General features: G+C 35.4%; 2 protein-coding genes and 1 pseudogene across 2 annotated transcripts; 2 read left to right on the forward strand and 1 right to left on the reverse strand.

The window, feature by feature from the left end:
• Window positions 1-28,464: 28,464 nt before the first annotated feature.
• Window positions 28,465-29,535, forward strand: LOC111986247 (UDP-glucose iridoid glucosyltransferase-like; annotated as a pseudogene).
• A 5,352-nt stretch (window positions 29,536-34,887) lies between these two features.
• LOC112007367 (uncharacterized) lies at window positions 34,888-36,805 on the forward strand. Its single transcript, XM_024039704.1, has 3 exons — window positions 34,888-35,157; window positions 35,283-36,188; window positions 36,653-36,805. Exons 1-3 carry the CDS (start codon window positions 34,888-34,890, stop codon window positions 36,803-36,805), a joined length of 1,329 nt encoding a protein of 442 aa, XP_023895472.1.
• A 12,568-nt stretch (window positions 36,806-49,373) lies between these two features.
• On the reverse strand, window positions 49,374-49,796 carry LOC136069431 (uncharacterized). Its single transcript, XM_065777956.1, has one exon. It carries the CDS (start codon window positions 49,794-49,796, stop codon window positions 49,374-49,376), a length of 423 nt encoding a protein of 140 aa, XP_065634028.1.
• Between the last annotated feature and the right edge of the window lie 22,293 nt (window positions 49,797-72,089).

Raw genomic sequence — 72,089 nt, forward strand, 5'->3', positions numbered from 1 at the left:
TTCATCCTCTTATGATCAAGATTTTCCTCCACTAGAAAACTTTGACCACCCCCAGGCGAACACAAGACATGTTTGGAAAATCAAAAATCCTATTGGAACTAATTCAGATGGAACCCAAAAACAAGTTTCATCAGCAAAGGCATCTTTAAATTGGCAAGCAGAGAATGCTGTGGCCAAAAATCAAGCTCTTTTAAAGATTCTTGACAACCAGCAAAAATTGGCAGAAGCAGTCACATATACCTTTTCATTATCCAAATCTCATACCAATGATTTGAAGAAAAAAATCAAGAAAGTAGAACAAGAGCTTGCAACAATTGCATCCACAGTCAAAGATATGTCAGTTTCCTTCCCCCTTTTGGGACAAAAGGAAAAAGAAAGAAAACAATTGCTGTCAACAATGATTGCTCTCATTCTTATCCAAATCCACAAGTCAAAACTTCCAACCCTTAACCACAATACACCCTAATCATAACCCTCTCAGGAGCAATGGAATCCTTCCAGCCATAACATATTCAATACAACCCAAAATAGACACTCAAAGCCAATCACAGAATAACCCCCCCCCCCCCCCTCCCCCCCCCCCAATAAGTACCCATTATCCCAACCCTCAGATCCAATTGTTGGTGCATCCTCCAAACCCCTAGATATGAACAAGTTAACCATAGATCCTAATCCTCCAAACCCAATTTCATCTTTCCTAAAGGCCATCACCTTAGATGAATTAAATAACCTGCCTGTGCTCCCAATCATTGCTGATACTAATTTGGATCTTTCTGATCTTGATCTTAAAAGTATACTTATGTATCAGCAACATAACCAACCAACAGTAGAAGAAGATGATGTTCTTCATCCTCCGCCTCCACCACCTATTTTTCCACCTCCACCTTTTGTTCCTGACAACCAGACTTATCTCACCTATTCATCAATGACAGATTTGAAGCATTTATTTACCATTGATGATGTTCCTCCTTCCAAGTGGCATGAAAAGTTTTTTGACATGTACTCATGGTGTTCTGCTAAACTTGTAACACCTACCTCACTTTAATTGAATTCAATTGCTTTTAGAGTGGAATTGATGAATTATTTAATTTATTTTGAAGGTGATATTATTTTGTATTATGGTTACTACAAAGAAAATAAATAAAAGAAGATGTAACGTGAGAGTTATTTTTGTGGATTATTCATATTTAGCTTTTAGTCTCCTTATTAGTTAAGGAAAAGGATAAGACATTTCCTATTTGGATTAGGAGTTTAAGTGTTATTGGAATTCTTTAGAGTTTTAGCCTATCTAAACAACCTTAATATGAGTTTTAGTGGGAATTAAAGTCTTGAAAGCTTATTTAAGTTCTAGTAGGTTTTAATTTCAGCCCAAACAGTTTTAACGTGTAAAGCTGAAAAATAAGCTAGGGCTTCCTGCGTGAAAGATGAAGAGTAGGGAATTAGGGTTTCTCAAAATTGAAGGGATAGAAGACCGTGGCACTACTAGAGGCAGCCAGCAAATTTGTTGTATTGAGGTAAGCATCTATTTTATGCAAGCCTTACTGATATCGTTGGACACATACTTGATGAAGGAACCTTCGCCTCTAGGTTACTTAAAAATATTAGAATTATAATAACAGTTGCTTAGGAATAGAAGCTATTATGGAATTGTATTTTAGACTTTCATTATTTTATTTGATTGTGAAACAGATCCTCATATATGTACGTGGAGTAGCATCACATCCTAGATATAGGTATCACAGATTTTAGCTTTTAAGGGATTTGTTATTTGGGATTTACGCAACTTAATTACTAGTGGTGCTGACATATTGAACCTGGTAATCTATAACATGGTTTCGAGTTCCTAAATTTTTGTCAATACATGCTATAGAATACTAAGTCCTACAGTTAGAGATTTTATGGATGCTATATATTTATTTTGGGTTAATATGATCTACAAGCATGTGATTATTTGGAAGCCAACTTGTACTGGGAGAATTAAATAACATAGAGATTTACATATTCGACTCATTAGAATTGTTTGCTAAGTATTGATTTTAGAGTACTTGATAAAGCAATTGAGTACTAGATTAGCTATAGTTTCAGAATAAGTAGTGAGATATGAATTTTAAGAGTGAAATTTATATTTTGTTGCTGCCTTAGTGTATCCAATCTTATTGAGTCGTCTTCTGCTTATTTAGGTTCTAGTTGATAATGTTTCAGATAGTTGAGGTGCAGCTTTGTTTAACAACTAGAGGTAAGTGAACTTCAGAACATGACGTCTCTCAAGACGTGTATATTTATATATACTTTTGGTAAAAATATATATTTATATATATATATATATACACACATAATTGCAAAAGTGAAGTTTCCAAAAACTTATACCATTGTTAATGCTTTATACATACCCGAATTTTATTATTTCTTGTATATTACTTTGAAACTGTATAAGTTAAAAATGACTCAAAACTATATTTTTGAGAAAGTATTGGTTATATGATATATGATTAATATTGGCAATATCGTAATAAAGTAAGAATGTTTTCAAACAGTCAGTTAGACAGTCTACAACCTTTGCCAACACAGGGTTAAGTGTTGATCTTCAGCCGATGTAGTGTTATTGTGATGTGGTGCAATGTTATTGTTTGATCTTTGGAGCTAGTGCTGCTTCTTTGAGGTTAGTGTTATTGTTCCCTATGGGAATCACCCACCGAGTGTTTAGCAACTTATGTCTTTGTCTAGCAAATGTTTAATGTTCTCCATATCAAACTACTATTTTATTGTTATTGAACTTTATAATTTGGAAAATTATTTATTTCTATAATATATTGTTTCTACCTATTTAGTGTATTTTGGCTAACTAAAGTGGTTATTATTTTATTTAATGATTTCAGCGTTATAGTTAAGGGTTTTATTCTTGACAGTTTTACAAAGTATATTATATTACTGTTAAAACTATTTGTAAATGTTTTGTAAAGCTTATATTTTATCAATGATACTAATGTTTTGTTTTGAAAGACATCCTCATGTTATGTAGTCTTTTATTGGGCTTCTTGCTCACCCCCCTTTCTCCACCCTTTCAGATTAGAGTAGTGGAATATATTTTGGTGGTAGATCTTTGGAGGCATAGATTGAAGACTTCTTTTGGAGCTATGTTAGTTGATGGACTGTTTAGTATATTTTCTTAGGATAGTGAGTTTGGCATTTGTAAAACTCTTGAGATTGTGTTTGGAGACTTTATTGTTAAAGTTTTTGTATTATGGATTTCATAGGAAAGATTTTAATGGTTTGAAGTATATTTGTGGATATTTAATTACGCTCTATTCCATTATATTATTGTTGATTATTTATAAGACAGGTTGTGCATCTAAATCCTTGGTATGGGTTTGGGGTGTTACAAAACTCCATGCTCCAAATTCCACAGTTGCCCAATTAATTGCTAAATTCATTGCAAGGCTTATAGGAAGACTAAGAGAATGGTGGATTTCCTTAGGAGAATTTCGGCAAAGGCATGTGGCCCAATCTCAAACATTGGAAGATTTCTTTACAATTATTCATAATGAATTCTTAGGGGCACCAAAACACTACATAGAAGCTACACGAGAGGAATTTCTTGCCATGAAATGCTATTCATTTGAATGGAGAGATTTAGAAAGACACTTTGATTGGATGTTAAGGCAATTTTATACCATCAATGGCATGGATGATGTGAATATCAAGCGGACTTTTCTTAATTCTCTTCCAGAACCATTGGGAGATGAAACGCTTCGAATGATGAATATCCAAAGAATAACTTTGAATCAAGCCTCATTGGGAGAAATTTATCAACATATGCTTATTGCCCTAGAAAAGCTCTGCAACCAAAGGAAGTTCCTTTCAGAAATGGAGAAGATTCATAATAAACTAAATGGCAGCTATAAGAGGAAAGATTTGTAGATAAAATGTCATGAAAAAAGTTGTGATTGTTCAACAAAAAAGAAAAGCCACTTCAGGAAGTATTCTTTAAAGAAGAGATACTAGGCAGAACCAAAGAAAAAGTTTTTCAGGAAAAAGAAATGGCGATTCCTCAAGAAAAAGAAATTCAGAGAAAGACTTCCAAAGTTTGCTCTATTTGTAGAAAACCAGGACATTTTGTAAAAAATTGCCCGAAGAGAGAAAAAGCAATAAAGCTTTTTGAGCAAGCCCAAATTCATGTAGAAGATACTCATTTTTTTGATGTAGAATCACTCTATTTGTTAGATGACAAACATTCTCCTCAAGCCCTAGTAGTCATGGGATACTCTACAACAAAAGAAGACTTAGATTCTAAATCAGTGGTCTCAGATCTAGAAATTCAAGCCATCTATACTTCTCAGCCTGCTTTAGTCTCTTTGGTAAGCCCCATTCCTATTGCCCAAGTTCACATTCTCCTTGACTCATATTCTAGACCTATCCCTGTCATTGCCTTTTTTGATACTAGAGCAGCAGCAACAATCATTCATCCCAAAATATTACCTGAAGAGTTCTGTTTACCTCATTACTAGATGTTCCGTGCAGTAAATGGAGAAACATTCCCAATCACCAAAAAAAACAAACAAACCCATACTCATTAGAATTTTCCCAACCCTCACCATAAAACATCAAGTCCTTAGATCACCTCTCACTAGTAGAGACCTTCCTATAGGCTTTGATATCCTTCACCAAATACCTAGCCTTAGATGGTCATCAAAAGAACTTTCAAATAAACAATATCTTCTTACTTGGACCCAAGTTCCTCACTTATTTGTTGTTGATCCTTATGATTCCCTAAGATTCCATATCATTAATGATTATAGCCATTCTAAGTTCTTCCAAAAAATCAAAATCCCTTGTGGATGAATCCAAACTTTTCATACACCTTCCCTTTAAAAAGAATGAAGATGTCAATCCTACAAAAGCTAGCCACAGAGGAATGAATCCAAAACATTTAGCTCTAGCCAAACAAGAGATTTCCGCACTCCTCACTGAAGGACTCATTGAACCCACTTCTTCCCCGTGGGCTTGTGAAACCTTTTATGTTAACAAGCATGCTGAGCAAATCCGAGGAAAACTCAGACTAGTAATCAACTGCCAAGATCTCAATCATTTTCTAGTAGATGATAAGTTTCCTTTGCCAAACAAAAGTGCTCTTTTCCAGCATCTTTCAAATGCAAAAGTGTTCTCGAAGTTTAATCTTAAAGCAGGATTTTGGCAGTAAGAAATTCATTTCAAAGACAGATACAAAACATCATTTTGTATCCCAGATCATCATTACCAGTGGACGGTTATGCCCTTTGGACTAAAAAATGCTCCATCTCGATTTCAAAAAGCAATGGTGACCTTCATTGATCTATGCAGTTGATATTCTTCTCTTCTTAAAAGATGCAGATTCCCATGAAAATTGCTCGCTGAATTTTATAATTTAGTGAAATCCCAAGGAATTATGCTCTCAGGGAAAAAAATGGTCAATGGGCAAACATCAATAGAGTTTTTGGGGATGACTATCTCAGATGGAAAGTATACTCTGTAGCCATACATTGCTACATCTCTTAAAGAGTTTCCTGACAAGCTTTCTACTGCTAAACAAATACAATATTTTCTTGGCATTGTCAATTATATGTTTGATTTTATACCAAAGATTTCCAAGTACAGAAACTATTTAGCTCAACTCTTGAAGAAGAACCCCCTAGAATGGGATTCAACCCACATGGAAGCAGTCTAGCAATTGAAAAAATTGGCTGAAAGGCTTCCTCCATTGCAAATTCCAGTACCAGGCAAGCGAGTACTACAAACAGATGCTAATGATGAATACTGGGCAGTAACTCTTTTTGAAGAAATTGATGAAAAGAGGAATATTTGTGATATAAAAATGGTGCATTCAAGACCTCAGAACTCCATTATCATTCCACGTTTAAAGAAATACTTGTAGTAAAGAATGGAATTGAAAATTTCCAATTTCATCTCCTTGGGTATAATTTTCTAGTCGAAATGGACATGTCTTCCTTTCCAAAAATGCTTCAATTCAAAAGAAAGATGCTCCCTCATCCTCGACTGCTCAGATGGTCAAATTGGTTTTCGCAATGGTCTTTTCAAGTCAAGCATTTCAAAGGGAAAAGATAATTTGATTACTGACTATCTTTCTAGAAAATCCCCAACTATTAATACCACAGTCATTTCCTTACCTTTGTGTGTATACCCTATCACAGATCCATCCTCATCCTCACATTCATATTCCATAACTGATATAATAGAAAGTCTTCCCTCAGATTTAAAAGACCACATAAAAACCTTAACCCTTGAAGCCAGATTCAAAAGAATCATCAGAATCCTCTATGATTACCTTAAACAACATTACAACCATTTTTTTGCCATCTATCCTAACCCTGACCCGCCATGGAAAACACCTTTTGCCTTTTGGATATCCAATTGGACTGTTTTCCATTACCTTTACATACGATATCTGCTTAATGAGTATTACTTGTGCATCCATTTTTAATCAAGATTTTACAAGCTACATTTCCTAAATAATAATAATAGATATTTTGAAAAATTCTGGTTTGAAATCCTCAAAAATGATGCTCACAATGGAGATTGGAAATGATATACCACTGAAGTTCATCCAAGATTTGGACATAGAATTACTGCAAGATCCATGATTGTCAAGTTTAATTCAAAAAATGATGTTCAAACAGAGGGAATTTTCCACCTGCCAGAAGTCCATTGGCTCACTAATCCAAATAATTCTATCCATGTGCATGTGAACCCCTCTTGGTCATATTGCCAGAGAGCACTCAAGTGGATAGAAACTCTCAACATAGGAATTCAAAACCTGAGTGACTCAAGTCCAAGTGCTCTAGAAGTCTATCACTAGCAATTGCCGCATGTTGATGCTTGGGAACTTCCAAATCCTTTGCTAGCTGGCCATCATTTCATAAACAATGACCCTTATTATGACAATCATGACCCAGATTTGGATATTGATGATAATTAGTTCCAAGGAAGATGAATGTTAAAAATGTGTGTAAAACACCCTTGAACGTTTAGACCCCCAAATTACAAATTACCAATTCAAGCTTATTATCAAACATTGTACGTCCAGAAAATGAGAATAAGCTAAAACAAAATTGATAAGACAATCTAAACCAAATAAAACCACAACCACATCAAAAATTAAATGGAAAAGATTAAGGAAAGAGAGATGCAAACACAAAGACAACACTGTGATGTGTTATCGAAGAGGAAACTGAAGTCCTCAGCGTAAAACCTCTCTACCGCCATCCAAACGGTCAATAATCCACTAAAGAATGAAGTTAGGATAGATGAACAGTAGAAGACCTTCCAAGCCTAATCTACCCAGTGCACCTAAGTCCTCCAAACCTCTTGCTCCAACAAGGTTACACCAAACCTTTGTCTTCTTTAGCTTACCGGATTCCGCTATAGCCCATAGCATCAACCAATATCAATTAGTTCCTTCCTAACTACTTCCCAAGCACCAAAAAGCCTTCTCACAGATATAGGTATGGTAAGAAAAGGATTTAGCTAAATGTACCTCTCAAGGATGTAACAATGGAAAGAGTGAGAGTCGAGGAATTTGGAGAATCAAAGGATGAAGATTGTGAATAAGTCAATCTTGTTTTTCTCCTCTAGGGTTTCTCCCTCAAAATTCTCTCTGGAAGCCTCTACATTTCGTGGGTATAAGGGATATTTATACTGGTGTGTATTTGGAATGCGAACAGTCAGGTTTTTCCAAACAGAGTGGTCTGGCGACTTGGCCTCGCAACTTGATTAAGTCATGAGTCTAAGTCGTGAACTGACAGAATGGCCAGACTAGAAGTTTTGTCCTGTAGTGCTCTAGCTGGTGTGACTCTTCAGCTCCTCTGCATGCTTCACATGTGTGCCTCCTTTGGTGACTTGCAAGCCGCGAGATCCAGTCGCGAGGCCCTGCTGAGTTGCACACTTTTGAGCTTTTCTTCACACTCTCTCACACACTACCCTTACATAATTCCCACCTAAATACAGGGTTTTTAAATGCTAAATTACAAGTAAACTGGCACAGAATACAGCCAACAAAATGGTTGATAAAATTCAACCTTACAGAAGAGATGGATGGGACAAATTATGTTTCATCTTTATCTATTGGCAGCATTCACTCCTTCGTATGGTAGCAACTTTTATCATTGCCACTACCATTTATCAAGTTCAACTTTTATCATTTCCTAGAACTCTTACCAAAAGACATATGGTGCTATAAAGGAGATTTGTCAAGCCCATGCATTCTATTGTATTGTCGGCAAAATAATTGTTTGTAAAATATGTTGAATTGTAGTTTGAGTTCCAAGTTCTATAAATAGAAGATCAGTTTAAATTTCCTTTTGATCCTTACCTTCGTTGATCCATAAGTCAAAACTTCCAACCCTTAACCACAATACACCCTGATCATAACCCTCTACCAAGATCTCAATCATTTTCTAACAGATGATAAGTTAATCATCATTACCAGTGGACAGTTATGCCCTTTGGACTAAAAAATGCTCCATCTCAATTCCAAAAAGCAATGGTGACCTTGTTTCCACCTCTCTTTACAAATGCATTGATATATAAATGAAAAATTCATTATAAGTTCCATTACATAACATTTGTAAAAAAAAATACTTTAAAAAAACACATTAACCTAAAAAATTAAAAAAACTGTTTGGGTACTATTGTTGGTGTTCAATTGCACCGTTCCACAGGGTAGTTACCAATTTTACACCGTTCTGTATAAGTTATTTATTCTTTCTTCAACCTCTTTTTCTTCTACCTTCTCTCCCTCTCCATATGCCTTATTTCCGATTTCCTGCAACAACCTTGAAGCAAATCCCAATACAAGTTTAGATTGTTTAGTAATATTTGCAATAAGAATTATTTAGGAACTAATTCCTTCTCTTTACGGATTTGCAATATGAGTTACTCAGGAGGCAAGCAATTCCTTCTCTTATTACGACAAGAAAAGTCCACAAAAACTTCAAATGTTAGATTTTGTTCTTTTATGTTAAACCTTCGATCTCTCCCTTCTATTCCTAAATTTGCAACCCCTTTCTTCCCTACATCACTATCATGACCATCACATCAGACCTTAAACTACAAGACTACAACCCCTATCTTCCTTATATTTCTTATGACTCTTAGAGATTTCAAACAGCTCCAATACCTTAACTATTTAGTCAAAGCCCTCTCTAATCAGTGATATTATCATATAATCTCAAGTACTTGTTTTGCTTTGACCCAATTACAGAGACAACTGTGAACACTGCTTATCTATGTAAGGATGTCAGTTCTTCTTTGATTTTTTTTTAGCGTATTTTCTAATTATTTTTGCTGTGATTAAAAAAAATAATAATTTTGATCAAAACTATAGAGGCAAAGTAAAAAACTTTGAAACAAACAGAATTTCTATTGCTTTATTTATTTATTTGGGAGGTAGAGGAATATTGATGATGGTCTTTGATAAACCAAAAACGAATTGACCCCTTGTGATAAATTAACCAATTAATTTAGCCAAGTGAATTAATTAAGTTAATTAACATGCAAACATGTGGTAATACAAACAAATTACCAATAAACTAATAATGCAGTGGAAAATAAATAACACGGTAATTTGTTTACAAATGGGGAAAACCTGACGGCAAAAACCCCACCGGGTGATTTTCAGGTCACCACTCCCGAAATTCCACTATTATCACAACAAGCGGTTACAAGTAAAGAAATCCTAAGTACCTTACCAACCTACAGTTGAACCTTTACCCCAATACCCAATTAGACTTATTCTGTAGTGACAATTTTCCCTTTTGATGCACGGCTCCCAAGTATGTGACTAACCAATTGCACGGATTCCAGTACGCAACTTTAATCACCAACTAGAAAGAGTTGTTGGTTGCAAAGTTCTTCAGTTCATCTACGATAAAGATCAAGAAGATGCTTGGTCACAAAACCCAAAGGTGCACATACATAGCAACTTCTTCAGAAGAGATGAATTAGGGAAAAACTTTGTCTCCGGTCACAAATTGCTTGAACAGACTTTGCTCAATGCTTGTGCAACTTGTGTACACTTTGACAACCCTTAAAAAAAATCCTTTTATATGTCTACGGTTAGGAGAAAAAAAGGTCCAAACATATAAATACGGATCCCAAGAAATCAAATCAGAAATTTTGATTTTTGTAAACCTCGACAAATAGAAGCTGTTGAGAAGGTGTCGAGCACATGGGCTTGAGCAGCTTTCTAAACCTCGACACATACTAGCTGTCGAGCTTTAATAAACTTGCACTTTCAGCTTGTTTTCTTGGACAAACTTGAAGGCTTCAACACTTGATCTTGAAATATGGTTTCTTGAAGTACTTCAACACATCCTAGATCTAACCAAATACAAGTAAAGTGTGTTTTGTCAAAGGATTAGCCAATTACATAAAATCATGACATATGTTCTTAACATGTGAACCACATATGTCCTAATAGTCTTTGTTGGTGATAGAAATAGATATTTGAATAACCATTTTGAACAATTCAGAAACTGCAAGATTGGATTTGTCTAATTTCCTCAGGGCAAGTCCTCCAATGACTAGTGGTCGCACAACAAGTGAAGATTAAAAGTGTTCCTAAGTAATTCTCAAGTCTTGGTTTTGAATTTCACCACACCAAGGTACGCTTTCTATTATTTGTTCTATAATTCAAGGTTACATGTTATCTCTCATAAATGAAGTAGATTCATGATTATTGCTTCCGCTGTGTGTTTTGTATGAGATGCAAAACCAGATTTTCTAACATGCCCAACATATCAAAGCAACCTACACTTCATGATCAAGTTCATTATTCTCTCAGAATTAAGAGTTCATGAAAATAGAAGTTGTGAGATTTATTATTCATTTGACAGTCGTTAAAAGAATAATAAATCTCACTGCAGTCCGGCTCAATATGTCTTAACTCTTAAAACATATCAACTAAAAGTCTCCACTTCTATGATCAAGCCAAATCATCTTACTTGATGTGTTATAGTCTTTGCAGATGAAATGCCTAATTTCATCACCGACTATGTACCAGAATTCTGAGTTTACAAAGAACTTGTGATTTATATCTTCTATGGTTAAATCATATAAATCTCATACTATGCATCTCATAAACTATATGATAATGTCCAAATATTCATATTACCATTATTTTAGATAATAATAAAACAACATTATTAATTACAACATTAAGTCATACATAATGTCATACATAGCATCATACAATAGGATTTAAGGGCACTAATCCTAATAAGAGTTAATGTTGAGGCTAAGGCTTTAATGGGTAAAGAGTTGTTTGTGACTAATTAGGAAGCATTTATGGGTTCTGAATATGTAGAAAAAGAAAGGGAATGTCTGAAGCTAAGTGAATGTGGGCTAACGGGAATGATTTATGAGCTTAGGGAGAGCTAAACCAATCAGAAATTTCAAAGGGAATTGGTGTCTATTTTAAGGTGCTAGGATTTATGGGTAAATGTATATGGGCATTTATGGACTTCTGAACTAAGGGACTAACTTATTGGCTGAAAATAGCATGATGGGTAAGGAATTTTATGATAAGATTTGTTGTCCTCCATGAGTTGATGGTAGTTCACTTTTATAGTGAAGCTTAAGAGATTGATTAGCAAAAGTCAAAAAACGTATGACTAATCAGGGGTAGGACAATAGACTTAATTATCCTAGGATTTGGCCTAAAATGGGAGATTTGCTTTTTGGGCTATTTTGCTTCTTTGGACAATGTCACACATAGGTAAAAATCAAAATAATCTTGCATTAAATGCTAAGAATTTTGATATTGTGTTCAGCCAATGGGATTAAGGCAGGTATTAAAGAGGAATCCTAGTGCTGCAACTGAGATTTGGACCCTAGGAAGTAGAATTCAACACCCCAAGCCAGGTGTCAAAATTTAAGTCCCCTTCAAAGGGTTCCGCTGGAGATACCTTTATGCTCTCCAAACCACATGTTCTCAAAATTTCTCCTTTAGGATTCATGGGCTTGGTTCATGAACCAATTACATATATTTTTAGTAATAAAATAAACTATTTGGTTAAGGATTTCATGAGCTTGGAGGTCTTGGTTATGGCTTCCTTGAGTTGTGACCAAAACTTAGGGAAGAGGAGTATTTATTGGCCATTAGCCTTTAGGTGTCAGCCTCTAGTACTATTCATGTTAGAGTTGACAGTGAGACAAGTGGCCAGCTCCTAATTTGGTTTGGGAGCTTGGTTGTTTCTTGAGGTGACCTCCAGCGGAAGGCAGAATTGAATGGAGTTCTCCAATGAGGCCAGTTTGCAAACATGGGTTGTTTTTGCTGAGATTTCTTGTTGGTCTTGGCCATAAGGGCTGAGTATTTTGGTGGGCCTCTGACTTGGTGGTTCTCTCCACTTGGGCCTATCCTTTTGCTTTCTCATTGTGAGCCCTACAAAATGAACAAAGTTACCATATATTGCCATGGATTTTTATTCCACATGGGCTTTAGTTGTTAGTAGAAATAAAATGAATCCATGAGCTTTAATAAATATTTATGATAGGTTTTAGGTATTAATTTCCATGAGCTTCAAATAACAACTTGTATAGTTTCTCATAATTTTTGTTATGGATTACTTTGTAAATGATATTTTCTTTGGGGCTTTTTAAATAATGACCTCCAATATTTTCTTGAGAATAATATTTACCATGTGTTTTAAATAGAGGCAATATCCATGGGTTTTAAATAAATATGATAACAACCACTATAATGGAATAATGTGATATTCTCATGAGTTTTTCTATAGATAATCATAATGGGCATGTAGAATGAATAATTACCATGAGTTTTGGAAATAAATATTATGAATATTGTGATGTAAAATATATAGTGAACATGAGTTTATAATACGATATGAAATAAATAAATGTCATGGGTCTAAGATAAATAATCATAACTTTCCATGGGGTCATATAAGATGATTGCCATGGGTTTTAAGAATAGATAATTCATAAATTCTATGAGCTTGTAATATTATAGTAATAGGTTTAAGAATCTAAAGTATTGTTCATTATTGGACTTTTAAGTGAAATAATTATGATATAGTATTTTGCCAAGTATTAATAACCTTGGGCTTTTGATAAAATAGTGCCAAGTAATTAGCTTGGGCTTTTAATAGTGCCAATGTAAGTTGGGCTTTTAATATTGTTGATGAGAATTGGGCTTTGATATTGTTAATGAGAATTGTGATATAAATATTGCCAACGAGAACTGGGCTTTGATATTGCCAATGAGAATTGAGCTTTGATGTTGCCAATGAAAATTGGGCTTTGATGTTGTCAATGAGAATTGGGCTTTGATATTACTCCAACCATATATTAGTGAACTAATGGCAGTCTAGCAGCACAACAACATGAGTACAATGATGGAGAGTCCATATGCCATGATAAGTCTCTCCATGGTTTGACATTGAGAGCATGTATCACCAAGTGAGGATCTGAAATGAGCATCATGTTGTACTCCTAAGCAAAGATGTCAATGTACTTCTTTTTAGATGGAGAAGGTACGTCAGGTACTGCTGGAGATTCCTTAAATGGTTCAGCTATACCACTGGACAAGAATTCTTCTTCCATTAGATGTGTTCTCTTTTGGATACAACCGTAAGTTTTGTACTAGCTTCATTTGGTCAAGGAACCTTTTGTTTGAGGCAACTAAGCCCCATGTATTGTCGTGAGCAACAATATATATGCTACCATTTGGTAGCTAGATTTATTCAAATTATGGCTGTGATTTGTCGCTAGATACTTCCTCATACTTTATTTTATTTTGGTTTTGATCAAAAATTGCTTTCAAACTTATTTCAAGATCGTCCTTGATGTCCCTACAATTTGGCAACAGAGTTCCAAAGAGGCTTGAGATAGAATCTTCCCCATATGAGGTAAGTTCATCATAAAGGCTAGTTTCATTATAGTAAGCTTTGGATGGCTTAAATGGAGTGAGCTTAGCTAGGATGTGTATAGGCTTGCCATTGAGTCTCACTTTTGCATGTCAATGGTGATATAAGCTTAAATTTGTGGAGCCATGGCGATCCAAGCAAGACATGGTAGGCCATATTTAAATAAATCACATGGAATCTTGTAAGTGCAATAATAGGACCAACCTCAAGAACTAGCTCTATGTGTTGCCAAGGGTATACTCTTGGACCCCTTCATATTGGCATAAGTAATAGCATGCACGACCTATAGGAAAGTTTGGCCAACATGAGCTCCAATGGTGAGGGAGTGTGTACCAAATTCAACAATAATTGATATTGAGGCTTTTGGTGTTGCTCTCCTTGACTCCTCTTCGAACCTCGATTGTTTGAACAAAATAAGGCCTCATTGAAGAGTTGAGGCAACTGCTGGTAGCATTATCGAGGTGTTGGACATCATTCCTAACATGAATGCCTACTGCTAACATGACATTCCCTTCATTGTCTTATGACAATGGGTTCCGCTGGACCTCTTACCCTTGTGTGTGGTCAATGGTTCCACTTGTGACCTCTCCATAAAATATATTTTGGAGTTCTTTTAGATCCGTTGATTCACATGTTGATGAAGGCGACAATGTAATGGATCTTGCTTGTCTTTAGATGTGGGCTCTTGCTTGGTTAGGCATGTATGGCTTAAGCACCCCATAGCCATCCATAAAAAATTGCATTCATCTCCTCATTAGTGCATAGAGTAGAAAGATAGCTTACTTTTTCACTTTCATTGTCTCTTTTTACTTGACTCTGATCACTAGTTTACTGCTTGAGATGATGGAAGCTTGTAGAGTGCTCTTTTTAGGGCTCTTTAGCAATAAATGATTTTACTAATGCAGCTGTCTTGTTGGCATTTTGGAGTTGCGAAGCAGATCAAAGGGATATCAAGATTTTCCAACTATGCATGATAATCACGTAGCATGTTGTTGATGAAGATTTGTGCCTTTTATACTGCTTATAGCAACCAAGAGCGGTATATTTGAGTTGATGGATGCAATCAAGAAGTCTTTTTGGAAGGCTTTTGATTGGTGTCATAAAGAGTGATAATGTTGACCTTTTTCTCTTTCATGGGGAAAAAAAATTAAGTAGAAACTTTCAATCATATTGTCCCACGTGGCGATGGAACCGGCCTTAAGTGTTGCATACCAATTATATGCATGGTTGGTGAAGGACTTTGAGAATCTCCTTAAACAAAGTTCTACATTCTTTGCATGAGGACCCATAGAATTCAAGAACTTGTTGTCATGTTCTAGAACGTCTCCTTTCCACCCACCATAGAGAGTGAAAGCTCGAAAATGTGTTAAAAACACAAGAGCTGTTTAGACCCCCAAATTAAAGTTACAGCTCGATTGATTTTACACTAACTTACTACTAAGTGAGGAATAGCGTAAAAGCGAGTAGATAAACAAACAAGCTACTCTAATCCATAATCAAAGCAACACAACAGTAAAATGGAATGTAAAAGAGTAGGGAAGAAAGATGCAAACACAAGATAACAAAACGATGTGTCATCGAAGAGGAAACTAAAAAACTCGGTGAAAACCTCTCCACCACCCTCCAAGCAGAAATCGATCCACTAGACAATCAGTTGGGATATATGGGTCAGCAAGAGACCCTCCAAGCCTAATCTACCCGATGTACCTAAGCCCTCTAAACTCCTACTCCAACAAGGCTTCTCAGAACCGTGTCTTGTCTAGTTCTCTACATCCCGTAATACGCCTAATTGCATCCACCAAGCCTCACCGGCTTCTTTTGGCAAATCCCCAAAGCTTCCCAAGCTCCAAAACACTCTCTACATCTGAATAGGTGTGGGTTGTGTTTGGGTACAAATCTCCTCTCAATGTATAACAATGTGAGAGGGAAGGAGAAGAGGCTACAATGATTTCTCACTAAGGATGAGTAGCTCTCTCTCTAAACGATTGGTGTGTGTTGTTGAAAACCTATCTAGGGTTTTTCTCTATGAATGGCCTATTTTTCATTTGTGGGTAATGAGGGTATATATAGCATAGGTGAATAGTAAGGAAGTCACACTTAAAAATCCTCCAGGCAGAATGTTTCGCGACTATCTCCAAGAAGGCCTTACCTGTGAGACACTTGCGAAAACGACAACTTGGCACAAATCTTTAGCTTCCAGTCATGTGATTCTCACGTGGCTCTTTCGCGGGTTAGCTTCCAGCGAGACACTCGCGAAATCCACTGATTCTTCATTTCAGCTTGAATTTTCACCAACTTAATACTAAACCCAATACAATAAAATCCCACAAAACACAAGGAACAAAAATAAAGCAATTACAACACTTTTTGTCATGTAATAAAGCCAACATTAAACATAGTTGTAAATCAAAACTTTACAAAAAGTGGAGGTAAGAGCTTCATACTTCTCTAGGCAGAGAGAGAGAGAGAGAGAGTTTTAAAAGACAAAGTCATGTGACTGGCACTTCGAAAATGACATGGCTAGTTAATAAATAAAATAGTAAAGGCAATTGGAGGACAATTACATAAATCAATAAGTTGAGTAACAACAAAAATAATGTTGTTGAAACTACAAAAAATGCAACCACAAAAAAGAAAAAAAAAAGAGTTTAGTTAAATTGTTAATAGAATAATGCAACATACATAATAAAATTAAAGTGTTAAGAAAATTTTTCTTTTTAATAGAGTAATACTATGAACACAATAAAAATTAAAGTTTAGTTGATTTTTTTTTTTAATAAAAGAAACCGTAAAACTTCATGTATTTATGTGTAACGGCCCAGCCCACTAAAAAAAAGCTATGGTCAAATTTTTATTTGCTTTCACACGTGCCCACCTACCCTACTCACTTCCCCACCACACAAATATCACCTTACACTCTCACTGTCTTGGCCGGTCAACAAGGGTCCTTTATGCTTGTTTTCTTTTTCATTTTCTCACAAAATACAAACACTCATCTCACACTCTCTCATCCTCTCCCACCGGTGTACCTCCTTCCCCACCATCTCCACTATCATTTTTTTGGCAAACTTACGGAAAACTCTCTAGGAATCTCTTAGACACCTTTATCTCTTTTGATTTAAGGTAAGATTCCTAATATTTTTGGTGGGTTTATATGCTTTTGCTTGAGGTTCTTTAGTCTAAGTTTTGATAATGATATTCACGTGATTTATGAGCTTTGAAAGTGATATTCATGTGTTAATATGTATAGGTTTTGTCTTGGTGGATTTATTTGATGAGTGGGTTTATGATTTTTACAATGGTGACTATCTAAGTGGTGAAGATTTGAGGGTTTTTGACTTTTTAATTAATGTGAAATAAATTGTGAATATAATTTTTTATTGAGTTTATTTGGAGCTAGTAAAAGATTTAAATGGTTTGTGTAGGAGGATATTGTTATATATGTTGTTTCATGGGTCTATTGAAAATGGTTCGCATATATGGTGGAAGAAATTCATAAAGTACTAGGATCTCTTGTAGTAAAGGAGAGGCTTTGAATGACATGATTATAAATTGGAGTCTAAGCCTTGTAAATGAAATTGTTGAGAAACTTTGAAAGTCAAATACATTATTTGTGAGGTTAAGTACTTAGGCTTGCCTAATTAATTTCTTATCTAGCGATTTATAATTCGTAGCTGGATACAATGTCAATCCTTATGTTTATCATGATAGGATTTGTTGGGTTAAAATGAATTGACCCCTTGCAATTAATTAATTAATTACCCAAGTTAATTAATTAGATCAAATTTCATGCAATAGTGTGGTAGCACAAACAAATCACCAAATTATCTAAATGCAACGGAAAATAAATTTGACATAGGTGATTTGTTTACAAATGGGGAAAACCACCAAGGCAAAACCTCACTGTGTAATTTTAAGGTCACTACTCCTAATAATCCACTATTATCAATCACAAGCGGTTACAGGTACAAGGAATCTTACCAAACCCTTTGGTCTATCCCGAAATACCAACCTACAGTTGAACCTTTACCCTAATACCCAATTAGACTTGTATTGTGGCGGCAATATTTCCCTTAATGCACGAATCCTAGTATGTGACTAACCAATGTGCACGGATCCCAGTATATGACTAACTCCAGCAACTTGAAGAGGTTGTTGGCTACAAAGTTCTTGAGTTCATCAATGATGAAGATTAGGAAGCTCCTTGGTCACAAACAGTGGCGATGCCACGTACAAGTCAGGGTGTTTCCAGGAACACCCTGACTTGAAAAAAATTAAAAAATATATATATATTTAATCTATATTAGGAACACCCTCAAATTATATATATATATATATATATTCTACTTTCAAGCAAAAAAAAAAAAAAAAAAAAAGCCCAAAAAAGCCCAAAAAAGTTTGAACTAAAATCTGGAAAAAAAAAAAAAATTGTAACCAACTAGAGCGAAGCCCATGGCAAGCAAAGCCCACGGCAGTCCAATAGATTATAAAAAACCCACTGATTCTCCAAAAAAAAAAAAACAATATAGAGAATCAGAAATTAAACCCTTACCCACGGTCACGTTGCTGGTAGAGAAAACCAAACCCCAATACAGTCAGTCTATACAGAGCAAAAGCAAAACAAACTCTAATACAGAGGTGTTTTAGTGTTTATCAAAAAAAAAAAAAAAAAACCCAATACAGAGAAACCAAAGGTCCAAAACCAAACCCTAGCAAACCAAATGGTCCAAACCCACGGTCACGTTGTCGCCATAGATTGCTCACAGATCACGTCGCCGTAGCTGTAGATCGCTCATCGTAGCCGTCGCTCGCTCACCCCTCATCACAGATCGCTCTGCTCTGGTGCTCGGTGCTCAGTGCTCGCCGCTCGCCACTCGGTGCTCGGTGCTCCCTCCCTCAAGGTATTTCTCTCTTTTCCTCACTAACTCTCTCTCAGTCTCTCAGTCTCTCTCTCTTTATCTCACTGAAATGAAAAAACGAAATGAAAGTAATGAACGGTTCTCTCTCTTTATTCTTTAATAGTCTAACTTTACTCAATCTCAGTATCTTTCTCTTTTGAATTCTCCGATTGGCTGGCCCGAATTACCTTTATTTATATTTTCTTTTTACCTGTTTTTTGTCTTTTTGAATTTGGCTTTATCTTATTTGTTGGTGTAGGTCAGTGTGTTGGTGTTGGTATTGGTGTTTGTTGGTGAGATATTGATTGTATTTTAATGTAATGGGTATTGTGTATTGTGATTGTGAAATTTTCTGATTGGCAAGCTATTGTGATTGGGGCATCAAGCTTGTGCTTGTCTGTTGAGTGGGAGGAGGTGGATGGGCTGATGGGCTGAAACCGGGTAAACAATAATTAAAGCAGTGTAATATACTGCACATTACACTGCTTTAATTATTGTGCTACACATGGAATGTGTAATGTGCACAAGGGGTTAAACAATATAACAAATTAAAGTAGTATAATTAATGACAAACAAATTAAAGCAATATAGTTTATTGTTACGCTAAACAATAATAATTAAAGCTGTATAATTAAATTAAACAATAGATTACAAAAGACAAATAAATTAAATTATGTTAGGCTAAATAACAATTAATAATTTTATAATTAATGAAACAATAATATAAAAATTATCATTTATAAAAGAAAAAAAATTAATGAAACAACTAAACAATAATAATTAATAATTTTATTAATATTTCAAATGAACTAATAATTTGCAAGTTTTTTATTGTTGTTGTTGCCAATATATAAAATTTTCTTTTTATTAGATTATGTAATTTGTACTTGTTGAGAAACACCCTGGATAAATTTTCTGGAGTCGCCACTGGTCACAAAACCCTTGGCGTAAAGACGCAGTAGCTTCTTTAGAGAGAATAATGAACTAGGGCACTTTCTGCATGTGTGACGGCCTTTAAAATAATTCTTATATATGTATAGGATTGTGAGAAAAGAAACCTTATACAAATATACAAACATGGGCCAAAAATTAGATCTGGAATTTTTGATTTCATAAGTCTTGATAGAAATAGCTTGTGTCGAGCTTCGATTTTAAATCTCGATAGAAGTCTTTTTGTCAAGATTGCTGTCGAGCTTTAATGAACAGCTCTTCTTCAATTGTTTCTTGGTTAAATCTTCATGGCTTTAACACTTGACTTGAACAACATGTTTCTTGAAGTCTTAAACCCATCCTAGATCTACCCAATTACAAGTAAAGTGCATTTTGTTAAAGGATTATCCAATTACATAAAATATGTCCATAATAATGTCCCCCTTTGGCAAACCGTGACAAAACCACAACAAAACAAATAATCATGAGAGAGGTCTTAAATCACTAAACTCATAACCACTTATTGTATTACAAAGTAAATCTATCCCTACTATAAACTCTTGAAAAACTTTGCAAGATCGATCGTCTCCACTTGTGGCCGCTTCGGTCGAAGCTGGGCCTCGCTCTGTCAGACAAAACTAGCGCGTATAGCACTCATGATGGTGAAGAGAGGAGAAAGAGGAATGGGAATGGAGAAGTGCTGAAGGATCCACATGATAGCTGAAGGAAAGATGAGCTTATCACGAGTCGCGGTACCCAAATACACATCTAGAATAAATGTAATGAAGTGAGAGGGAAAGTCAATGGTAAGATCCTCTGTCAAAGAAAGAAGAAAACAAGCACGAGGCTTAGTGATGGAGTTACAATGAGACAATGGTGTGAGAGTGAATGTCATCACCATGTTAAAGAATCTCGGGCCTTTTGCAAAATCTAAGCATGGGATGTTGTGCTTACCACCCCAGATGGAAGGAGTCTCACAAAAGTGAGAGATAAACTTATCTCTGGACACATTCAGTAGATGATTACAGCCATGGAAGTCAAGATGCGCTACCCTAGGAACACGTACTACCTCGACAATAAGAATCGGGGTAACTACTATACGTGTACCTATAAATTGCACAGCGAACTGTGGCACAAAGGTATCAATGTTGTGTATGTTGGAGTAGAACTCCTGTATAAACACAACGAGACTACGCACGGGTCTCTCACATAGAGATTCCCATCCCCGAGTTTGAATGACATCAGGTAGCATAGTGACGGAGAAATCAGACAAGATGACTTGGCGTTCCAGATGAATGCCACGGGCCTGAAAGTTCTTAAAGGAGTCTTTCTTGGCCTTCTCATCACGGAACCAAATATGAGAAGGTATAGGAGGAATAGAAGAAGAATGTGACCTGGAACCATGAGGATTCCGAGCTGGAATAGATTTGCACTATTTGGGTGCCATGACATAGCCGAAACACATGTTCAGAGTAGATAAGAAAATAACATATGCATGAAAAATGCATGAACATGTGACATGAGAGAATATAAAAGCATCATGGGGGTCACCCAATCCAAACCTAAAGCACTTAACAACAATAATCAATCACACACATCTAGAAAATGCATGAAACATTGTTATAATGCATTTAGAGTGCAATGCATGAGCATGTGATATCAATTTCACAAACCCCAACCCATCAATTTCACAAAAAAAAAAAATCCCAAAAACCCCAAAAAATTCAGAAAAAACCCAAAACCTAGGTCTGAAATGCATGAATGCATGTAAAAGAAAGGATTTAGGATGCTTACCAAGTGATTTGAGCTTAATGAAGGCCGAAAAATACGTGGGTGGGGATATTTGAGTGTTAGAAAAGTGTTTGGATCGAGAGAGAAAGAAAATATATCGAGGAAGAGATGAGAGAATGAAAAAAGAAATCTCGCCTCAACCTTAAATAGAAAACACAACTCGATGGATCGAGGTTTCTATCGAAAATCTGTCGAGCTTTAAATCTCAATAAAAATCAATCTGTCGAGGTGCTATCGAGAATCTGTCGATGGCAAAAAGAGTGTCTCGATGGATTGATAATCTATCAAGCAGACAGAGAGCACAGAAAATTGGCTTGATGGATCGAAGATGCTATCGAGAATGTGTTGAGTAGGAACCCAAAAATCTTGATGGGTTAAGAAGCTATCAAGATTCTACCGAGAAGAAACCCAGAAATCTTGATGGATCGAGAATCTATCAAGGATCTATGGAGAAAGGAGAAAGAAAAGCTCAATAGAAAGGAATCTATCAAGGAGTTGTCAAGCTTGAAGAAAAAGAAGTTTTTCAAGGAGGAAAAACACAAAGGGATAAATACAAGCAAGATACTCAACTAGAGATCCTAAGCAACATATTAAGCTCTCAAAACATCTCTCAACATATATGCAAAGTATACATAGATCCAAACACACACACACACACTAAACAAGTCTAACTAGTTTTATATTTTAAAAACGAGTTAAGACAGTTTAGTGAGCATATATTAACGCGTATTCCTTGTGATGGCCAAATCACATTGTATCTGCACATATATCAAAAGTAGCAAAGAGTTTGCGCATTGTATGTGAAACATAGCAAGAGTGCACAATTTTCTCATATTATGAAGATTCAAGATATGAGGTGATCTAATACACTTCACACACAATCATAACCATTTGATCGAGACTATCACCTTTAAGATACATCATATAACTATCACATCTCCTAGAAACACGCTTACAACAATTTTTAAAAGCATTTTGATCTTTTTGCTTTTCATGTTCTTTGCATTTTTTTTTTTTTTGGAACATTCCAAGGCACATATAGAGAGAAAATAAATACCCAATTATGTAAGCCAAAAATATCACAATTTTGCAATGCTAGAGCATACAGATGTTATACATGATTGGCGGGCTTTAGTGGTGAAATGGTTATTTATGCCTTTCTCTTAGGATTTTCTAGTCCTTCCAGCCAAAAAGAGTGATATGAGCATGAGATATAAGAGATAATCTTAATCGTACGCATCACAAACATGAGCTACAAAATTCACTTGCTTAGTTCTGCATTGAGATTCTCATCTAAGCTATAAGAGATACAAAGTTAAGAAACTTTCTTTCAAAGGCCATCCAAGGTACACAAGTACCAATATACACAAACACACACCGTTTTTGTATTTTTCTGATTTTTCAATTTTTATTTTTATTTTTATTTAAAAAAAAAAAACTAAAAACAAACAAACAAAAACATGTAAACATACAAAGCATAAAACTATACTGACTCAAAACCAAGAAAGCAAAACAAACAAGTAATGCAAAAACATAAAGGGAGAGAGAGAAAAAAAAAGTGACTGAATCACTTTGAGCCTTTTTCTTTCCAAACTTTGGTTTTGGAGGAAGATCCATTCCTAGAACTAAACCTTTGTTCCAGAGGTGAGGGGGAAGAATTGAAACCATTCAAGTTCGAAAGAAACATGAGGGCCTTAAAAAGATCTCCAAGATGACCCAAAGATGGTGGAATCTGACCTTGACCACCAGATGATAACACACTATTGCTCTGTTGAGTGGTTAACCACTTATAGCAATTTGGACCAATGTGTCCTAAAGCTCCACAGTGATGACAAAAATGTGGATACTTTGGTTAAGACTTCTTATTTTTAGCCTTATTGCTCTTAGAGTTTCTAGTCTCTTTCTTCTCTATCTTAAGGTGTGCTTCTAGAATAGATTTGTCTTTGTCTAGATTGTTCTCACTAGCTATTTCAGTTTTAGTTTCATTTTTCTCAAGATTTTCATTATTAGCAGGTGAGACAAAAACAATCTTACTAGAGGAGGCAATATGAGAAGAGTTAGAGAGTTTATACCCCAAGCCAGTTCTGTCAAAAGCTAATTTCTAGAGGTTCAGCATTTCGTCTAGCTTTGCACTGGAAGTCCTCTCCAACTAAGCTCGAACTTGGAACAACTCTACTTCAAGCTTCTTGGTTCTTTCAGCCAAGAAGTTGTTCTCGAACCTCAGTGCTCCAATGGTTTGATTGGCTTCATCAACCTTTGTGGATAGCTCCTCTCGTTCTAGCTCCACTTCCCTAAGCTTCTTAGTAGACAGCCTATACAACTTCTCATGCTTTTCAGATACCTTGTATGACTTTGCATAATCTGTATGGATGTCATCATGTTCATCGATCTTCTCAAACTTGGATTCCACCAAGTCCTTTTCTTCATCCACTACTTCTACAATCCCCTTAATAGGATCCACTATAGCAGTGAAAGCACTCAAGATTCCCTCGTCATCACTATCATCTAACTCAGTTTCAGGCTCGGTACCACTCAAGGTAGCAGTAAGAGTCTTGCTTTTCTCAATCGACTTGAGATATGTTGGACATTCTTGTTTCATATGTCCAAAACCTTAACATCCAAAGCACTTTGATCCAAAGGGAATAGTATACTGACCGCCATCCTCAGCATCCTTCTTCCCTCTACCTTGATTTTTAAATGGAGAAGAACTGGATTGCTTACGGTCCTTGTCAAAACCTTTCACATTAGCACTTTTTCATGAACTTCTTGAACTGCCTAGTGATGTAGGACTTTATCTTGGAATCTTCATCATCTGAAGACTCATCAGTCTCATTACTTTTGGCCTTCAGTGCCATATTCTTACTTTTGGTTCCTTTCCCAAGTCTAGTCAAACCCAATTCATAGGTTTGCAAGTTGCTAATCAGCTCAGTCAAAGGAATAATGTCAATGTCTTTTGATTCTTCAATCACTATTATCTTGGCATAAAATCTCTCAGGGAAAGATCTAAGCACCTTTCTCATAATCTTGGGCTCAGGAATATGATCACTAAGATTGAATGATAAGTTCACTATGTCCTTTAGCTTGGCATAGAAATCATCAAGCATCTCATCCTCCTTCATCTTTATCTCCTCAAAGCTACTTATGAGCCTTTGGAGCTTTGAATCCTTAACAGCCTTAGTCCCTTCATAGGGTGTCTAGAGGATAGTCCATGCTTCCTTTGCAGTTTCAGTTGATGATATTTTATTGAACTCCTCATTGGTCACTGCACTGAATAGGGCATTCAATGCTCTGTTGTTGAAGTTTGCCGCTTTGATCTTGGTCTCATCCCGATCAGTCGACGCTTCCTTTGGCATCACCCAGCCAATTTCCATAACTTCCAAAACCTTTTCATCTAAAGACTGTAAGAAAGCTCTCATGCGTACTTTTTAGTATGCAAAGTTAGTGTCATCAAATAAAGGAGGTATAATAAGATACTATCCTCTATCCATGAAAAACAGGGGTCAATGAATCACACAGCAAAAATTAAAACCTAATCAGAGTGTGCCTGCTCTGCTACCACTTGTTGGGTTAAAATGAATTGACCACTTGCAATTAATTAATTAATTACCCAAGTTAATTAATTAGATCAAATTTCATGAAATTACATGGCAGTACAAACAAATCACCAAATTATCTAAATGTAACAAAAAATAAATTTAACACAGGTGATTTGTTTACGAATGGGGAAAACTACCGTAGCAAAATCCTACCATGTGATTTTAAGGTCACCACTCCCAAAAATCCACTATTATCAATCACAAGCAGTTACAAGTATAAGGAATAGTACCAAACACTTTGTTCTATCTCGAAATACCAACTTACAATTGAACCCTTACCCCAATACCCAATTTGACATGTATTGTAGCGACAATCTTTCCCTTTCCCTTGATGCACTAATCCCAATACATGACTAACCAATGTGCACGGATCCTAATACGTGACTAACTCCAGCAACTTGAAGAGGTTGTTGGCTGCAAAGTTCTTCAGTTCATCAACAATGAAGATTAAGAAGCTCCTTGGTCACAAAACCCTTGGCATAAAGATGTAGTAGCTTCTTCAGAGAGCATAATGAATTAGGGCACTTTTTGCATGTGCGACGACCTTTAAAATAATCCTTATATATGTCTAAAGTTGTAAGAGAAGAAACCCTATACAAATATACAAACATGGGCCGAAAATCAGATCTGGAATTCTGATTTCGTATGTCTCGATAGAAACAACTTCTGTCGAGCTTCAACTTTAAATCTCGATAGAAGTCTTTCTTTCGAGATTGCTATTGAGCTTTAATGAACAGTCCTTCTTCACTTGTTTCTTGGTCAGATCTTTATGGCTTTAACACTTGACTTAAACAACATGTTTCTTGAAGTCTTAAACCCATCCTAAATCTACCCAACTACAAGTAAAGTGCATTTTATCAAAAGATTAGCTAATTACATAAAATATGTCCCTAACAGGGTTGTTTGGTAATATTTAGGTCCTAGCTAATCTCCTTTGGGGCTTGGAGAATTAGGCTTTTGGAGGGTTGCGAGGTAAGTAGCTTTTTAATAGGATATTTGGAAAATAACCATGTTACATAAATGTTTTTTTGGGTCAAACATATTTTAGAAAATTATATATGGATATATGTTTTCTTAAAAGTGTTGTGTTGTGACACTATTATATATGACTATTTATGAAAAGTGCATCATATTTGGTAATGCAAATGGGGAATGCATGATTTGTCAGCATAGAAAAGATAAGCAACTTTTATAAAATTCTTGGGAATGGATTTTATGAATTTATTGCATTATTTGCAAATTCTAAAGATGCTTTATCTTAGCTTGTATTATTTGGGAAATTTATGCAAAATACTTATGACAAGAAATGGTTTTGAGGATTTTGAGAATATTATGGATATTTGGTTATTGAAATATTTTATGAAACTACTTGGAAGTGAGCTGTATATTTCAAATATATTAACTTGTGAGCTTTTGATGTGGATTTGCCATTGTGCCATGATATTGGTGATTATCCCATCTGTGTGATGACCTTATCATGTGGCCTTGGGTGAGGTTTCTAGTTTTGAAATGTTATTGGATATACTTACGGCTCACATTGACTAATATGTAGTTTCATAGCTACTTTGGCAAGCTTGGTGCTACAATATGTTTATCTTTCTTGTCATGATGTTAAGGAAATTTATTTTGCAGAATTCAAATGGAAATTCCCAAATTATAGCATGTTTGTAAAATGCTCATTATCATGAACTTGCATTTTCCCCACCCCCATTAATTATACTACTTACTGGGCTTTGTCTCATCTCATTATTTTATAAACTTTTCAAAGTATGCAATAATCCATTTGAGACAACTTTTGGAGGCTAGCAGTAGTTAGACTAACTACTGATGGAAGCTGAACTTTTGTAATGCAGATATTTAGATGATGTACATCATAAAGTAGACTTGACTCATTCTTTTGTATATTATAGTGGTTATGACTTTATTTTCACTGATGGGACAAGTTATTAATATTTAATTGTATTTATTCAGACCTCCATTCTTTTGCAGCCAATAATCCTTATAATTATTACATAGAGCTCTGACTTACTTTGGGAGTATATTTAATGAAATTATTATGATCGTTCTTGGTATTGGTACTTGATATGATTTATTTGGTTTTAATTGTCAAAAAAGAAAAATTTGCAAGTACTTTTGAGATGTCTTTCTCATGCTCTAAACCCTTGTAGGTTTAGGGCGTGACATTGTGTGTGTGTGTGTGTGTGTGTGTGTGTGTTTCTTTTTCATTTTTGCATTTTTTTTTTTTTTTTTTTTTTGTAATGTTAATATATTCAAACTCCTCATTTTACTAACAAGATTTTGTACAATTCAAATCTCTTAATAACTACGTTGGAAAAAAATTCCTAGAGCAACCACAACTAATTCAGCTATGGCATATGTCTAAAATGACACTACAAAGCGTTTGTGAAACACCAATATAGGTACTAAAAACGCCACTATAGGCCATTTGGGCTATAGCATTATTTGCTATAGTGGCATTTACAAATGCCACTATTGTACCATCACTATAGGTCTACCCTATAGTAGCGTTTGCAAATGCCACTATAGACCAATTTAAAATAAAATAAAGGCTATAGCAGCATTTTAGAACGCCACTATAGACTCACTCTATAGTGGCATTCTACAAACGCCACTATAGGCAAAAACCACCAACCAAAAAAAAAAATTGATTATCAAAAATTAATTTTGGTAATCAAAAGTTTTTTATTTTTAAAAATTGAAAATTTAATTTTAAAATTTGAAAGCATCAATATTTTGAACATGAAGAACTCAACAACAACAACAACAACAAAAAAAAAAATCTTTTCTTTTCTTACATTAACCTTGTAAATATATCACTCAGATTTACAAAAATACAAACACATGCGCCAAAAATTTACAAAACAAATAGACATTGAACATGATTTTCTTATAAGTTGAAACCAAATATAAACTCCAACCCAGATTTTCGGCACCCATATGCAATCAAACACAAAACTCAACACATATTTTCCTATATTTCTGAGAAATCAAACACAAAACTCAAAGAACAATGAACAAAACCCCATATTTCACAAACCAATTTATATAGGATCGGCGGCAAAGTGATATCAGCAACGTGGGTCAGCATTTTTTTGATCTCCGGGGACAAATCGGTGGCAGCATGAGAGAGGGATTGAGAGAGCTTTGAGATTAACATGAGAGAGCTTTTTTTTTTTTTTTTTTTTTCATATGCCACTATAGGTCCTACTCTTACAATGGCCTATAGTAGTCTTTTTTCTCCTCTAGCTCTTATTAAAAATATATATATATATATATACACTAAAATAAAAAATGGCCAGTACCTATAGTGGCATTTTAAAAATGCTGCTATAGGCCCTTGGAAATATTGCTATAGACCCACTTTTTTAAAACACCACTATAAGACTCTCTGAACGCAGCTATAGATATGCCTATATCAGCATTTATAAAAAAACGCCACAATAGGTCTAGTTTTTTGTAGTGTGACCATAACAATGCCCAACATGCTTTTACCAAAAAATTACTAAAACTAACAAATCTTAATTTGGATTACAGATTCTGTCTCAGTGGACCTAGTTCCTAACCTTCATCCACTCAAGTTTAAAGATCTACCCTTTCCCTTGAATAGAAATCTTGAAAATTTTTCATTACGAATGAATGATCCCTACAAAATGAGGGCATCTTCGTCAGCAATCAATTGGAATACCATGGATTGCCTTGAACGGTCATCATTGGCACGTATTCAACAACAATGCCAGGTTCCAAACTTTCCCATTGGTCCTATGCACAAATATGGTCCAGCCTCGCCCTATAGTAGCTTATTGAAAGAAGACACTAGCTGCATGGCATGGCTAGGAAAGCAAACTAAAAACTAAGTTATATACGTAAGCTTGGGAAGCATAGCATCCATGGATGAAAAAGAGATAGCTGAAATGGCATTCAATTAATGGTTCAAACAACAAAGTACTATCTCAAATTTTCAAAGAAACTGTTGGAGAGAGACGTTGCATTGTGAACTGGGCACCACAGAAGGAAGCTTTGGCGCACAGCTCAATGGGAGGGTTTTTGAGCCACTGTGGTTGGAATTACACCCTTGAAAGCATTTATGAAGGGATTCCAATGATATGCAAACCATGTTTTGAAGACCAGAGAGTGAATGCAAGGTATGTAAGCCATGTATGGAGGGTGGATTTGGAATTGGAGAATGAATTGGTGAGGGGTGAGGTTGAGAAAGCTATAAGAAGACTAATGGTAGATAAAGAAGGGGAAGCTATGAGGGAAAGAGCCAAGAATTTGAAAGAGAAAGTTGATATTTGCATTAAAGAAGATGGTTCCTCTAGTGATGCGTTGAACAAGTTGGTAGAGATGATCATGTCATTTTAAGTAAAAAGCTTCTCTTCAAATATTTTTAGAATTACATTTCTTCAACCTACTATTTGGCAATTGAAATAATTATTTAAGCATAGTTTTGGCATGTTTATGGTTATATTATCTATGATTTAATAAAGAAGCCAACATTTTTAAAGTAAAGTCGTTTAATTTAATATTATATCATTTTAGTACCAAATTGTGAAAACCATTTAGCTGGACTTAAATAATAATAATAATAATAAATAATAAATAATAATAATAAACCTCCGAAAAATATTGAAGCTTTTTTTCTTTGTTTCCTCTAAGACAAGAATAAATTTAAATAATGGAATATATTTAAATTCATTTTGGTATAAGAGGGGCAAAAACTATATCCTATGTTTTGTAAAAAAAAAATGTATACATACATAATAATTTGTAAATGACAATAATGATTACAGTTCAAAACGATTTAGCATCCTAGCTGGTCCATCATATCTGATATAGTATTACCACTCAAGCTATGGCAAGGACTATATAAGAGCACTTGCAACAGTGGAGCTAAATAACTATATAGCTATTTTAGCTCCACCAAAACACCAAAAACAGCCACACAGCAGTGGAGCTATACCTATTTTTTTTAACTTCATTGCTACAGTGCACATCTATCTAGGGGTGTGCACTGTAGTTGAGAGCTAAAAAAAGAATATATATATATATATATATTATTCCAACCCGGATTAAAATAATATTACTTGGTTTATTTTTTTACTTTCTTTTATTCTCACCGTGCTCTCTCTGTGTCACTCTCAAGCTCTCATCTAAAACTCAAGCTCAAGCTCTCATCTCTCAAGCTCACTCTCTCAAACTTTCACCTCTCTATTTACCGCTGCCGGCCTGACTCATCCTCAACAGCTCATACATAAACGGAGGCTTTTTCCCTCTCAAAAAAAAAAAAAAAAAAAAAAAATAACGATCAATCCAAAAATTCCCACTCTGTTTTCTCTCTCTATCACGAGTTCCTTTATTCTTTTGGGCATTAACAGGAGTTCAAAGCTTTGGTATGTGATTGCATACAACAAAAGCTTGGTGCTGAATCCTGAGGGGTGATTGCCGGAGCCATTTTGCACCAAGGTTAAATTGCATCTAGTGGGGCGAAAATCACTTCTTAGGGCAACTCTTACCATCGATAGGTTTTTTCTCCTCCATTTTGCACTTGGTTTGTTTGATTTAATCTCATATTTTATTTTTTTTTTCCTCTTATTTTTCTAATACTTCAGTCAAATGATATTTTAATTATTTTTGCAACTTGTTTAAATAATATATTAAGACAGTCTTATAAATTATTGTGTATTGAAAGAGATTCCTTTAAACAAGTTTAGAGAAAACCTAGCTTGTAAATTTTAAATTTCTTTCATAATCGGACCTAACAATATATATCATTTAGATTTGACAGCTACAAGCTATCTGAGAAAAGTTGAAAAGTTTATAATTTTTATTTTTATTTTTTTATTTTTGAGAAACAAACACACACACGTACAAGGGAGAGGAAAAGAGGTTCTAACACATGAAAAATTTATAATTTAGTAAAATTTTCTAATTGAAGAAGTCTGTTATTTAATGATAGAAATATTTTTACATTTGCTTGATTAGGATTTATTTCATTATTTAAGTATGGCATGTGATCATTATGGTTACAAAACCAAAGGCGCACATGGAGTGATAATTTTTCATTTGTAGAAGAGTTGTGATTTCTATGCGAAGTATGGGAGTGTTTTTGTTTAGTTTTTGTTTTTTGTTTTGCTGAGTTGAGTTATTATTATTATTAGGGATAATTATAACTTGCCCACCTGTGGTTTGCCCCTAATTCTATGTGCCTACCTGTGGTTCAAATTTTTTGACACTTTGCCCACCTGTGCTTGTCTCTGTTTATGTGTCGTGTGCCTACCTCTCCCTCACCATTACTCTAACACAAAAATAGGTAAAAAACTCACTCCCACTCAGATCAAAACACTCTCACTCTCAAAACTCACTCTCACTCCCAAAACTCCCATCCGGCTTGCTCACCAAAAATCACACACTATCACTCCCAAAAATCACTCACTCACTCACTCCCATCGTGCATGCAAACCGAGCTGAGGAAGATAGCTCCTCTGTTCAGTTGTGGCAACAAGACTCACTTACTCCCATCGTGCAATGTGCTTCTCTTCACTTGAGGTAACTAGGATTTGATCATGCATGCAAACCGAGCCGAGGAAGATCAGGATTATTGTTCCTCTGTTCAGCCATTGCAGGTAGATCAAAACCCTTTTTGCTTTTTAATCTTTGAAATCTAGGGTTCTAAATTGGGTTTTAAAATTTCTTCTTCCAAAGTGGTTTCTATTTAAAATTCTTTCTTCCAAATTCGGTTCTTGCTTAACCATGGAATTGGTTAAGCAAAAACCCCCTTTTTTTTTTTTTACAAAGTTGAAGAAATTTCCGAGCAAAAATCCTTTTATTTTTTTTATTTTTTTATTTTTTTTTAATTTTTTTACAGTTGCTCCTCATTTTAATGTGTTGTAGGCTTTGGGTATATTCCTCATTTTCCATGTTTATGGTGAAAATACTAGAAGTGGCCGTCACATGTGGATATGAAAACCTGCCTGAACCTGAGGGGATATCATGATTTTATATCCATTATAGTTTTCAATCTGAATTCTGATTTCCAAACTGTGCTCCTTTAAATTTTATTTACATTTAACTATTTCAAATTGGGTTCTCATATTTACATATTCTTTTCCAATTGCTCCTCATTTTTATAGTTGAAGAAACTTTGTTTTTGGACTCTGTTAATATTTTTTTTCCAATTGCTCCTCATTTTCCTCATTGCTCCTCATTTATTGCTTGAGGCCAAGTTGTCACATAGAATTGAAGATTCTAAAATGGCCAGCTGTGTGTGTGTTTTGGAATGTTAATGGAAATTTTGTTTGGAATGTTAATGGTATGTGCACTGATGCATTAAGCTTGATTTATTGCTTGATTTACTGCTTTTGTTTTGGTGCACTGATGCATTGAAGATTCTAAAATGGCCAGCTGTGTGTGTGTTTTGGAATGTTAATGGTAATTTATTTTGGAATGTTAATGGTATATGCACTGATGCATTAAGCTTGATTTCTGCTTCTGTTTTTGTGCATTGATGCATTGATGCATTGAAGATTCTAAAATGGCCAGCTGTGAGTGTGTTTTGGAATGTTAATGGTAATTTGTTTTGGAATGTTAATGGCATATGCACTGATGCATTAAGCTTGATTTATTGCTTCTGTTTTGGTGCACTGATGCACTGATGCATTGAAGATTCTAAAATGGCCAGTTGTGTGTGTGTGTTTTGGAATGTTAATGGTATATGCGCTGATGCATTAAGCTTGATTTACTGCTTCTGTTTTGGTGCACTGATGCACTGATGCATTGAAGATTCTAAAATGGTCAGCTGTGTGTGTGTGTTTTGGAATGTTAATGGTAATTTGTTTTGGAATATTAATGGTATATGCACTGATGCATTAAGCTTGATTTATTGCTTCTATTTTGGTGCACTGATGCATTAATGCACTGATGCACTGATGCACTAATGGTATATGCACTGATGCACTTTAATGGTCATCTATTATTATTCATCATTATAGATTAACCATTTTGTTCCAGAATTAGTGTCTAGTTCCAGTGGTTTGGCTGGTTGTACTTATCATTATTTCCATGTTGTTTTGGACAACATGATAGAATTAGATAATTGATCCTTTTATATAAATACATGTTGCAATCCCATATCTGTTTAATGATCAAAAGCCACAACCTTACAACTTTTGTTTAGCTTTTGGATTTGGGCAGGGGGTTGACATTTGGATTTTGACATATTACATATCTCAACATTCTCACATATGCAGCAACAAGCATTAGTCCCAAAATTTTGACATATTCTATGTTGTGCTTTGTGTGGACCACAAGACACTTTTCCACACGCAAGCCCATCTCATACTTTATTCTGTTGTGTTTTATATATAGATGGCTGACTTGGCATTCAATTTTGAGATTCATCATGGTAGGCAGTTTGTGTGGAACCCAGATTTGGTATATTTAGGAGGTAGTACTTCATTTGTTGATAATGTTTACCTAGATAGACTTAGTTATTTTGAAATACAAGATATTTGTTCTGATGTGGGGGCAGTTAGTACAAGTAGATATCATTATCTTATTCCTGGAGGTAATTTGGAGTAAGGGTTAAGGCTTATAAATGGAGATGATGTTGTAGTTTATATGTGTGAGATTTATGCTGCGTGGCCTACAGATAAGATAACATTATATGTTGAGGGTGGTGAGGAGCCACTTGCAATTGAACAACCATTTGGTAATGAGGAAGTAGCAAATGATGATGATGTGCATGAGGTGAGTTAGAATGATGATGATGTGCATAAGATGCATGAGGGAGGTAATGTGGATGCTGAAGGAGGTTAGAGTGATGATGATTGGTTAAAGGAAGGGTTTGAGGGGCCAAATTTTGATGATGATGTATTTGGAAATGTAGATGATGGGCCATCTACACATGCAGCCCCACATAGGTCCTTTGAAGGAGATGATGGGCCATCTACACATGCAACCCCACATAGGCCCTCTGATGGAGATGATGGGCCATCTACACATGCAGCCCCATATAGGACTACTGCAGCTGACAATGACCCACCTCTTGAAGAGGGTGAATGGATTGACCCACCTCTTGAAGACGACATGGAAAGTCTAGTAAGGTCTGATGATGATCAGCCAGCAACAACTACTACTGCAAAAGAACCTGAGTTTAATGTCCAAACTGACATGAGAAAACCAGAGTTAAAGAAAGGAATGAAGTTTCCAAACTCTAAGGTATTTAGGGAGGCATTGAGGGAATATGCTATAAAGAAGCTAGTAGATATCAAGTTCAAGCTGAATGAGAAGAAGAAGATTTCAGTTTATTGCATAAATAAATGTGGACGGAGGTGTTATGCATCTCAACTACCTGGGGAGTTGATATTCCAAATAAAAACATTCAGTCCAGAGTGCACTTGCCCTAGATCCTTCAAACACAGCCAAGTGACTTCAAGTTATGTTGTAAAGAAGTTTATGCAGGAGTTTGACAAAAACCCCAATTGGAAAGTGGCTGGTGTTCAACATCATGTGAAGCAAGCACTTGAAATTGACATCAGTTACAGTCAAGTGCATAGGGCAAAAAGGAAAGCTACTGAGTTGATTATTGGGGATGAACAGTTGCAATATGGGAAGCTTAGGGATTATGCAGAGATGATAAGATTAAATGATAAAGGAAGTAGGGTTATTTTGCAAACTGAAATGGAAGATGAAAATGTATAGCCCAAGTTTAAGAGAATGTATATCAGATATAATGCACAAAAACTTGGGTTTTTGGGAGGTTGTAGACCAATCATTGGTTTAGATGGGTGCCACTTGAAAGGGAGATTTGGGGGACAAATACTTTCTACCATAGCTAGAGATGCAAATGATAATATTTTCCCAGTTGCATTTGCTGTTGTTGAGCAAGAGAACAAAGATTCATGGGTGTGGTTTCTGCAGCAGTTTTCAGATGATATTGGGAATCTAGAGCAACTTAATCTGGTCTTCATCAGTGATAGACAAAAGGTATGACCTACAATTGTACTAACATATTTAACCCACATATTTAAAGTTCAATAATACATGCTTCAGTTCATTTCAACATGTTTAACTAACACATATTTACTTGATCTGTTTTGTATATGAATTAGAGCCTTATACCTGCAATTGAGATGCTGTTCCCAACTTTTGAGCATAGATATTGTGTGAAGCATATCTATAATAATTTCAAAGTGGATCATAAAGGCTTGGAGTTGAAGGATGCACTGTGGAGATGTGCTAGAGCCACAACAATCAAGGAGTTTGAGAGAAGAACGCAGGAAATGCAGGATTTGGATGTCAAGGCATGGGAGTATCTTGCTGACGTTAATCCTGCACAATGGTCTAAGTCTCACTCTAGTAGTAGAGTTTTGTGTGACTGTTTAGCTAATAACTTGAGTGAGTCTTTTAATGCCATGATCTTAAAAGCTAGGGATAAGCCAATTTTAGCAATGTTGGAGTGGATCAGAGTTAGGCTCATGACCGAACAATACAAAAAGATGAAAGGTATAGCAAAATACACTGGAAAGGTTTGTCCTAATATTCAAGACAAATTAGAGAAGTTAAAACATGAATCTATACCTTTCAGTGCTACTCTAGCAGGCAGCATCATGTATGAGATTGATAATGGTCGTGAGAGACATGTGGTTGACTTGGCTAAGAAAGCATGCAGCTATAGGATTTGGGATTTGACAGGACTTCCTTGCAAACATAGGATCTCTGTTATTGTTAAGAACCTGGAGAAAGTGGAGAACTATGTGCATCCTTGTTACTTGAAAGAGACATTTGCTGAAACTTACAAAGAGATAATACAGCCAATGCCCGGCCAGTCTGAGTGGGTTAAGAGTAATCAACTTGCTCCTATTACTCCTCATGTGTATAAACCACCTGGCAGACCACCAAAGCAAAGAAAAAAAGATCCTGAAGAGCCAAGGAACCCTTATAGAGTTTCTAGGATGAACAAGACAATTAAGTGTGGGAAGTGCAAGAAAGAAGGACATAATGCAAGAGGGTGCAAGGCAGGCATCACTGGTGAAACTCTATGGCAGAGAAGAGATAGACTTGGTAAATCAGCAACTATAAGTATTTCCATGCTTTAAACTAATTTCATTTCCTATAGTATTTCGTGTGTATGTAACTTGTACTACCCTCTTTGTAGGCACAAGGTAGTAAATCTACAAAAACAAAGCAGACTGTAACACCTCAAATTGCATCTTAGCCACCAAGTACTAGATCTCAACTTGCATACAAAGCTTTTGGTCAAACTGCATCTCAACCTGCACCAAACAATAGATCTGAGGCCGCAACTCAACCTCTAACTAGATCTAGGGCCAATTGGTTCTCTTCATCCTCACAACCAAGCTTCCATACCCCTAGAGAGACATGGGATTCTTTACCATCTCAGGCACCTCTGCTTTGTTCTATTTTGTCTATTTTTTTCCTCTTGCTATTGTTGGACCATCTTGTTAATTGTTGGATTTAGGTTATGCAGCCAAGTGCATCTATGAGCACTAGTGGTGTACCAAGTGAAGGAAGTGGTGGTGGTGCTGCTAGGGGGTTTAAAGATAGAAAGTTTCAACCAGTTGGTGGAAAGGGCAAGAATGCAGTTGGTAAGAGCACCAAAAGTAGTAAATGACAACTTGGAAGATGTTAAAGTTTCAACCACTTTTTTTTTGTTATAGTTCTCCCTTTTTTTGTTAAAGTTTCACACGTTTAATATATATGTCAAGTGTCAAAAACAATATTGGCAATTTTGGTTAGAAGATGTGTATGTCTGAGCACTAGTGGACTAGTAGTTGGGTTTTAGTTGGAAGATGTGTAAAGTCACAGGATGTGCCAAAAACAATGTTGGCAATTTTGTATGCATGTGACATAAAGTATTTTGCTAATTTCTTCAATTTTATTTTGTAAAGTCACAGGATGTGCTCAATGACTGGTGGGCACTTTTATTAATGTTGATGTGCATTGACATAAGATAAAGTATTTTGTTGTGTTGTGCTTGTCTTTACTTGTCTTGTGTTTTTGGTGGACTGTGTTTTGCTTGTCTTGTCCTTTTGGTGGATTTACACAGGTGTATGTATTCACACAACAAATCATGTGTATGTGTAAAACATGTTCCATTTATAGATGTGAATTCACACAGGTGTATGTATTGAACTAACATGTTCCATTAATGTTATTATGTTATTCACATTTTCACATAACACTTTGTGCCAATATATATCAATCACAGAATGAAGAAAAAAAAAATTTATACTAAAGAATATTTGCACAAAAACAACACTTTCCATTTCATGGTAGATTAAGGTTCCTCGCCCTTACATTATTGTTTACTGAGGCAAAACATAACAACAACATTACAAAAATGAAAAATAACCATGACAAAACTAGTGCCACCTTGTACAATCTCTCACTCTCTTAAGTTTCTCCCTAGTTTCTACATAAAGCTCATGAGTTTCTCTTTCCCTCCAGTTAGATCTTTCTTCCATGTCCCTAGTTGTCATTTCCCTCTGATTTGCAAGCTGCACTTCATTCTCAAGCATGCTTATCCTTTCACGGTCACTTTTACAAGTTTCGTTATCCACCCACTGAAAGAAGCCACATTTGGGACCAACCTGATCATTACAATTATAACAATTAATTTCACAGTTCACGATTAATCACAACTAATAATTCAATTCAATTCAAATACAACAATGTAATTGTTACTTACATTAAATTGACTACAACTGAGGAATCTTCTTCCATAGTTACCAGCTTTTTGACTTGTTCTTAGGGCACAATTCTCAAGGGTACATAAGCGACCATCTCTAGCATGGTAGAAACCACTAGTTGTAGAGCCATTGCCAGTTGATGAAGACATAGCCACTGGACGTATATCAACACTTTCATTAGTTTGGATAAGTATGACCTACCACAATTTAGAATCTTCAATTCTATTAGGTGAACATTAGTTCACTGGTCAATTAGTTCACTTTACTATCATACAAGTCAATTAGTTCACTTTACTATCATACAAGTCAATTAGTTCACTGAAAATGATTTGTTCACAACAAGCAATAAAACCCTGTACACCTACATTAACTAGTCAATGAGTTACAACCAGCCAAACCACTGGAACCAGACACTAACACTAATTCTATCATGCTGTCCAAAACAGACTCAACCGATAACATTCTAATTAATTTGAAAATCATTTGATCTTGCAATAAAACCCTGTACACCTACATTAATGTGAAACGTGAGACCTTTTGTAGTTTTGTACTTCAAAGACCAACTGCTTACTCAAAAGCACAATTCTTGATTAGGTTACTAAGGCCTCATGTAAAGTCCATTCAGTCCTTAAATTAACCTTTCAAAAAGAATTTAAGCAACCAGAAACAAGATTATAGACTTATTAAAGTGAGATGAGCTCTTCTCAATCTATGCAATTTGATGTATTTCTTCCTATTTTATGCTTCTAGTTTGTTATCTAGACCCAGAAAACTTCATCACTAGCTCTGTACCAACTGTCAAAGCTCCTCCTAATTGATTCAAGTCATTTCCGTTAATGTTAAAGCTGTCCTATACAAAATATTGTAAATAAGATCCTATGCCCTTGTAAAATGGCTACCTATGATTCACCAATATGATATCAAAGTTGTGCCCACATCAAGTTTTGGCTAAAATGTCCTAGAAGTTTTATTTTGGAAGCAGCTAATATATAGAGTACAAACTGGTTTGGAATTTGGGAGTCTATTTCAACCAATTAGATGCTTCACAAAATTTGCTCATCCATTATCACTAAACAGATATAACATTAATATGACAAAACTCAACTATTAGCCAAATATTTTGCTGCAAACCCAACAAAGCAAACAACAATAAGAATTCTTTAGTTACTATGTAAATATGTAAATATGAGAACCCAATATGAAATAGTTAAATGTAAATAAAATTTAAAGGAGCATAGATGCAGAATTCACAAAATTAGGAAATAAAAAGGGGTTTAAATTTGAAAGAGAGATTGAACCTTCAGAGCTGTAAGAACATCATCACTACGCCCATAGAAGAAAAGCGAGGGTTTAAGAGAGAGAGAGAGAGAGAGAGAGAGAGAGGAAAAGATGAGGAAGAATAAGAAGGAAATACAAGCAGGAAGTGTGATTGGAAATCAGAATTCAGATTAAAAACTATAATGGATATATAATCATGATATCCCCTCAAGTTCAGGTAGGTTTTCGTATCCACATGTGGCTGCCGCTTCTAGTATTTTCACCATAAACATGAAAAATGAGGAATATACCCAAAGCCTACAACATATTAAAATGAGGAGCAACTGTAAAAAAAAAAAAAAAATAAAAAAAAAAGTGTTTTTGCTCGGAAATTTCTTCAACTCGGAAATTTCTCCGACTCTGAAAAAAAAAAAGGGGTTTTGCTTAACCAGTTCCATGGTTAAGCAAGAATCGAATTTGGAAGAAAGAATTTTAAAAACCAATTTTTAAAACCCACTTTGGAAGAAGGAATTTTAAAACCCAATTTAGAACCCTAGATTTCAAAGAGTAAAATGCAAAATCCTAAACTACCTGCAACGATTGAACAGAGGAGTAATAATCCTGATCTTCCTCGGCTCGGTTTGCAAGCACGATCTCAAGCATACAAATCCCAGTTACCTCAAGTGAAGCGAAGCGCATTGCACGATAGGAGTGAGTGAGTCTTCCTGCATAGCTGAACAGAGGGGCTGTCTTCCTCGGCTGGGTTTGCATGAACAATGGGAGTGAGTGAGTGAGTGATTTTTGGGAATGAGAGTGTTTGATTTTTGGTGAGCAAGCCAGATGGGAGTTTTGGGAGTGAGAGTGAGTTTTGAGAGTGAGAGTGTTTTGATCTGAGTGGGAGTGAGTTTTTTTACCTATTTTTGTGTTAGAGTAACGGTGAGGGAGAGGTGGGCACATGGCACATAAACGGAGACAAGCACAGGTGAGCAAAGTGTCAAAATTTGAACCACAGGTAGGCACATAGAATTAGGGGCAAACCACAGGTGGGCAAGTTGTAATTATCCCTTATTATTATTATTATTATTATTATTATTATTATTGTTTCTGGGTTTGCTGAATTGAGTTATTATTATTATTAATTCGATAATTATACATTAAAATCATAATGGGGATGGGGTGATTTGAACGCTGGATGTCTCCCTTAAAAACACCAAGAGATGCCATCCAGTTGGGGTACAAAGACTCTTTGTTATTTGAGTTTGTTTTGAGTAGGGGAGAAATGAGTAAAGGGTATTTTGGTCTCATTTGAAAAATCAAAATTAAAATTGTCAAATGCCTTTTTTCTCCCTATAAAATTTTTGGATGAAGTTTAGCTCCAACTTCAAACAAGTTAAGGAGTTATCTCATTCAATATACTATGTAGTGATTTATATTTTATAGTACTATCCATGTGTATTATTTGAATAAGTCACATGTCTTGTTAAAAAAGTAATTTGACTAAAACCACACAAGTATACTTTCTTGTAATTTGACATTTTTAATTGTCCTTGTGACTTGTTTAAATTTTTCCCATAAATAGTCTTATAAATTGTTGTGTAATGGAAGATGATGATGCAAAAAAATTCAGAAGGCTGAATGCTCTGGGTTTCAATGAACTAGTGATTGTTTGGGAAGCTTGAAAAGAAGAAGACACAAGATCAAAGGTGACCAGGATGAACCGGCCAAGAACCCTCCGATGCTTAAGTTAGTTTTTTCTCTAGAACATTAGAATTCCAACTTTGGGAGCAGTGAGAACTTACCTCCATTGGATGTGGATGAGTGCTTATATAGTGTGCTTTGGAGTGGTTACTTGTCTCGTAACTTCCCCAATATTTGTGGAAGTTAGAAGGTTCAGACTTAACTTCCACAACCGCTATAGAAGTTAGAATGTTCAATCTTATCTTCTACAACTGTCATTGGAAGTTAAGTACTTAGTAGGAAGTTATAGTGATGAACCAAGATCTTGCTCATGTTTCAAAATAGTAACACGTGATCCGATTCACAAGCTTTTGTAGATAAATCTTTTTGGAAATTTCCTAAGTGTTGGGGGTCGTCCAGACGCTTTCCTGATGGACGACCCTTATGCCCATGGACGATCGTCCTACTAGGGATGACCATTCATATCTTTCTGGACTGGATGACTCTCATGGACGAATTGGAGTTAATTCAATTTTTAGTTCACCATCAGTTGCCCCCTTATTCAAGGGTCGTCCATAGTATTGTGGAATTTACTGCTGTTCTTTGGACGTGTGTCTTTACGTCAGTGGTTAGATGTCGTGCCAAGTGTCATGACCTCATTGGTGACTAGTCGCGTCGATTTAACTTTTTGAAGAATATGCCACGTGGCATTCTTTGGTTGGTCGCGTTGTTTCAGATGCCAAATTTCACTATCTATAATTAGTAGAATTCCTCTCCTACCCTTCACATTTTCTAAATTTTCTCCCCTGACATTCGTCGTCCAGAGCCAAGTATTTCCGTGTCTTTAGTCCTCCTTCGTCTAGAGCCAAGTATTCTCTTCATCCTCGTTTTTAGGTTTTCCTTCAAATTTCTTCAAGATGTCTAAGATTGTCATTTCTTTGTCTAGTAATAGTGTTGATAAGGCGATAGACGAGTACTATGACACTACTAGTTATAGTTATTCTAGTAGTGGTAGTAGTAATAGCAACAGTAGTAGTGGGGGGAGCACCATGGACAAGGAATACACATCTGGTGTTCCTCTAGAGGTTTTCTAGGAACATCTTAGGATGAGGGTAGCTTCCAGGTCTCGAGCTGGTACCTCGACGAGTGTTCCTCTGTCTATTCCTTTAGATGAGGTAGAGACAATATACAGTTGTGTTGTAGGCATCCACTCCAAGACGAATGAAAGGAGATTTACTTCTATTAGGAGTTGGTATTAATTCCAGATGACCTTAACCCTAGGTTAGCCGTCCATGGGGAATGGTGTTGTCACCCTTACTTTGGAATAGATGTTTATGAAGTTTTCCTTCTAGGGGGACTTAGGTTACCCCTTAATGCCTTCGCTAGGGAGTTACTTACTAGGTTGGGTTCAGGAGTATGTCAGTTTAATCCTAACGCATGGAGGTTGGTCGTCTCTATGCAAGTTTTGTGGAGGGAAGTGTTTGAAGGGGATCGTCCTCTTACTGTGGACGATTTCCTTTACTACCACAAACCCTTAGAGATTAACCAATCCCTTGACTTTTATCAATTCACAGCCAAAGGCAAAGATTGTAGATTAATAAAATCACTTGTAACATCTAATAGAAACTAGAAGATGGAGTTTTTCTTTATCTTTGGTTTTTGGTCTGGACACCCTGTTGAGGTTAGTAGGGATCCATTCCCCCTTACATTGGAGAGTTAGGGAACCATCGTCCTGAAGGTATGTGTTGTGTTTTGTTCTTTATTTATATTTTTTTATTTATTATATATGTATATGTGTGTGTGTGTATATATATATATATATATATTTTTTTTTTAAACATCTAACCCCTATTTTTTTCTTTTTACAGCTATTAGACGACCATCTTTGAACAAATTCTTCCTTGAACATGTCCGGAGAGCTCGTCTATTTGCTGATAGGAGTTTCCATTTTTTAGTCACCCTTCAACGTCTTGCAACCTGGGGACTTGGTCCTAAGCCATCTTCTGAAGCTATAGCTCACAAGCTCACTATTCGTAGATGTGAGTTTTTACTTTAGAGTTTATTTGAATATTATTTGAGTTTTACCCTTTAGTTAAATTTTAATATTTTTCTTTTTAGGGATGGCAACCATGAAAGAAAACAAGGGAAAGGAGGTAATGGATGAGGTAACCAGGCCAAAGGCTCAATCTTAGCCTCATCCTTCTGTTGGAGATAAAGGAAAAGTTTATCTAAGACGCTTGATTTGGGAATCTTCCCAGTTGTCGAGGAAATAAGAAGGCGAAGCATGGGTTGTCCAAGCCTGGGGTTGTCAACCCTGGCCTTCCTATTTCTCATACATCTCAGCCATCCATCCAAGTCCATGATGTACACTTGTTTATGCCCATTGAAGTCACCTCGTCCAAGACCACTGCGCCTACCTCGTCTCAACCTTCTCAAAGGGTTCCTATGAATTTTGTTGAAAATGAAGATTTGGCTAGGGAACGGTTTCAGAATGCTGTGACTGATGAGGATGTGGTTGCATGCTATGAAATGTCCTTGAAGGATTTTGAACATTCTGTTGTTCATGATCTCTTCAAGGTATGTGATTTCACTTTTGCCTCGTCTTGTCACTTTACATTTTTCTAATCTAACAATTTTTTTTTTTAAAAAAACTTTAGGCAATGTCAAAGTTTATTGCAACGTCTAGGCAAGCCACATAGATGGACAAGACGAGATCCAACTTGAGACGAGGATTTAGGAGGTTAAAGACGACTATAGGGGCTGGGCTGAAGTGGAAGCCAAGGCTACAGACGAGGCCAAAGAACTGCAAAACCTCATCGAAGAGTTCAAGGCTGACATCATCAAAAAGGACACCCGCTTTGACCATCTTCAAAAAAAGAATGACGAGCTAAGCACCCTTCTTAAGAAAGCCAATGAGGACGCTGTTGTGGAGTTTAAAGCTTCCAAATAGTTTACTGATCTTTTGGATGCAAACTATGTCATTGGTTTCGAAGATTTTCATAGGGACGCTGAGGAATGCTTCCCAGAAGTTGACTTCAGTTCCATCAAGCTCAATATTGGTGCTACAAGCTCTCTCCTTCAAATGAGCTCTAAAGATGTCAACATTGAGGACGATAACACTACCTAGCCTACTCAGGATGATCCCACTTCTGGAGATAACCCTCAGTGAAAGACGTTTGAAATATTATCTTGTCATTTTCCTTTTCTTTTTTCATATATGAAGTCCATTGTTTTGGACCATTTGAATTTATCTAAGTACATTTTTCTCGTCTATAATCTTTGTGACGAGCTTCCAAACAATTGCCTTTTAGGCTTTATTTTGTAAGGGTTTCTGGACGGTGGTCATCTACCATTTTTCTATACTTTTATGAATGTTTATTTCCATCACTTTTTATTTACTATTGAACATGTTATTGTATGGGCGAATTTCTCTTTATTTACATCATCCATATCATATTGTTTTTGTTTTTTTTTTAGTGTGGTCTGTCCACTCATGAAGGCATTTAGCTTATCCATGTTAAGAATTTCCTCATGTTCTACCTTTTTACCATCCTTTAAACTTTACAAGTATAACTCATCTTATGAATGGCATTGCTTTTTCCAGCTTTACTCATCTCATGATTTGAATTAGCTGGTTCTACTTTTCGTCCATGAGCTGGACAATTTACACTCGTCTTTATGCAAGATGTTTCCAGCTTTTACTCGTCCATTGGTTGGATCATTTTGGCTGGTTGTATTTATCCATGGATTTGAACTTTCTTGTGCCCGTATTTTCTCGTCCATTGGTTAGACGAATAGGCTTTAAGCTTTTTCTTGGTCCATTAATTAAGCGAATATGCCTTAAGCTTATTCTTCTTTATTTTATCCTTATTTTAAGGAAAGCTTATAGACGTTACGTCTCTGCATCTGGAGATTTTATTCGTCTTGGGACTTTAGCCTTCTTGTGGATGAAGTTATGTAAATTAGAAATTCATACATCATATACATTGGGAATCCAAACTGTATATACATAATATAAGCATCGTCTACAAGCATGGCACATGCTTAGAAGCTAGTGCCTTTTAGGGAATTAAAAATACTCACATACAAACAGATTTCTAAGTCCATGACTTTGTTCACAGTCCATAAATAGTGCATAGTTTAGAAATTGATGCACCTTTAGGGAATTGAAACACAACATATATTACTTATAACAAACACAAGTAAATGCAAGTAATAGAAAGCAACACAGAACTCCGGCTTGTCTAGGGTGATAACACCTAGGATGGTCTTGTCTAATATAATGCTTATCTAAGCTGATATCTTACTGATAATATCTTCTTAAGTGCTCAACATTCAAGGGGTGCTCTAGCTTTCTCCCATCTAGGGCTTTTAAGTAATATGATCCTCGTCTCCTGCAATTAATAATCCTATAGGGTCCTTCCTGATTTGGTCCTAGTTTCCCATGGGCTAGGTTTTTGGTTGCCAAAGAGACCTTTTTTAGGACGAGGTCCCCAATGTTGAAGCGCCTAGGTTTCACCATTGCATCTTATTGTCTAGGCATAAGGTTTTTATACTTTACTGTCCTTTGCTTCATGTCTATCCTTACCTCGTCTATTAGATCAAGGTTGAGACGAAGTTGCTCTTCGTTATCCTCATCCCGATACTTCATCACCCTGTGGTTTACCATATGCACTTCTGCAGGTATCACTGCTTCACTTCCATAGGCTAGTTTGAAAGGAGTTTCCCCTATGGGGGTCCTCATATTCGCCTTGTAAGCCAACAGAACATCTGGTAGCTCGTCTGACCATACTCCCTTTGCCCTCTCAAGACGAGTCTTGATGACTTTCAACAAGGATCGGTTTACGACTTTTGCTTGTCCATTTGCTTGTGGGTGGGAAGGTGAGGAATAATAATTCTTGATTCCGAATTGCTTACAAAAGTTTCTGAAAGATGTGTTGTCAAATTGTTGTCCATTGTCTAACACTAGTACCCTAGGTACCCAAAACCTGCATACAATGTTCTTCCTAATGAATTTTTTGACATTTTGCTATGTGATCTTTGCTAGGGATTTGGCTTCTACCCACTTAGTAAAGTAATCAATTCTTACTACCAAAAACTTCATTTGCCTAGTTCCAAGTGGAAAGGGACCTAAGATATCCAATCCCCATTGTGCAAAGGGCCATGGGGCCATCATCGGGGTGAGATACTCCGATGGTTGTTTAGGGACATTGCTGAAGCATTGACATTGGTCACACACCTTGACATAAGCCTTAGCATCTACTTGAATAGTTGGCCAGTAGTAACCTGCATGGACGACTTTATGGACTAGTGCTCTTGCTCCTGAATGGTTTCCACATACTCCTTCATGAACTTCCCTAAACACATAGTTTGACTCATTTGAAGCTAAGCACCTTAAGTAAGGCTGAGAGAAGAATCTTTTGTATAATACCTTGTCTATGAGGACATACTTGGCAGCTTTGATCCTAAACTTTCTAGCCTTATTCTTGTACTCCAGAAGCCTTCCATCTTTGAGGTAAAATACTATTGGAGTCATCCAATTTTCTTCTTTGTCAATTTGTTGTACCTCTGGAAGGTCTATGCTTGGCATATATTGGACTTTGTCATACTCGTCCATAGCCCCCTCTAATGAAGCTGCTTTCGTCAAAGCATTTGCTTCCACGTTTTCCTCCCTTGGGATTTGAACAAAATTAGTTTCTTTAAACTTTTTGCCAAGCCGTTTCATCTTATCAAGGTACCTTTTCATACGGCCTTCCTTAGCTCCACATATTCCATTCACTTGATTTATGATCACTTGAAAATCCCCTTGGACGACTATTGACTCTGCCCTTAAGGACTTAGCCAATTCCAACCCTTTAAGGAGAGCTTCATATTCAGCTTCATTGTTGATTTTTTGATATTGTAGATGAGATGTATATTTCAACTTGTCTCCTTTAGGAGATTTTAGCACAACTCTAATTCCTCCTGCATATAATGTGGATAAACCATCCACACAGACAACCCAATTCTAAGCTCCATCGACCTCGTCTAACCCTCCATGGTTGGGTGTGAATTTTGCAATGAAATCTGCCAATGCTTGAGCTTTTATTGCACTTCTTGGTTGGTATCTGACATCAAACTCACTAAGTTCTACGGCCCATTGGATTAGTCATCTCGCTGCTTCCAACTTGTTCATCGCTTTCTTAAGTGGATGATCTATCAAGACATTGATTACATGAGCTTGAAAATAATGTCATAACTTCCTAGAAGCTGTGACCAAAGCAAAGGCTAACTTTTCCATTGTGGGATATCATCCTTCCACTCCCCTTAACACTTGACTTGTATAATAAATAGGCTTCTGTATCCTCCATTCTTCTCTAATTAATGTTGAGCTCACTGCATGTGGAGACACTACGAGATACAAGTATAATTCTTCACTTGGTATAGATGGGCTTAGCAGAGGAGCTATTGTGAGGTAGGTCTTGAGGTCTTGGAAGACTTTTTGACGCTCATCCATCCATTCAAATGCCTTCTTAAGAACCTTAAAAAATGGTAAACACTTGTCAGTAGCTTTTGAGACAAATTTGTTGAGGGCAGCAACTTGCCCAGTGAGAGATTGGACTTCTTTGATATTCCTTGGAGGCTTCATATCCAGTATCGCTTGAATCTTATCAGGATTTTCTTCAATTCCCCTATGTGAAACCATGAACCCAAGAAATTTTCCAAACAAAACTCCAAAAGCACACTTGCTCAGATTCAACTTCATGTCATATCGTCTAAGCATATTGAAGGTCTCTTGAAGGTCATCCAGATATTTATCCTCGTCCAAGCTCTTTATCAGCATAACATCCACATAAACTTCCACATTTCATCCAATCTATGGACGAAACATATAATTAACCAGCCTTTGATAAGTTGCCCCCGCGTTTTTCAAACCAAAGGGCATCACCTTGTAGTAAAATAGGCCTTGACTAGTAATGAAAGATGTCTTCTCTTGATCCACCTCGTCCATCCTTATTTGATTGTAACTTGAGAAGGCTTCCATGAAACTTAGTAATTTATGACCCGCAGTTGAGTCCGCTAGCTGGTCAATGCGTGGTAACGAATAACTATCCTTGGGGCAAGCCTTGTTCAAATTGGTGAAGTCCACGTACATCCTTCATTTGCTATTAGCCTTCTTAACCATCACCACATTAGCCAACTAGTTCAGGTAATAAACTCCCGGATAAATTTTGCCGTGGTCAATTTATAGACTTCTTCTTTAATGGCATTATCTCGTTCAAGAGCAAACACTCTTTTCTTTTGACGTACGTGCTTGGAGGAAGGATACACTTTTAGACAATGGGTAATGACACTTGGGTTAATACTTGGAATGTCGTCATGGCTCCAAGTGAACACATCAATGCTCTTCTTTAAGAACTGGACAAGTTCTTGCTTCGTCTTCTTTTCCATGCTTACTTCAATCCTTGTAAATTTTTCAGGGTTATTCTCGTCTAAAGGAATGTGTTCCAGTACTTCGGCGGGCTCTGCAACAACTCTTCTCTCCTTAATGCTCATTGTCTGCATGTGTTTGTCCATAGCCAACATGGCTAAATAATACTCGTTTGCTACAAATTGATCTCCTTGCACTTATCCTATCCTGTCCTCTGTAGGGAATTTGACTGATAGGTGGTAGGTAGATGTTACTGCCTTCCAACTGTTCAAAGTTGGCCTTCCAATGATGGCGTTATAAGAAGACAAACAATCCACCACAATGAAATTCACTTCCTTAGTTATTTAATGTGGGTATGATCCCACCACTACAGGTAATGTAATGGTGCCTATAGGTTGCACTTTTATTCCTCCAAATGCCACCAAGGGCAAACCTACTAGACGAAGTTGATCTCGTCTGAGCCTCATTTGTTGGAAGGCAGGGTAATACAAGATGTCTGCTAAACTTCCATTATCCACCATCGCCCTTCTAGTTGTATAATCGTCATGTGGGTGATGGATTCTTTCAGCATCCTTGTCCGTGAACGTAATGGCTGGCTCGTCTGTCCCCCTCATCCTTGGTGATCGTCTAGAGAGTTAGATGTTTTGTATCACCTTGAGATATGTCTTTCTTGACTTGGAAGACTACCCTGTTGAAGTACCTTCTATAATAACCCTCATTTCTCCAAGTGAGGGCTGTGATGACTCTTCTACCTTTCCTTTCAACTTCTCGTCTTCATGATCTCTTCTAATAAAATGTCTCAACTTTCGTTGTCTGATAAGATTCTTTATTTGCTGCTTTAAATCATAGCATTCGTCTGTGTCATGCCTATGGTCTCTATGGAAGTAACAATATTTGTTCTTGTTGCGCTTATTGGGATCTCCTTTCATCTTTTCTTGTCACTTCAAGAATGGGTTATCCTTAATTTGCATAAGTACTTGATCAAGTGGAGCATTCAAGGGTGTGTAGTGTTGACTCCTTCCTAAGGAGGAACTTGCCTTTATGTTGTCTCGATCCTTCTTCTCTCTTGTCTAGGCCTTTTTTGGACGAGGACCCTGTTCTGGATGACGCGGGAAATTTGCTTCCATTTGCTCGGCTTTCTTCTTCTACTTGGCTATGATTGCATCCTTTACATTCATGAAGTTTTGGGCTGAATGGGCGAGTTCAGCCATGGTTTGAGGCTCTTGCTCATAGAGTTTATGGATAAATAAATCAGAATTAACTCCATTATGAAAGGCTGCCAATAACAACTTGTCGTCTATCTCATCTACTGTCAGGGCTTCCCTATTGAAACTAGTAATGAAGGATTGCAAGCTTTCATTTTCCCCTTGCTCTATGGTTAACAGGTTGGATGAGGAGCGCTTATGCCTTTGTCCTTCGATAAAATTGTTGACAAACAACTTACTCAATTCTTCGAAAGAACTCACAGTGTTTGGAGGTATCTTGCTGAACCACACTCGTGCTGGCCCCTTAAGGGTGGTAGGAAAGGCCCTACACATAATCTCATCTGGAACCCCTTGAAGGTGCATCGTAGTCTTGAAGGTTGCGATATGATTACATGGGTTGCGCGTACCATCATGCGATTCCAAGGCAGGCATCTTGAACTTAGAAGGTAGGGGATGACTGTTGATGGAAGCCACGAAAAGGGAATCAGTTCAATGAACTAAATCATCTTCGAGATTTGCCCTTCTAATGTTCTCCCTTATCTCATCCATGGCCTTCCTCATTTGATCCATTTCACTCTCCAAGTGTGGCACTCTTCATGAAGCAGTACCCCTTGATTGGTTCTCATGCTCAGCGTTTTCTCCTTCTCTAACTTCTTGTCTCTGGAATTGTCCTTCCACATATCTTTCATGATGCTATCTCCTTAGAGTAACCTCCTTAGTCAACTCTTGATTTTGACGGGTTTATTCAGCATGGATTGCACTTGTTGTATGGAAGGTGGTTGCATGACAAGTGCTAATTGATGATCATGGTTGGGATGACTAGAAGCGTTCCCACTCTCCTGGTGGCCTGGATTAATGGCCATTGATCTTGTCCAAACCATGCAGCCTTTTGTCAAAGAAAGATAAATTGCAAAACGCAAATTTAATCTTTCTCGCAGACAGCGCCAACTGATGATGCAAAGAAAATCAGTAGGCTGAATGCTCCGGACTTCAATGAACTAGTGATTGTTTGGGAGGCCTGAAAAGAAAAAGACACAAGATCAAAGGTGACAGGGATGAACCGGCCAAGAACCCTCCGATGCTTAAGTTAGTTTTTTCTCTGGAATGTTAGAATTCCAACTTTGGGAGTAGTGAGAACTTACTTTCATTTGATGTGGATGAGTGCTTATATAGTGCGCTTTGGAGTGGTTACTTGTCTCATAACTTCCCCAATATTTGTGGAAGTTAGAAGGTTCAGACTTAACTTCCACAACTGCTATAGAAGTTAGAATGTTCAATCTTATCTTTTACAATTGTCATTGGAAGTTAAGTACTTAGTAGAAAGTTATAGCGATGAACCAAGATCTTGCTCATGTTTTAAAATAGTAACACGTGGTCCGATTTATAAGCTTTTGTAGATAAATCTTTCTAGAAATTTCCTAAGTGTGGGGGGTTGTCTAGACACCTTCTTGATGGATGACCTTTATGCCCATGGATGACCGTCCTACTAGGAATGACCATTCCTATCTTTCTGACCTGGATGACTCTCATGTACGAATTGGAGTTAATTCAATTTTTAGTTCACCATCAGAAGAGATTCATTCAAATTTGACAGCTACAAGCTACCTACCAAAAGTTGAAAAGTTTATATTTTAATAAAATTTTATTATTGAAGTTAGTTATTTTGATAGAAATCTTTTTTAACAAGCTTGATTTGGATTTATTTCATTATTTAAGTATGGCTTGAGATCTATGAAATATAAAAAAGGGGGCAAATTACAGTAAACCCACCTGTGGTTAAATCTGTTTTCGCTTTGTCTATCCGTGATTTAAAACTTAACACTTTGCCTACCTGATATTACCACTGTTAGTCTCTTGTTTTCCACCTCTATTAAGTCACATGACTTGTTAAAAAGGTAATTTTACTAAAACTATACAAGTATACTTTCTTGTAATTTAACATTTTTAATTATTCTTGTGACTTGTTTATATATTTCCCATAAATAGTCTTATAAATTGTTGTGTAATGGAAGAGATTCATTCAAATTAATTTAAAGGAAAACCTTGAACATTTTAAATTCTTTCATAATCAGACCTATTAAAGATATATATCTTTTAGTTTTGATAGCTACAAGCTACCTACCAAAAGTTGAAAAGTTTATATTTTAATAAAATTTTATTATTGAAGTCAGTTATTTTGATAGAAATCTTTTTTCACAAGCTTGATTTGGATTTATTTCATTATTTAAGTATGGCATGTGATCTATTAAATATATAAAAAGTGGCAAATTATAGTAAACCCACCTGTGTTTAGGTCTGTTTTTACTTTGCCTACCCGTAGTTTAAAACTTAACATTTTGCCCACTTGAGATTACCACCGTTAGTCTCCTGTTTTCCACCTCTATTAAAAAAAGGATAAATATGTATCTTTAACACTTCTAATTGTTTTTAATCCTTAGATTATGTTTTTGGGGGGTTTTATGTTCATAGTTGGGAAAAACTTAATTTTTGGCAATTTTTTTAATTGGGTTTGGTTTTGAATGTCTATTTGCTTTGGATGTTGGCCCCTTGTGGCAAAAATAACATGCATTAAGGGTAGATTTTCACATGTTCATGCATTGCTCATCATATATGTATAGTGTGTGCATGCTAAGTGTTTGATAAAATGCCTCTATGGTATTTTTTCACTCTTTTGGACTCTGATGAGTACCAAAATTTGGGGTTTTTCATGTTTCCACATTAGGAACATGTTTGGTTTATTGGTTGTGTGTTTTACACACCTTACCCCACAAGTGCATTTCTCACGCTTTGTTCATGCATTGCACATAGCCACCTCTTGCATACACCTTTGCTACCAATGTCATGCCTTGGTCTATATCTTATTTCCTCATCCTTAGCATGTCATATTTTACTTTATGCTTTGTAGTATTTTGTTTTTAAGGTGTTTTGTCTTTTGTTTAAGCTTCATTTTCTCATTCATCTTGCACCTTCATGCATCTTTACCCTTGTTCATATCTTCTTTTCTTTCCCTTATTCCTCTTGATTCATTTGTCTATTTGTGACAAAAATGGGGAGAGTATACTAAAGAGTATACCAAAGTGTATCGTCATTTCTATATGACTCATGTGCACATTCTCAAGGGGAGAAATTCTATCTCGTGCACAGTCGTAGGGGGAGAAATTCCATAGGGGAGATGCATTTACCAAGGGGGAGAAGACATTTCTTTTAATGAGAAAACCTTATTTTGTTTGTTTTTCTTTATGCTTGTTTTCTTGTTGTTTTATGGTGCTTTAAGTTATGTTTACTATCTATGCTTTGTTGTTCTCATCGCATTGTGTTTATGTGTTGAACATGCATACATCCTTATGCCATTGTGCTTTATTGGTTTCATGTTTGGATGATTATTTGCTTTGCCATATGATCATTGTAGCCATTTCCATATTACCATTTAGTGTTTGATCAAGTTGCTCTTTTGTTTCACATCATGTTTACTTGATCGCTTTTTACTTGCTACATTATACTTGTCCTTTTATTGCTTGTTTTACCTTGAGGGGTCAATGTGTTTTATGCAAGTGTTTCAAGATACAGATATTTTGTTCCAAGTTCATCACAGGTTCTAAATTTAGGTATAAGTGAGTTTTACCATTGTTCCCAAACTCACGTTTAAGTGTAGAGTCTGTTATAAGGTGTTTTTGTCACGGAATAGCCAAATGGGGAGATTGTAACATTGTGATTTACATTTATGTTTTATGTTGGCTTTATTCCATGACAAAAAGTGTTGTAATTACATTAATTTATTTCCTTGTATTTTATGGGATTTTATTGTATTGGGTTTAGTATTAAGTTGGTGAAGAATCAAGCTTGCAATGAAGATTAGTGCAGTTTCGTCATTGTCTGGTGAGAAGCTTGCGAGTAAAGGAACCCGCAAAAAGGCAACGTGAGAAGCACATGCTGGAAGCTGAAGAGTCAAGTGCCAGGCTGCATTTCGTGAGTACTTCACAAGAAAGGCCATCTCACAAGGTACCCGCGAAACTCTCTGCCCAAAGGATTTTAAGTGTGACTTTCTTACCCTTCACCTATACTATATATACCATCATTACCCACAAAAGTAAAGAAAAGGCTATTTAGAGAGAAAACCCTAGATAGGTTTCTATAACACACCCATCTTTTAGAGAGAGAGCTACTCATCTTTTAGTGAGAAATCATTGTAGTTTCTCCTTACCTCTCCCATTGTTATACTTTGAGAGGAGATTTGAACCCAAACACAACCCACGCCTATTTAGAGTGTAGAGAGTGTTTTAGAGTTTGGGAAACTTTGGGTATTTGCCAAAAGAAGCCGGTGAGGCTTGGCGGATGTAATCGGGCAGTATTGTGGGATTCAGAAAGCTAGTGAAGACAAGACTCTTAGAAGTCCATTGGTAGCAGGAGCTTAGAGGGTTTAAGTACATTGGGTAGATTAGGCTTGGAGGATTTTTGTTATTCGTGTATTTCAACTTATTCATTAGTGGATCGATTTCAACTTGGAGGGTTGCAAAGAGGTTTTTCGCTGAGTTCTTCGGTTTCCTCTTTGATAACACATCTTGGTGTTATCTTGTGTTTGCATCTCTCTGCCCTACTCTTTAAGCTTAACATTTATTGTTCATTGTGGTTGGCTATGGCTCAAAGTAGTGTTATCGGTATATTGTGCTTATTTATAAAAACTGGAAAGAATAAACGATGCATCTTAGACATACTCCTATGTGCCTCAACAATGGTTTGAATGAAAAGAGAAGGAAAACAAATGGAGCCATCAGTAATAAGAGCATACAAAAAGACACACCTTTCTATAGGAATAGTATGGATATGAGAGATAGGAAAAATGTTAGATAAGCTATCCTAAAGAAGATGTAATTAAGCTCAGTGAACTCAATTGAGTTAATTCTTGGGTCAGATCCCTAAGTAACTAATTTTCCACATAGAAGGTTCATCACATCATCAAAGGGAGGAGACTCAGTTTATGGAAAGGTAGGTCTACGAACAAGAGGTACATTAAGAGCATCAGATACTACTTTCTTAGTAATCTAAAATTCTTCACCTCTAATCCAAGTGGTCAAGTAATGACCACCTGAATCATCAGAATGAATAGAGAGATTCACATAGAATTCTCTAATCAAAGCAGTTAGGGGTCGAACAAAATTAGAACACAAAGACAACCAATTCCTAGACTGTAGATTTCTAAGAATAGAAGTGAAAGCAATTAGTGTGAAAACGCTAAAACTTGTGCAGACCCCCAATTTTAAAATTACGACTAGATTGCTTTCACTCTAACTTATCTAAGTGCGGAATAAGAGTACATAAGCACAATAAACTAGTAACACTACTCTAAGCCATATGCAACAACAATGAGTAATAAAAGTAAAGCTTAAAGAGTAGGGAAGAGAGATGCAAGCATAAGATAACACTCAGACATGTTATCAAAGAGGAAACCAAAGAACTTGGTGAAAAACGTCTCTGCGAGCCTCCAAGTCGAAATTGATCCACTACTAAATAAGTTGGAGTACATGAATATCTAAAGGACCCTTCAAGCCTAATCTACCCAATGTACTTGAGCCCTCCAAGCTCCTGCTACCAACAGACTTCTCGGAGTCTTGTCTTCACTAGCTTTCCAGATCTCGTAATTTAGCCCGATTGCATTTGCCACTCAACGACTTCTTCCAATGATTCCAAAATGCTCCAAAACTTCTCTTAACACTCATAATGGATGAGGAAAGTGTTTAGGCTAAGAACCTCTCAATGATGTATATATGGAGAGGTAGAAGTAGAGGAAAACCAAGAGAAAATGTGTAGATGATTGTGGGTATGACAATCTCTAACTCTTAAGTGTTTTGCTAGGGTTTTCTCTCTGAAAAGCACTCCTTACATATCGTGGGTAATGAGGGTATATATAGTGTAGGTAAAGAATTTGGTAAATCACTTTTTCATTTGCCAAACAGAGAGTTTTGCAGGTACCTTGTGAGATGGCCTTTCTCGCGAAGTACTCGCGAACTGGACAGGCTGGCATGAGTACTTCTAGTCATGTGCTTCACATGTGGCCTTTTCACAGGTTGCTTTACTTGCGAGCTAGTCACGAACTGCACTGATTCTTATTTTGAAGCTTGATTCTTTGCCAATCTCTCACAAATAAACCCATATAAATACAAAGAAATGATTGAATGAATTACAACCAAATTTGTCACAGAATTAAAGCCAACAAAGGCTAGTTGGAAATCACAACTTTATAAGAAGGATCTAATTCATCTAGATTTACTTTTATTTCTCTCCAAATAGACCTATACTTAATCAAGGTTTCAAAAAGTTTTTCATTTTTAGAATTAGGAAACCTAATATGATCAAATTCAATTACAAGAGCAGAGGTGGACTTAGAGACTTTTTTGAATTTGGTTTTAAATTTTCTACCAACCTTAGGAGCCATAAATAAGATCTAAAGAAAGGAAAAACACAAAATAGAACACAAAACCAAGGGCAAACTGCATTAGAGAGAGATGAGACAAATACACACACACACACACACACATATATGCAATCTTCAAAATCTATATCATGCATAATGCAGAGACATAAGTGATGCATGAACTAATGCAATAAAAATTTCAATTTTCTCACAATTTTGAAAAAATGACCCAAGAATTAAAGTTTTATGAAAAATTCCCAATTTTTGTAAATAAAAAACCCCAATTAAAAAAAAAAAAAACACAAATTGATTAATTGAGCATCACAAGAAGTATAAAACATGTTATGGACAACCAATTAAACAAAACAAAGGTCAATTTTAGCCAAGTTTACCTAATTGAACAAAAACCTCAAATTCCTCAAGAACACATAAACCCTAATTTCGAAAATTTTCAAAAATCATGAAAATTTTGAAATTAAAGCAAAGGAAACATGTTTATATCATGCATGAACAAAAACCCAGTAAAAAAATTTGATCAAAACATCTAGAATCATCAAAAACCAAAAAAAAAAAAAAAAATCCTAAGTTCGAAATTTATGAAAAATTTGATGATTATGCATGTACAAATGTAAAATAATAAAAAAGAAAGGGTAAAAGAGTCTTACTAGATGACAAAGAAGAAAACCATTGAAGCTTTGACTTGGAAAAAGACTAAAAAATATGACCTAAGAAGAGGGATCGAGAGGAATCGAAGAGAAAAAAGAGAATAGAGCAAAACTGATTTGTTAAGCCTTAAGAATTCGAAAATTTCAAATTTCGATCGGTCGAGAAGAATTGAACAGCGATAGAAGAAAGGCTTTTATGAATTCGACTGATCGAAGAGCAATCAAAGAGGAATCCAAGTGGACAGAGAGTTTTGGCTTAAAAACTGAGCTTTTTCAATCGGTCAAGAAACAAGTTCGATCAATCAAAAACATAAAAATATGGAATTTTTGAAATCCTTGAAAAAATAATGCAGAAACATAATGAAAACTATTTTCGTGATATGAAATGCATACAAATGATCCCAAAAGATTTAAAAGAATTCACTCATATATATATATATATATATATTAAATTTCTCTTAAAATTCATTGCAATTCAAGAAAAATGTATTAAACATCACAAATAAGCAATTTAAGATGGCCATATTAGTTAACACACAATCATATGTACTATGCTTAGTAAAGAGTTGCGTGTAGTAAGTGCAACTAGAATGTGTACAAATCACTGAAAATGTGCTATGTAGATAGTAACCAAACAAATTTTCTACATCATCAATCACATTAATTTGAAAGTGACTATCACCTAACGAGTTACATCATATAACTCTCACATCTGCTAGAAAACATGCTTGCAATCATGTAAAAGCATTTTGATCCTTTTTGCTTTTCTTTTTCTTTTTATATTCTTTTATTTCTTATGCTTCTGAAATCAGCACCTCGTTTTATCTTGCTATGCAAGTGCTACACCTTACTGAGCACCGCTTTTATGAATTGCAAACAGGTGTTCATGATTGGCGAGTTTAGTGGTGAGATGATTATTTATGCCTTTCTTCTAAGATGTTTTAGTCCTTACAATCAAAAGAATGTGACATCAAAATCAAGATCATTTGTGTTAGGTTCTAAAAGTTTAGAATAATTGGCAAACCATGAGCACAAACTTGTCTAGGTATAGATCTTAGAGTCTATAGAGTTTATTAGACAATGCTCAAGGTGTTACAAGTCATAACACAAGAACATACATGTTGCAGAAAGAAAAATTTGAATTCGGTGAAATCCGATTGATCGAAAATCGCAGAGATGAAATTTCTGTAGAATTCTATTTCAGCTTAAACTCTGCTTAAACGTTTTGGTTTTCAAGTGAAACACTTCTAGTATATAAAGGAAAACCCTAACTATGTTTTCAGAGCTCTTAGAGAGAAAAGAGTGCATCTTGTGCCTCCAATTGTAGATCTAGGGTTTTTGTTCCCAAACCTCTTTAAAGTCTTCTACTGGCAATATTTCTTGAAGAATATCAAGATCCAGTATTGTAGAAGTTGCTGCTACAAGATCAACAAGTAAAGGTGATCTGAAACCTTTGAATAGAGTCTCAAAGTCACAAGCAAGTGTGTGCTTATGTTACTGTAAATCCAAAAAGAGAAGGAGTCCGTGAATTCAGAGCTTGCATATGGTCGTGTTAGTAAGTTACTACATGAGGTAGCAATAGATTTAGAGTTAAATTTGATTGTAAAAACTTCAATTCTCTTATAGTGGATTTGGTTTACCTTAAGGATAACTAGGTAAAATCCTCTCTAGGTTTTTACCTTGAAATGGTTACTTTCATTGGTTTTCCTGGGTAATCATATTGTGGTGTTATTTACTTTTCCGCAACTTAGCACGATATGATTTATTTGTGTTTAACCTAGATCTGGAAATTAATATAAGTAATCACTTGGCTAATTAATTAGGTCAAACAATCTATTTAAGGGGTCTAAACGAACTCTCAATTTGTTTAAAGACTATAAACAACTTACACAATAAAGCACTACATAGCACAAACTAGCAAAGTGCATAAAATAGCTCATCGAAGCTAAATAAGGTACATAGTCATGAAATGAAAATTTCATTGGCCAACCTCAATTACATAATAAGTGATGTGTAATACAATTTTTTTTTTCTATTATTTTTTATTTAAAAAAAAAACTTAAAAACATCCTAAACAAATGTAATGCAAGAAAGTCCTAATCAAAAACATTTTGGACAAAAGGATCGAGAGTTAAAGCACGAGGACCATGTCAAACAGACTCACTGAGATTGAGTCTTTTGCATCCACACTCTCTTAGATGCAAACCTAGTATTGGAGTTTCTAAACATATGAGATTGTTGATCAACTCCAGCATTGGCATAAAGGTTAAGAGCCTTTACCAATTCATGAATAAGTGTCATAGGATCTTGTGCTTTTGGCGTAGACACTTTTTGTTTAGTTGCTTGCTTTGTGACTTGCAACTTAAAACAGTTTGGGCGAGTATACCCAGCTCCACTACAGAAGTGACAAAACCGTTGAGGTTTGTGTTGTTTCTTACCTCTAGAATGTGTAGGTTTTTATGGTTTTGTCTCATTAAGATCTAACCTAATCTTCCTAGTAGCAAGAACCTCTTCCTTAGGTATCTTAACTTCTGGTTTAGGAATAGATATAACAGGAACAAACTTAGTAGGAGTAACAACAGATGAAGAAACACTTTCAACAAACCCTAACCCTATTTTATTAGAAGTAGATTTTTGAACATTTAGCAAGTTATCCAGTTTAGAAGTGGAAATCCTATCAAGTTGTTCTCTAATAACAAATAATTCAGATTCTAAACTTCTAATTTTTTCAACCAAAGACATGTTCTCAATCTTAATAGTAGTTATGAGCTCTTTAGCATTAAACAATTTTACCAACAAATTTTTCTTTTCTTTCTTAAGAGTGTTAATCTTTTTCAAACCTAGCTTAACATTCATAGCCTCCTTTGCTGCAATCTTGCAAAGCTTGTTATAAGCCTCTTGCAAGTCAACATTCTCAGAGAGTTTTCCATCAGAAGGGTTCTCATCAACAATTTCAGACTTACTTACTTTAGCAGTAGCAGTGAAAGCCATGAAATTTCCTTCTTGATCACTTTCACTCATGATCAGAAGTTTCATCGTCATTAAGGGTAACGGCCATAGCTTTTACCTTTGATCTTAAATATGTAGGACATTCTGACCTATGATGACCATACCCTTGACAACCAAAACACTGTTAGCATAAAGAATCATTAAAAGATTGAACAACTTTGTCTTTTGATTTTTTAGAAGTATTTTTCTTAGTTGTTTCATTCTTCTTCACATTCTTAGGGTCAGCATAATTTCGATTTCGTGAACTTTTATTATTGTTTCTTAGAAAGTTTCTAAAATTCTTGGCAAGATAAGCAATCTCTGTAGAAGAGATTTCATCATCAAATCCACAATCATCTACTTCATCAATAGATTTTAGGGCTATAGATTTGGATTTGCTAGTCCTGGGTAAGTCAAACTCATAGGATTGAAGAGATCCTACAAGTTCATCTACAAGAATAGTGTCAACATCCTTATTTTCAGTTATGGTAGTGACTTTGGGTCTAAAGTTTTCAGTTAAGGACTTAAGGATTTTCCTAACAATCTTAGGTTGATCATATACTTCACCCAAGTTAAAAGCTAAGTTTACTATGTCATTCAGTTTGGCATAGAACTCATCAAAAGTTTCATCATCTGCCATTCTAAAGTTTTCAAGCCTAGAGATTAACTGTTATAGTTTATTAATCTTTACAGCTTTAGTGCCTTCATGCACAGTTTGCAGGATATTCCAGGCAGTGTGTGCAACCTTTACATTAGAGATCCTTTTGAATTCTTCCATAGAAATGGCATTGAATATCGCATTCATAGCCTTGCTGTTAAAGCTTGTCGCTTCTTTTTGAGAAGTAGTCCATTCACCCACATTAGTGGCAGGTCTCTCCTAATCATTTTCCACAGATAGCCAAACTCTCTCATCTAGAGATTTCAAGAAGGCTTTCATTCTTACCTTCCAATAGGTATAGTTATTTCCATTGAAATGGGGAGAGATTACTGGAGAGTGATTGTGTTTTATGACAGCAGGGGTCAAGGATCAACTCAAGGTAAAACTACCTAAACAAGAGCTAACTCGCTCTGATACCACTTGTTTGTTTAGTTTGGACCCATACAAACCAGATTAGTTTAACCTAATTAATTATCCAAGTAGTTACTCAGATTAAATATTCAGATATATGTTAAACTCATGCAAACATATTACTTAGTGCGGAAAAGTAAAAAAAAAATAGTAATATGATGACCCAGGAAAACCAATGAAACCAATTGTCACAAGTCTTCCAAGAGTCTTTAAAACGTAGTTAGGGTTTTCCTTTTATAGTTAGAAGTGTTGGATTGAAACCCTAAACGTTTTCGCAGGCTTGGGCCTGATTTAAATTTTGTATAATTTGATTTATTGCGATTTTCGATCTGTCGAATCTAATTTTCGATCAGTCGAACTTCACTGAACTTGAACTCTCCTTTTTTGTAGCTTGAATGTTCTTGAATCTTGATTTGTATAATCTTGAGCAATGTCTAACACCTAAACTAAACATGTTTTTGTTCTTGTTTTGCCACCATACACAAAATAGGAATCTAAACATTTAATCCTAAATCTTTAGAATCTAACAAATATTCTTCTTCAAAGTGAAGTATATGGGCTTTAAGTCTTCAAGGATGAGGAATGGATTGGTGTTAGTCAGCTATCCTTTGCAGGTACGTACATATATCTTAGAATATAATAAACTTGTTTTTTTTTTCTTCGTTGGAAGGATATATATACTAGGTAGCTGATTTGTAACTGCAAGATGTTTAATTAGTGAAAATTAGTTTTTTTTTTTTTTTTTTTTTTTTTTTTTTTTTTTTTTTTTTTTATTTACATGATTGTGGGATACTCTAATTATAGGCAATTTTTTTTTTTTTTTAATTTTTTTTTAAAAGTTTTGGGATATCGTATAAATTGTGAAAAATAGTATCATAATGCAAATATTAACACCTGCTTTACTTTAAAAAAAAATTGTCATCAATATGCCTACTAATTAATATGGTTATTTAACTTATATATATATATATATATATATAGTTATAGAAAACTGCCTTAAACTTTAGGGTACTTACACTTTCACTCCAAACTATGAAACTTATAATCACAAGTCACAACCCAATTGTAACAAACTTTGCAAATTGCATCCCATAGCATGATTGACAATCTATATCTATATATATCTAAAAGCTAAAGCGTAGCATTTATTGTTACTATGCTCCAGTTAAGCCACGTCAGCATCATGTTGTCATTTATTTTCTTTTTTTCATTTTTATTTTTCGATTTATCGATTGACATTTATTGAGCATCTCTTTAAATTTAGTTGTTACTCTATCTCCAACTCTATTGTGTGTCTCTCTATTAACCCAGACTCTTCAGATGCTGCTATTATATGGAATTTTGACAATCACCTACAAATTGCAACCTCTTCACCTCTCTTTTCTTTCTTTATAAATTATTAGTTGTTCTCTCTTTGCAAATTGATCAGTATGGCTTTCAATGGGATAGTTTCTTGAGAGTTTTAACCGTTCTTTCTGTCATGACTTAAGTATGTCTGCCAAAACTGATGCATATAAGAGGCAAACATTAGGAGGCCAGGTCCAAAGGGTATGAACTCAAAATGAGTTTTGTTATTTTTATTATTCTTATTATTTATTTATTTCCATCTCATTACTTGAAAAAACTAATGTAATTCAATTTTGGGATTTCATGATGAATGAGTTTGAGTTTTCATGACCTCAAAACTATTCAAATATATTTTTTTCTTTTTCAAAATTGATTGGAGTTTGGCATTTGATCATGTTTGTTGTAAATTGTTTTATGGTTTCCCTTCTCTAGGCTGCAAGAATGTTTCTCTCAATATGTTTGCTATAATATTTTTCTAATTGATAATTAACTTCAATGTGATGTTTTCATTTTGGTCTTTGTTTTATGGTAAGAGTGCTATTTATTTTCACCAAAACGAAATTGCTAATGTTCTCTTTCTCCTGTCATTTTATATAATGAACTTAATTTTTTTTTTTAAATTTTTTTTATCTCTATTCCATTTGTCCACTCATTGATAGATGTCAACAATCAAGCCTCGCAATCACTAAAAACTTTTTGTTCTATTGAAGATCATACCAATTAATTGGTAGCCATTCCTTTCTTAGAAACTTTTGAAGAAAGGGGAATAAATGTTTTGTTTTTCTTGGGTGGTCCTTGATAATTTGCTTTTTATGGTTCAATACACAACAGTTATATTAGATTTCCTTTTTCTTATATTAATAATTTGTTGTTTACTATTTAATTGGAATATTTGTGGACCTAGAAATTGTGAAAATGGAAGAGAAAAGAGAGTAGAGTTTGAATCTTAATTATTTTATGTTTGTATGGAACTTGGGGTCTAACAGTTTAATTTTTTTTTTAATCTTAATTTTTTAAATGAAACTTAAATTCTTCAAAGTACATTAGTTTACGTAGACTGTTGTCTTGTAGCTGGAATTTTTGTGTTTTGGACCTTAGCTGGCCTATTTGGTTGATGAATAACTTTGTGGATTTTTTAGTTTTTGAGAAATTGTTTGGGATTTTAGGAGTGATATAATTCAAAGAACTAAATTCCTTTTGAATTCTATTAGTATCTAGCATTAAGCTAATTGTTGTGTGGGTGGAAAAATTAATTGGTTCTTGATTATTTAATATCTATCTATAATATTTTGTACATGAACAATAGTTGGGTTTGTAGTTTTAGATTTTAAAATATGTAATTTTTTTCAGCAACTTGATTTTCGTTTAGAATTTTCTCCTCTTAAATATCTAGAATACTGTGTACATGAGTATTAGACAAAACTTAACAATACTACTATATGCCAAGTTTTAAGTTTTGAATTTTGCTATTTCTTTGATTATTAAACACAGTATGATATAGTTAATGTGATCCAATGAAGGCAAAAGCAACTACTATTTTTGGGGCATAACAACTGATACGATCTGATAATTTTCCATAGCCATTTAAATTTCATGAGTTGGAATGCTAATAGCCATCTTCTCCGAGGCAAGAACAATTGGCCAAGCTCAGCAAGTTTGCCACCAACTTTAACCACAATGTGTTGGAAATTTTTTATGAAATAATTATTATTGATTAAATGGTCATTTAAGTGGAAAGATCAAATTAATTTATGAAAGCTCGAATTTGTGTAAAAACACAAGAGCTATTTAGACCCCCAAATTAAAATTACGACTTGGTTAATTTACTCTAACTTAAACTAAGTGCAAAATAGAGAAAATGCAAGCGAACAAACAAAATAACTATTCTAAGCCATATTCATCAAATCACAGCAGTAAAATGAAAGCTAAAAGAGTAGGGAAGAAGAATGCAAACACAAGATAACACGTCGATGTGTTATCGAAGAGGAAACCGAAGAATTTGGCGAAAAATATCTCCGCCGCCCTCCAAGCGGTAAATTGATCTACTAGAGAATGAGTTGGAGTACACAAATAACAAAAGACCCTCCAAGTTTAGTCTACCTCATGTACTTGAGCTCTCCAAGCTCCTGCTACCAACTGACTTGACGAAGCCTTGTCTTCTCTAACTTTCCGGATCACGCAATTCAGCCTGATTGCATCCACCAAACAAATGGCTTCTTCCAATGCAGTAGCACCAAAACCTCACTTTACACTCAGGATGGGTATGGTGAGTGTTTGGGCTATCAACCTTTCAAGGATTTGGATATGGAGAGGTAGGAGTTGAGGAAAACCACAATGGATTATGTAGAGGATTGTGGGTATGAAAATCTCTCACTCTCAAGCAGGGGCAGAGGCAAGGGGGGGCGAGAGGGGGCAAGTGCCCCCCTTGACCTCCTTAAAAAAATCTAAAGTAACAACTCAAATATTACGTTATCAAGTATTTTGACCTTGACACAAACGTTCCACACGCCTAGAGACTAAAGAAGAAAGCAATATTAGGTGCAAACTTCATAACATTATTTTGTCCTTTTCCAAACAAAACAAAGTTCTGTGGGTCCTACTCAACACACATGCTTTTTTTCCATGCCACATGTGCTCAAGCACTGGAAATTTTTTTCCTGGAGTGCTTTTCTTAGGGCAATTTGTTCTTCAAATAAGGTATTCCCACATAATCATAACTACTTACTACTTAAAGAATAGAGTAAAAAATACTGAATTTTGCATGAATGAAAATACAACTTTATAATTCTTTTATATTGATTTATTTTTTCAATTTATTTTAAGGAATCAAATTACATGTTTAAATTCTATATATTTAGAATAATCTCTTAATTTGATTGTTATTAACTATGATTTTTTATGTTTTATTTATTTTAATAATATGAAATATATACTTATAATGAATTAAGATTATGGAGAAGCCAAAATTATAATAATGATTTAGATTCAAATTCTAAACAAACTCATATTGAGGTGTATTTTACTAATCTTCCAATTGAACAAATTAAATTATGTATGAAAAAATAAATTAGAGTTTATATTATATTAGATTTTGTACAACAATTGCATTAATAGTATATAACTCTATATCTATTTTGTTATTAACATCGATTAATAATATTTATTAATAACTCTATATCTATCAAAAAAAATATTTAAATTAATTTTACTTTCAATCTTGCTTTTGAATTTTGCCCCCCCTAAATTGAAATCCTAACTCTGCCACTGCTCTCAAGGGTAATGGCTAGGTTTTTCTCTCTAAAATGCACTCCTCTCAATATGTGGGTAATGTGGGTATATATAGTGTGGGTAGAGACCTGGTGTATTAGATATGACAAATTGGCAAAACAGAATGTTTCACGGGTATCTTGCGGGATGGCCTTACCTGTGAGACACTCATGAAAACCAGATGTCACCATCTGTCATGACTCTTCACATTCCAGTCATGTGTTGAGCACATGCTTCACTTTGCGGGAAGGCTTCTCACGAGCAACTCGCGAAAACACCTTTGATCTACAATGAGTCTTGAGTCTTAACACTCTCTCTTACACACGACCCTTACAATGAAATCTCATATAAAATATAGGGTACAAAAGATTGAACAAAATTACAAAAAAATTTGGCACGAAATTAAAGCCAACACAAATTAGTTGTAAATCACAACTTACAATTTATTTTTCATATCCTTTTCATCAGTTTTCTTTTTTACCAGCTTTTGAGATTTGTAAATTACTTTCTATTTAACAATTAATTTCATATATATAGTGATATAACGCATGGTTTAATTGTTTTTTACCATAAACTTTAAGGCTTGGGCTGAAGCTTTTTTTTTTTTTTTTTTTTAACAAGATTTAATTTCTACTTTAATCTAATCTAAGTGTATATGTGTGTGAAGCTCTTTCTTGGAGACTTAAAACCCGGCCCTTGCCCCCCACACCCCACAAGCATTTATACTTGTGAAGTGACCACCGTACCAAGGGTGCGTGGTGGTTGGGTTGAAAGCTTTTTAAATCATAGAATTGATTGTCATGTGCGTAAACTACTTTTATGACAGATGTTTTGAATTCTTTAAATTCATAAACATTACCTATACAGCTATGAAACAACGGGTAGAAAAAGCTACGATGCAATTGAAATATGGACTTAATTTTTTATGGCTACGTCTGACCACATTATTATATGGATGTATGTGGTCATGTTAGTAAGATATAATATATATGCCTATGTTCTTAACTCACTCACTTACAATGTGTATACGCACTATTTGCACTATTTTGATTCTTTGTGGGAATTCAAAACATTGATAAAATGAATGTCATGACAAGTGGGTGATTTGTACATGGATACATTAATAAATGTGTGTGGTGGACTGGACATGGATGGAATCAAGGGCACATTATTGTTTAACAATTTGGTCTTTGATGGAAATTGGTATAAGTGAGGATCTATTAAATCTGATCATTTTTCTTAAATAAGGTTTGTTTAAAACAAATTTTATTTATTTATTTTATTTTAAATAAAGTTTTGTACATGATGATTCTAACCTGTTAAACCTCATTTTATTTATTTATTTTTTTTGGGTAGTTTTATCATTTTTTGCTAGCAAGTTACTAGTTAAAACATTTTTTATTTTATTTTATTGTAAATAAAGTTTTGTACATGATGATTCTAACCTGTTAAACCTCACTTTAGCTTCTTCTTCTTCCTTTTTTTTGGTAGTTTTATCATTTTTTGTTGGCAACTAATGTTCAATTTTTGAGGTGAACAAAGATGAACATATTATCTTCAATTAACAAATTATGGATTATAAAATAAATTATATCATATCACAAAATAATTATATATTCTCACGCATCGCGTAGGTCTGTGACTAGTTATATAGACCATAAAAATTACCTTAAAAAAAAGGTGCAAGTTACATAGACCATAAAAATTTAGTACACGAACTGACTATAAGGGCAAAATTGAGAATTTATTTCTTCACAGTCATGTAACTTGCATGCTATCATTAATTTCAACATTTATTCAAGCTATGAGATTCAAATTACATTGTTTGTTACAATTGGAGTGATGAATGCAAGTTTTCGTAGTTTATGGTACAAAGTGTAAGTACTTCGTAGTTTATGGTATTTTTTGTGATGAACTTTTTAATATGTGTATATATATATATATGTGTGTATGTATGTATGTATTGTTTCTTAATGATTGCGTTTGAAATTATGCTGCATTGTAGATTATCAGTAATGGGAAGTTGCAAGGTGCTGAACATCAAGTGGTGACAAATTCAAATTTAATTAGCTCGTACAACTGCTTCCTTCTTTATTAATCCATTAGATGAAACAAGTCCGCTATCTCGTTAATAAAAAAATAGAGCAAACAACTCCAAATGCAAACACATTGATTATCGCTATATTCTAGATATAGTGCAGAGGGGGGAGATATGAGTCCAACTTAATTATCGCCTCCAGCGAGATGGTGGTTGATCCTATGACCAAGGCATTTTGACTCTAGTTAGAAATAGAGTGCATGTGGGCAATGTAAGACTCGTGGATTCAAAAATCTAGGTGGAATACTACATGCGGTTGCATAGACGAAAGGACCAGGGATTCCCAGAGAACATAGCTATGTTGCTTCTACACAGCTCATACAGATCCGCCGATAAAATTGTTTGGGGAGAATCTTTAGAAATACTGGCTTAGAGAAAGTAAATAACGTAGAAGTCAATGTACATCGACACATGTTTGGTGTGTGTGGCTAAAGGACATTGGCGGCAGTATAGGCAGAATAAAATCCCGGAGGCGTGTGTGGACTAAGTTCCACATGTCTAGTGCTGTTCACTTGAAATAATAGTGAATCGATAAGACATCTAGAGTCTACGGCAAGAAATATTGTATATGACGAAGGGTGTGATTAGTGGAGTGCTAAAAAAAAAAACTGTCCTATATCAGCTTTTTTCCTAGTGTTTTCAAAAACTGCCACTATAGGTCACCTATTATAATAACTGCCGCTATAAACAAAGGCCGGCAACAATGCTTTTGTAAGTGCCACAATAGGTACGGTTGCCAGGATCAGGCATTGACATCGATCTATGAGAAGCATAGATGAGAATAAACATAAACCAATACCATGGGAATCATAGTATATGTTGATGGTAGCTAACACCATTAGTTATGGTGTGATTAAGTGGGAGAAGTTAATGTACAAAAGTGATGAGTAATCACACCATAATCACCCTCACTTATGCAATAACCCCCACTTGATGGATGATGATGCTTCACCAATGTTTAAGTAGAAAATCTCGAGGAGAAGAGATGGCTGTATCTTCCTCCGCTAGATTGCCACTAGACAACAACCCAATCTCGAGCTCACTGGACCTAATCTCAGACATTATTTTCCCCTCTTTTACTAGGTTCTCAAACCAATCAATTGACTAACGCAGCAAAGGCAATAGATCGGCCAATGTAGTAGTCAAACAATTACCCTCGAAAACGAAATTCTCAAGGTATGGGAAAACTCCCAATGACCCCCCTAATCGCGCAAAAAGAAAAGAAACTGAGGGGCAAGCTATTCTAACCTCAGAACCACTGACCATGGAAAAGCTAGAAAACAGAAAAAAGGAGGGAAAAATCTAAAAACCCTGAAACCCAAAAAGCCAAACACAAACGAAAGAAAGGAAAATTAGAAATCCACCACAATATGTATAGGCTGAAATGAAAGAAGAAATGAAAAGAAAAACGTTCCTCAAAGAAGAGAACCACCGCACGATGCACCAGTTTGGAAGAAAGTTGCAGAGTAAGGTTGGTGAAGAAGATGCTCAGAACAATGATTGGAGTTTTTGAGAAAAGTGAAAAGGAAAAATGAGAAGGGAAGAGGTTTAAAAACCAAGACTTAGAAAACTGAAAAACTAGCGGGAAGCCCAATAGTTCCAACAATAGGAGCATTAACTCCACCAGTCAAAACGTGCCACGTAGGCCACAACCCGGAGAGCGCCGCCACTACGCATTTAATGTGGAACAAAACCCCAAGAGTCATTTACCATCAGAAACCTTTCATATTCTATGGTCGTCATGACATGTCTTGACGACCATAGAATCGAGGGGCAACTGACAGGACTGACGAATTTCTCCTAGAGACGATCTCAACAATTACAGACGAGGACATCCTCAAATGAGTTAAATACCCGCATCACTAACGAAGACAACCTGGCCATTCAATGCAACCAATTACACCCAGAGTGGTTACGGGCCAGCTGTATGAGCCATTAGAGCACATTAAAAGCCACATTACACATCACAAAACATTACCAAAAGGAATATCAAGGCCACCATAACCACCTCAACGGCTAGGAGTTGCAAAAACATATATAAGGCCCCCACACTATCAAAAGGGGGTAAGAGAGAAAATACTGAGATGATTTTGCTATCATTTTGCTATTCTGTTTTACTTCATAAAGCTCCTTTGTATTAACTTTGGCATCGGAGATGTTATAGCAAGCACCACACCGGTGACCATCTTTGATAAGATACACGCAAGAGATGTGGGTTGGCTCCATTTGCTGACTGACAAACTTACGCTTCATCAGAAAATATATTTAACATTAAGTTATTAAATAAAGAGTTGTGTCTTTTGTATAAACTTATCTTTTAACAAAGAAAGGCCTCTCTTACCAAAGGATATGAAGGAATTCTCATTCAATTATACGTTAGATTATTGATCAAAATTTCCAAACCCCTTAAACCAGAAGGTAAATCTCAAATCTCTCTCTCTTTCACTACTTTCCTTTCTCTTTCATTTCCTCAGAAAGCAGAGTCCACTAAAATCAAAGAGAATTGGTAACAAAATGAACACCAGATCATGAACCATGGCTAGCCAATGCACCCATTTCAAGGCCCTTGAGTTTTTTGGAAACCAGTTGTTTAGTTTTGAGCATTTTTTAAGTGAAATTCACAATTTTAATGAACCCATATCATTTTTTTTCTTCAAGTAATTAAGTTATCTTTGTTTTTATTTAGTTTTATTATGAATCACATGTACTGGTTTTGTTCTAATTTGTAAAAGAGTTGTGATTTTCTGTGTGAAGTGTGGTAGTGGTTTTCTTTTGTTTTTTCAGTTTGCTGATTTGAGGATTTTTTCTTCTTTTGTTTTTTTTTTTTAATAATTTGATATTTATAATTTATAATGGGGAGGGGTGATTGAACTCCAAATGTCTCTCTTATAAACACCACAGGTGCCAACCAATTGAGTTACAAAAACTCTTTACTATTTGAGTTGGGACGAAATGATTGAAGGGTATTTTGGTCTTATTAGAAAAATAAAAATTAAATTGTTAAGTGCCTTTCATCTCCCTATAAAAAATTTGGACAAAATTTAGTTCCAAAAAAGTTTAGGAGTTATCTCCTTCAATATACTAGATACTAGGTAATGATTTATAATACTATCCATGTGTATTATTTGAATATGTCATATGACTCATTAAAAAAATCATATGACTAAAACTATATATGTATGTTTTCTCTCAATATCACAAATAATTAATCACAATATGTCAAAGAAAATAAACCACAACAACAAATAAGTTTATATACCTAATGTTTTGAAGGTTATATTGGTAAAATGATAATTAATTAAATGGGTGAAACAAGTTCCATAGGTTGGACACGAACACGACACATTTATTAAATGAGTTAGTCGTGTCAACCCGAATATAACACGAACCCATTAAATCTCAATCCATAACCTACTAATTTCATGTCGTGTTGTATTGGGTTCGTGGGTTGTGTAAAATTTAGCCACCCCTAGAACAAATAATGGGTGAGAAATGAGAATTAAACTCACCGCATCATCTGCTTACCCATTTGGTCCACCTTTTTTTTTTTTTTTTTGCCCTTTTTATGCAATCCCTTCTTTCACATAAAATTGGCACTTTCCTTTATGATCAAGCACATCCCGAATTAATGAAACTTCCCTAAATATCATTAGTAACTTTTGGAGGCAATCAAAAATTCAAAATATGGCTGACTTCCATCAAGGCGGATTCTAAAATGTGTATTGTTTATTCCTGTCAACCTTTCCCTTAAGATATATAAACAGAGGATTTTTCCATTAACATGTTTTCTCTATCTCTATCACGAGTTCCTTCATTCTTTTGGGCATTAACCTGAGTTCAAAGCTTTGTGGTATGTGAGTACATACAGCTAAAGCTTACGGTTGAATCTTGGGGGTGATCACTGGAGCCATATTGCACCAAGGATAAACTGCTTCCAATGGAGTGAAATCACTTCTTAGGATAGTGGATTAAGTTCCACGCCTCATGATGTAGCACAGAACGCCATGGCCTTCTTGGACTCTTACGCGCATCTGAAATCATCGTGTAAGGAAAAAAGGCACTAGTAGAAATCATGGGCCTCGGCCTCAGAGTTGGAATTGCATGAAATTTGGTAGGCTGAAGTGAAACGGCCTTCTGAGCAATAGTTGTTGCTTTGCCACGAAATACCTTCTGAAAATGGAGATTTCCTTCATTTTAGTCTCAAAAACTACAATTTTGCCGTTTATAGTATTTTTTGTTTCCTTAATAACCTTTTGATCAAAAGTCAGAATAAGGTCCTGCATGTTTTGGGATGACCTTAAAGTCTGTAGTTTATGATTTTGCATTTAACTCAATTTTTTCATTTTTGGTAAATTTCGGTATTTTGTCACCTAATCGCATAATTAATGCGAATTAGAGTTTCAGACGTTTTTCTCAGTATTTATATATTTTGTAGCTGTCAGAGGCGAAGTAGATTATTATCAATAAAATTGCAGAGCTTTTCTCAAATTTTTCTTTGGTGGATTCCAGTTTATCTTCTTGTAGATTCAGGGAACTCCTCATGGACTTGAGGTTTATTACCCATACACTAATAGTTTATTTTCTGTCCATCAAAGAGAGCATCGCGTGTGTTTTCCTCAGGCTTCCGCAACATCACCTTGGCTCTCAACCATCAATAAGTTTTTTCACCTCCATTTTGCTCTTGGTCTGCTTGATTTAATCTCAAATATTTTTTTTCCTTTTATTTTTATTACATTTTAGTCATATGATATTTTTAATTTTTTTTGATAAAGTTTTTTAATTATTTTTATAACTTGTTTAATATAGATAGTCT

Source organism: Quercus suber, unplaced genomic scaffold (genome assembly GCF_002906115.3).
Source record: "Quercus suber isolate HL8 unplaced genomic scaffold, Cork oak 2.0 scaffold_169, whole genome shotgun sequence".
NCBI classification, from domain to species: domain Eukaryota; kingdom Viridiplantae; phylum Streptophyta; class Magnoliopsida; order Fagales; family Fagaceae; genus Quercus; species Quercus suber.

Bases quoted from the DNA above. Each gene is read 5' to 3' on its own strand.
- LOC112007367 (XM_024039704.1), top strand. From the start codon at position 34,888: ATGTATATCAGATATAATGCACAAAAACTTGGGTTTTTGGGAGGTTGT. The intron at 35,158-35,282 runs GTATGACCTACA...TATATGAATTAG, and splicing joins TCATCAGTGATAGACAAAAG to AGCCTTATACCTGCAATTGA. The intron at 36,189-36,652 runs GCAGGCATCACT...TGTTGGATTTAG, and splicing joins ATAATGCAAGAGGGTGCAAG to GTTATGCAGCCAAGTGCATC.
- LOC136069431 (XM_065777956.1), bottom strand. From the start codon at position 49,796: ATGCACCTTCAAGGGGTTCCAGATGAGATTATGTGTAGGGCCTTTCCT.